The 60049-nt window shown below is 43.1% G+C and overlaps 3 protein-coding genes across 3 annotated transcripts; 1 reads left to right on the top strand and 2 right to left on the bottom strand.

The window, feature by feature from the left end:
- Positions 1 to 17107: 17107 nt before the first annotated feature.
- Positions 17108 to 21964, bottom strand: DNAAF10 (dynein axonemal assembly factor 10). Its single transcript, XM_065739386.1, has 8 exons — positions 21776 to 21964; positions 21602 to 21702; positions 21241 to 21371; positions 20851 to 20952; positions 20423 to 20538; positions 20096 to 20230; positions 18423 to 18520; positions 17108 to 17678 (listed from the first exon to the last, which is right to left on the bottom strand). Exons 1-8 carry the CDS (start codon positions 21962 to 21964, stop codon positions 17471 to 17473), a joined length of 1080 nt encoding a protein of 359 aa, XP_065595458.1. The 3' UTR covers positions 17108 to 17470.
- A 101-nt stretch (positions 21965 to 22065) lies between these two features.
- PNO1 (partner of NOB1 homolog) lies at positions 22066 to 24935 on the top strand. The gene is made up of 7 exons (XM_065739552.1): positions 22066 to 22233; positions 22322 to 22471; positions 23098 to 23181; positions 23428 to 23488; positions 24005 to 24122; positions 24272 to 24342; positions 24864 to 24935. The coding sequence occupies exons 1-7, from the start codon at positions 22066 to 22068 to the stop codon at positions 24929 to 24931; spliced, it is 720 nt and encodes a 239-aa protein (XP_065595624.1). The 3' UTR covers positions 24932 to 24935.
- A 1650-nt stretch (positions 24936 to 26585) lies between these two features.
- On the bottom strand, positions 26586 to 53920 carry PPP3R1 (protein phosphatase 3 regulatory subunit B, alpha). Its single transcript, XM_065739553.1, has 6 exons — positions 53833 to 53920; positions 34501 to 34540; positions 29478 to 29654; positions 28625 to 28684; positions 28121 to 28305; positions 26586 to 27406 (listed from the first exon to the last, which is right to left on the bottom strand). The coding sequence occupies exons 1-6, from the start codon at positions 53833 to 53835 to the stop codon at positions 27359 to 27361; spliced, it is 513 nt and encodes a 170-aa protein (XP_065595625.1). The 5' UTR covers positions 53836 to 53920; the 3' UTR covers positions 26586 to 27358.
- Positions 53921 to 60049: the final 6129 nt, after the last annotated feature.

Raw genomic sequence — 60049 nt, 5'->3', positions numbered from 1 at the left:
GATGTATGAACACCTATAAAAAAAATCTATCCAAGTAAAGCTACGCTGCCATCCAGAATGTAATGGAAGCCATTTCATTTGAGAGAACTATGAATAATTATTGATTTTTCTCTATAACTCCCAAAACAACAGAAAATAAGCCTAAATACTTGTCCAGAATAGTCAAAGTGAAAGGCATCTTTAATGTAATCAGTCCTCGATTATGATTTATCACATTCATTGTACATACTGCATATCGATTCCTGTACAGCAGACAGGGATGCCAAATCCCATGGTCTTGACCTCACTGGAACCGTTATGGTTACATGAAAGCAGAAAGATTTGTGTTCTGCAGTCACTTCCAGTATTCTCACCAGGAATATGAATTCTTTAAAGATACACGTATTTGTGGTATTTAAGATGAGCATAATATTTTATTGGTGTATTGTTAAAAGTCTTGGCATTTCAAAGTACTAAACTGCCTCAGCTTCTCACCTCAGAAGGTCAGGCCCACCAACTTTGTTGCCTGTTCTACATTCTAGAATGTCCGTGGAGTCCTCAGTTGTAATCCCACACTTTGGATGACACAATTTACTAATTATGATGACCAAGGGAGGAGCAGCATTATATTTTAAACCAAAATGCATCTCACTAAACTATACTGGAATGAAATCCTCCAAACTATTTGCATTTTGGAAAAGATATCAAAAAGATATCTGATTACTTAAACCTGTGTCACGCTAAGCACCACAGCCTGAAAAACAGACCAGCTGCGGCAACTCCAAGTCCTAGAAATAATGCTACTGAAAAAGCCCTTGAAGATGCTCATGTGGAAGACAAGATAAATACAAAAATAGTCTATGTTCTTGCGCTGTGAATCTGCTGTAAATACAAAGAATGCTAGAAGTTAATTGTAACAAAAGTGTTCATGTTTCACTAGCTGCGTACAAGTACAAAGAGTGAAGCCATACCAGGAGCAAAAGGAGGTTCTAACAGGCACCTATAGTAAGAATAAGGGAGAACAATAAATGAACAGCACTCTTTTGTTTTCACAACCAGCTTATTCTGACAGTAATTACTCATTTCAGCCCTTAATGAGTCTTAACAAGAGGAGCAGAAATACCCCATAAAATAATTTAACCTTCCCAAGTAGGTACTTATATCAAGTGTCCACCACTAGCCCTTTCTATCAATAACTGGAGAGCCACTACATTCCAACATAGTACATCACTTTTATTCTAGCAAACTGTGTCTTAAACCTCTAGAGACTCACTAGCTGTGCTGAAAACACTAAAATAATTCAGACTCAAATCTAATCCTGTACTAATTCTGTAAAATTACAGCCATTCTATTTCGAAACATAGTTGAGAAACGTTGTAGCACCTCAGGTCAGCATATAGGTCAGGTTTGACTGAGTGTGTTTGTCTAAAACTGCAGTATCATGTTTTAACCTATCCATAAAATGAGTGAGCCTGCACCTAGGTATCTGGCCCACAAACCATTTAACAACTGAACTACCTGGCTGCAGCAGGATGGAAAGTACAGCAACAACAGCAGAGCAGCAAGTCCCCAGGCTACAAGTGAGGATTTGCTCAAACACAGTAGGCATTGACACAGAAATAAAGGAGAGACTCTACTCACCCATAGAAGACCTCAGGTACACAGAGATCTCCAGCAAGATGCTCTTGTTTCCACTTAAATGAAGTCTGGGAAGGGGTGGATCCTGACTCCACCCCTTCCACTCACTCAGGTGCATTGCATGCATCTGTGCTCCCCTGGGCTGGCTCTGCCTTCCTGCCAGGTGCTCAATCACTGGTTCAAGCCGTGTCTTAGCATTTCTGCTACACTGGCCTACAGTGTTTGAAGTCAGTTTATGGCCAAAGTCATTAAAAAGCAGAGTATCAAAATTATTTTTTAAAATCCCAGGTTGGGACATGCAGACCAGCTCAAGAGATATTAATATATGGAGTACACTTGTGTCTGAAGGCCTCAGGCACTCAAGGAATTACTGGGTCAGGCATTTGGTGATGTTTAGGTCTGTTTCTTTGTGATGTAATCTAATTAATTTATGCAATCTGTTCTGTGGGCAGACCAGCAAATTATCAGAAGAGGGTGTAGCAGGAGTAAGGAGAAGCATGAACATCCACCTGCTCATCTGCCTGCTTCCACATACTTGCCACTGAGTGCAAGAGAGGTGAGTGCCTAATGTCTCCCCTGGCTCATCAGAAGACAAGCACTTGCTTGTTTACGGTAATTTACTCAGCCTGTATTCTACACTGATCAGATACATGCAAGGAATGGGAAAGCAGGGCAGGAAGAGAGTTTACAGTGATTTATTACAAGACAAATACTGAGTACAGGAAGACAGCTGAAGATGTCTGTCAGATTTGTGCCCCAGCCACTGGATTGGATAAGAAGGGATATACAGTCTTGAGGCTAACCCACAAGGAAGTCTCTCATCTTCAGGAACTAAAACCCAAAAACTACAACAGTGGCACTTAGGACAGTGGAAAGAAAAGTATAACCTCCAAGATTTTCCATGTTCTGACACTGGATTTGGCAATGGTATATGTTGTACCCTATGCCCAGGTGAACTTAGGCTCACCTTTCAGATAAAATGCTCTGGAAATGTTTTTGGACTTTTTCAGCACTCAAATTAGATTAGAATGGCTTTAAACATACTCAACGGAGGCTCTTCTCATTTTTGAAAACATTTCTAATCAAAATACAGATGTAAAAGTAAATGGAAAGAAGGAAACCGAGCTCAATGTAACTTTGTTTTTGAGAGGAAAAATAATATAATTCAATAAAACTAGCTTAAACTCTTTGATTAAGCTTTTTTAGCATAAGAGATAGGGAGACTGAGATCTACACTGAGATAAAGATAGTTAGTACAGATCAAAAGAGCTTGTGTCCATGCCAGCTGGATTAAATGACAGGATGTGGGGAAGTGCTGGGTGCTGTATCTGGTTACTTTATGTATGAAGCTTTATTTGATGGATGCAGATATATGAACGAGGTTATATGCATTTAAAGATGAAAACAGTAGGAATAAATCAAAAGCAGTCTACCACGCACAGAGTATTTGTTCTGGTATTGTTCCAACATTGCATTTCTTCCAATTCATAGAATGGCTTGGGTTGGAAGGGACCTCAACAACCATCTGGTTCCAACCCCCTGCTGTGGGCTCACTGCCACCCAACAGACCACGCTGCCCAGGGGCCCATCCAGCCTTGCCTTGAAGGCCTCCAAGGATGGGGCACCCACAGCTCCCTGGGCAGCCTATGCCAGGCCTTTACCACTCTTTGAGTACAGAATTTTCCCCTGAAATTTAACCTCCATCTCCCCTCTCCCTTTTAAGCTAATGTTTAAAACTATTCCTCTTGCCCATGTAAAACACTGGTCTCCCTCCTGTTTGTAAGGTCTCATTAAGTACTGGAAGGCTGCAATGAGGTCTCCAAAGAGTCTTCTCTTCTTCAACCCAGCTCTCTCAGCTGCAGGAGAGGAGCACCAGCCCTCTGAGCATCTTTGTGGCCCTCCTCTGGACCTACTCGTTGGAGTAGGTTGGAGTAGTAGCTCCACATCCTTCTTGTGCTGGGGGCCCCAGACACAGTACTCCAGATGGGGCCTTATGAGGGCAGAGCAGAAGGGGTAGTCACTTCTATGGCCCTGCTGCCACCCTTCTTTTCACACAGCCAGGATACCATTGGCCTTCTGGGCTGCAAACGCACACTGCTGGCTCATGTTCAGCTTTTCATACCCCAGGACCAACAAGTCCTTCTCCGCAGCGCTGCTCTCAAAGAGTTCATCTCCCAGACTGTACACATACCTGGGATTGCCCTGACCAAGGTGCAATATGTTGCACTTAGCCTTGTCAAAGCTCATTAGGTCTATCTGCACAGCATCCCTTCCTTTTATCATATCAACTGCACCACACAGCTCAGCGTCATCAGTTGCTGAGGGTGCATTTAATCTCACTGTCTTGTTGAAGTTCACTGGTCCCTACACAGGCCACCACTCATGATCCTCCTCTGCCTGGACACAGAGCCATTGACCACAATCCTCTTGCTGCAACCATATGATCAGTTCTTTATCCACTCAATAGTCCAACCTTCAAATCCATCCCTCTCCAGTTTAGAGGTAGGGATGTGATACAGGACCACATCAAAAGAACAAGTCCAGGCAGATGACATCAGTTGCCCTCCCTTTGTCCACCAATACCATCACTCCATCATAGAAGGCCATAAGATTGCCAGGTATAATGTGCCCATGGTGAAGCTGTGCTGGCTGTCTCAGGTCATTTTCTCATCTTGTGTGTGCCTTAACACAGCTTTCAATCAGTATGTAAAGCTGTAATTTTTTACAGCAATCTGTCACTAAGATTGGAAAAGTAAACCGTATTAGAAACTATTTTTTTTCTAAACGCTTTGGCATTCCACAATTTTCACTTGTCAGCTTTCATGCATATATTTGTTAGAACCACATATTTCATTCTCCAATTTAGCATGAAACCTAGGACAACTCCAGCAGTAAATCAAAATTAGGACTCAAATTACTGTTAAAATTTTAAGGGCTTTTTTCTTTGCATTTCTTTACCTCAACATGGCCCCTGAAGAGGCCCTTTGGTCTCATCTTGTGTGGCTGCTTTTAGGTTTGACATACATTATGCAACAGGACATGGGAAGAAAAAAAATGGGAGTGTCAGGAAGAGAAAATGCTGGTGGATATGAAGATGCCACAGGTCTGTGCCACTGCTCACTTCTGCAAGGTGGCAGAAAGGGTCTGCCATCCTGCCTGGTTAAGCTACAGCATTAAGAAACAAGAAGTAGAGATTCTGTCAGCTCTGCAGGGAGATTGATGACTAAGAAAATGAACCAAACAGATTTTATTAATTGTTCTTATATTTTATTGTTATTTTTCATTGTCGTGGCAGTGTTGCCTAGAAACCTGAGGCTTACAGTGCTCCAAGTTCAAAATACTCATAAAAAGATTGTCTTTGTCTCAGAAATCTTCCACAAAAGAGAACAAAAAAAATGAAGAGAGGAAAAAACCCTTTAGTGAACAAAGGACATAACTAACGTTGGATTATTTCTGATAGACAGATGCAGGACAAGCTGAAGCAATATCCCAGCATAATCAGCCACAACGGCAGTGAAAGAGGTGCATTATGCCCTCTGAGATAAAGAAGAGATAAGAGGGTACATCTTCCTTAGACCCCAGAAAAACCACAAGTAAGAATTAAAGGCTTTGCGCCACACATGTAATCATTCACATCTGTGCAAAGTGAGAATAATGTAGCATTCACTGCACTGATACAAATGCTATTTTCCAAGACACAAGTTCTTCTAATGGTGGGTGTTAATGCAACAAACCCTGCCTGTAAGAGGGAGAACTGGAAGCAGCTGGGACTGGGAGACTTAACCCAAACTTTTCTTAAAAGAAGCACTGTATCAGTGAGTCTAACAGTGAGCAACTAATACAATCCAAGCTGGGAAACAGGCTGAGCTACTATCTCTGAATCTCTACCACTGGAAAAGGTCCCATCAGGTCTCAGCTGCTGTGCAGTTATGCGAGACTTACTGCCATTCTGCAAACCTCCACCTTCAGAGTGTCTTGAATGTTTCATAACCTCAAAATCCCAAGCAACCTAGGAGGGTTTGTCTGAGCTTGTTTTATTTATATTGCTGATGAGCTTTTTATAGTGATGAAAAGCATTCAGCCTCACTGCCACTCTTAAGAAGGTCAGGGTTAATGTTGTGATTGGGAAATACCCTGCAAGGCTGGCCCTGCAGGCTGCCAAAAGAGGAAGACGCTGTTGCTGTGAGGACAGAACCTGTCAGTGCGTTGTGGACAGGCTGTCCTTACTGCCACACACAGGAGGGAACTTACAGGTGCCTCCATGTGGCTCTTTAACCCAGCTGTCCCTGCACATGGACATAGTGACCAAGGTTGGGTCAAGATTTACTAATGTGTGGCAGGGGAATGCAGGCAGGACTTCAGAAGGTAAAAGTGGAACAGACACATCTGCTTCAGAGGCTGTAGCTGTACTAGTAAGCTAGACAGCAAGGGGCTTGTTCTCTGGCTCAGAGACAAGCTGGCATATCTTGTGACTGTGCTGTTAAACCCAGCTGGTCTCCTGAACAGGGCAGCCACATGCAGGCTGACAACTGGTTGCAGCTGATGCTATAGTCCTCAATCACACCAGCAAATTAGCTGTTTTAATTTTATCCCAGTAAATTCTCAAATACTGGCATGCTACACCAGTTTTTCTAGAGCCCTTCCTTTTTTCTGGTGAAAGAAACAATACCATCACAGATCATACATAGGCTCCATGCACAGAAAACCTTGGAGGGCGGAAATGTCCAATGGGCTGTACAAATGGTGAAACACAAAGTAGGTGATGTGAAAGAAGAGATTCTGACTTGTAATAGCTGGGTGACACCTGTTAACACGTACCTATGTTCTCATTGCAGTTGTGCCCATAAATGGATCCTACTCCGCCACGTGCATCTGAGGATGATTTGCACAGGAAACAATAGCTGCCATGCAGGTACGTTTACTAGACATGCTTGCTGATGGCAAATAAAACCATCAAATGCAGCAGCACATTCCAGTCCTTGCCCCTGAGCGAAGCTGGAGTTCTCCAGGGCACTCCTCAGTGCTGCAGCTGAGGTGACTTGCACAATGCATTTCTGCTGCATTATGACTGTATTTAGAACACGCTGTAGCTCTTCAACCTTCAGGGTGCAGAGGCAAGGTGCCTGTCTTCAGCAAGAGGGGGAAGGACTATAAATAGAGCAGACTAGGCTGCAACGGGCTGCTTTTGGTCTGCTTAAGTTTCACAGTTAGCTCAGAATTCCAGCACGCCAGGGAGATAAAGCGTGGTACAGACACCAGCAGCAGCAGTTCCCTCCAACTAGTAACTATCCTCCTTATTTTTAGGTACACAAATATACCTGCTTACCCTTCCTGAACAAACACAACACTATGATTAATCTGTGCCTTTCTCCAACTCTTAGTTATTATTTCTCACCATGAAAAGCTGTCACATATTTCCATGAAACATGCTTCTCATGAGGGAATCCCATTCCTTACTTCTCAAAACAAATAAGATTAATATCAAAATTAAGCACTCAGAGGTAATACAAACTTCTATCTTTTAGAGTGCATGGAGCTTTAAGAAGTGTTGTTTAATTAGTTTTTGCTGTTAGTTTGTATTATTACCATCTAGGCTCACTAGTAGTTCACCCTGGAGTTGCTTGTGTAAGGAAGTGAAATTGCTGCTGCAGGCCAAGCATATCACCAAGAGCTGCACTTGCCATTCTTTGTTTTTGCTCTCTGACATGTACACTGAAAGCTTTTTCTTCCCTCATTCTGTGCTTCGCCCAGAATTACTATTAAAGAAAGAAACCATATTTCCCCCAAATTCTGCTGCCTAACATGCCTTTCAGTGAGTGTATTTCAATTACAGAACAAAGCTAACGGAGCTCATGTTTGAACGATGCGTTTTAGACTTAAGAGCTTGACTTGATTCTTTGAAATCTTCATCCCTGGCTTTTCAAAGAGAGCTGCAGCCAAGACTGCAGAACAACTGTTCCTCCTACTCTCTTCCACCCCAGGATATACCCTAAAAGGGGCAACATTTAAAACGATTTCAGGATACATGGCATAACAGTGAGAGCGTATATTAGCAGATGCATTACCTGTACTTAAAAACATATGTACACACTAGATATTACGCTTCCAAGTAAACCATCAGGTCCATGGGAGACAGATGGATCTCAAGTCTTTGCTTCCTGCCAAATATTTAGCCTGCATACTTTAAAGAAGCACTTGCAGGCCAAGATACATCTAACACACTACACAACCTGCCCTTTGCTTGCCGAGCCAGAATGAAACCTGCATACCTATCTGCACAAAACTGCAAGTTAGTGCTGCACGTTTTTGGCAGATGGACAGACCTCACTAACCCCTGCTCAGGGAGCTCAAATTCTGAGCTCAGCCTTAGCAGCTCCAGTGCCTGTCCACAGCACTGGGACGTTTCCTTGCCAAGGCATCCCATGGCTCCCACCACCAAGGCCCTGAGCAAGGTGCTGCTTCCATGCAGGGACAGATGCCACTCATCAAACTTAAGAGCTCTTTTACTAGAAGGAAACCTTTGTTCCAGTTTCAGATACCTCGTGGTTTGCTTCTCTCAGTCACTGTGCTTTTATCTCCCACTGGCTCTTGATAAATGCAAGATACAAGAGGCTCTGAACCTGAGGACAGCTTAGAGCTGAGCATCAATCAATTCAAAGTATAGACTTCTACTGGTGGACTTATGGTCTATTGCAATTTTCCTGCCAACCCCTAACTGCTACACAGGCATTAATGATTTCTCTGTTCCACAAAGTCTAACAGCCTGTGAGCCTTTTCTGCCAAGGAAAAGGCAATTAACATACCTGAGAGATAACAGGGGTAATTTTGCCTCACTTGCATTTGGCTCAAACCTCCTTAGACCAGAAGAAAAATGTAAAGCCTCTCAAGTTCAACCCTCCTCCTCCACAGCCCCAGAACATTGCTGACTAACAAGGTAAAGGCAAATCTGAGTCTCATTTCTTTTAAATTTGTGATTTTGCTGATCCAGTTTGGATCCATCAGCACATTCAGACCATTAAGACTTGCCTCACCCACTAGTGCATGACTTGCTGCAGCAGAAAGCTCACCAGCCCTCAAGCAAGCAGAGAAATGGCTCTGCTGAGATTTCAGATCTACTCCCACGCAGCCTGAAGGCTACTCACAGCACAAGCTCTGCATTCCTGCCATCTCTCGCACTATCTGATCCCATCTTTAGTGTGACCCCTCTGACAGGGCTCCTCACCTTCCAGCCCAGTTTCCTTTTCTAATTTCAATAACCTCTGGCTTTTGCACTCCTTTCCTTTCTTGCCACTCACCCTACCTCATTGTCCAGTATTTTGCATTTCCTCTTCTTCCTGCATCTTGCTCGGACACCAGTTGGTGGCAGGACCAGCACAGACATAAGGCTCCAGTGTCTCAGCAGCAGCCCATAGAATGTGGGGCTTGAGAAGCAGGTGACGCACCTGCACTTATCAGACAGCAATTTCTCACTGCAAAGCCTGAGAAAACAGAAATTTGTTGCAAATGGACACACAGGGGCTTTCTTATGGTTAGCACAGGCAAAGCCAACATTTTCCTACCATAATCTGGTTTCAGGAATAGTTGAATCCTTGACAAGACAGCTGTAGGCTAATTTAGGCTAATAGGTGGGCAAGAGGAATCACAGGGAAGTTTAGGCACAATGACAGCAACAAAGCTACTCAGCCACAGCTGGTTTTGGAGAAATACTCAATCTTTATAACATTGCCAAAGCATTCTTTCAGTTTTTAAGAAGGGAGGTTAGCTTCTGGTGCAAAATGATAAACTTCCAAGGACTACACACTGTTCTTGAGAGCACATCCCTTCTGCTCTAAGTACCAAAATGTTTAATAATACACTTGATCCATATTAAGACAATGCTCCAAATAATTTTATTTGTGGAATCCAAAGTTAAAAACAGATATAAAAAAATCAACAGAACATAAAGACTTACTACAAAACCAAACTAAAATAATAGAAGAGTGCATAATGTGCAAGAATTTAACTTGGATACGACCTTCAACAAAAAGTTTGCACCATTAAGCCTGGATATTTAGTACTTATTGTAGCTTCTATAGTGTATTCAAGAATTCTTAATCACTTTAACTCCAGCTAACTTGTTCAGTAAACAGAGTTTCTATGGGGGAAGCATACAGCAGTTTCCACTGCACAAATACATATGGATGTCCCTATTGTCAACGGTTTACGGGCAGGTTCGGCCCGGTTCCGTGACGATTGGTGCGGGGGACCCACGGACCCACGCCCCAGGAAAGGGGAAGGGGGAAAGGGAGAAGGGAAAAGGGAGATGGGCCTAGGAACAAAACAGCGGCAACGATCTGAGGAGGAAAGCTAATTTACTAAATAAGATATCGGAAAGCAAAATAACACAATATAGTACAATATAATTGGAATTAAAGCTAATAAATCAAATAAAATGAGCAAGAGAGAGTGTCTGATAAACCGAAGGCCTTACGCTAACGCTGAAGGCGGACGGCAGCGAGCACCCACTGCTGAGTCGATCCCAAAGGAAAAAGAGTGTCCCGTGACCGCAGACAGTTTTTATCTTTCCCTCTGAGCGTAAACACGTAAGAACGCAAAGCATCGCAAAGTCCTCTGGGGAATGGAGTTCTTCTTCTCTTCTGAGACAGGTATACCTGGAACTATCGATGATCCATGGAGCTGGAGCATTAACTCTTTAACTCTAAATGCACTACATGATGTTATGATGTGGAATACCAGTACCAAAAATCATAAAACCATGACATTCCACCCCTTATTCCACATCACTACATCATGTTTGATATATATGTATAGAAGAACAATGATTAACATGCATTAAATACACACACAACATATATATGTATATACATGGAATTACCGACCGCACTCCCCCAACATCAAATTCCCTTGTGGTACACATTGAACATCCCCATTCTTCTGCATCACCCACCAAGTGGACCCAGGTCCCTGAGCAAAGACAGTTCCCCGGAGAGGTTTGCCCTTTCCAGAAGCTGGAAGGACCCAAACCGCTTTTCCTAACATGTTCTTTACATGTACTACAGGGACCTTATCTCCCTCTACAGTAGGTAGAGATCTGGATTGGGCAGGACCATCGCGATTGATGGATCCTCGAGTGTTGACCAACCAGGTGGCTTCTGACAAATGCTTCTCCCAGTGCTTAAATGTTCCGCCACCCATTGCTTTCAATGTGGTTTTTAACAACCCATTGTACCTTTCAATTTTACCAGAAGCTGGTGCGTGATAGGGGATATGATAAATCCATTCAATACCATGATCTTTGGCCCAAGTATTTACAAGAGAATTTTTGAAATGAGTCCCATTATCTGACTCAATTCTCTCTGGAGTGCCATGTCGCCATAGGACTTGTTTCTCGAGCCCTAAGATGGTGTTTCGGGCGGTAGCATGGGGTACTGCATATGTTTCAAGCCATCCAGTGGTTGCTTCCACCATGGTGAGCACATAACGCTTACCACTGCGAGATCGTGGCAAGGTGATATAATCAACCTGCCACGCCTCCCCATATTTATACTTTTGCCATCGCCCTTCCCCCCAAAGAGGTTTCATTCTCTTGTCTTGTTTAATTGTGGCGCATGTATCACAGTCATGGATAACCTGTGCAATAGCATCCATAGTTAAGTCCACCCCTCGGTCTCTAGCCCATTTATATGTTGCATCTCTTCCTTGATGGCCAGAGGTCTCATGGGCCCATCGAGCTAAAAATAATTCACTCTTGTGTTGCCAGTCCAAGTCTGCTTGAGCCACCTTAAGTTTGGCAGCTCGATCTACCTGATGGTTATTTTGTTGTTCCTCAGTTGCCCGGCTCTTAGGAACATGAGCATCTACATGGCGCACCTTTACAACCATATTCTTTATTCGGGCAGCAATGTCTCTCCACAGTTCAGCAGCCCAAATAGGTTTACCCCTCCGTTGCCAACCATTTTGTTCCCATTGCTGTAACCACCCCCATAAAGCATTTGCCACCATCCATGAGTCAGTGTAAAGATAAAGCACTGGCCACCTCTCTCGTTCAGCAATATCTAAGGCCAGCTGGACAGCCTTTACCTCTGCAAATTGACTTGATTCTCCTTTTCCTTCAGTGGCCTCAGCAACTCGTCGTGTGGGGCTCCACACAGCAGATTTCCATCTGCGGTGCTTACCCACAATGCGACAGGATCCATCTGTGAACAGGGCATATCTCTTTTCATTGTCTGGTAGTTCATTATATGGTGGGGCCTCTATGGCACATGATACCTCCTCTGCTGGTGTTGTTCCAAACTTTTTACCTTCAGGCCAGTCCATGATCACTTCTAGGATTCCTGGATGACTGAGGTTCCCCATCCGAGCTCGCTGTGTAATCAGCGCAATCCACTTACTCCAAGTGGCATCAGTAGCATGATGGGTAGAGGGAACCTTTCCTTTGAACATCCAGTTCAGCACTGGCAATCGAGGTGCCAGAAGGAGCTGCGTTTCAGTACCGATTACTTCGGAAGCAGCTCGAACCCCCTCGTACGCGGCTAAGATCTCCTTCTCAGTTGTAGTGTAGCGCTCCTCAGACCCTCTGTACGCCCGACTCCAGAATCCAAGGGGTCGGCCTCGGGTCTCTCCAGGAGCTCTTTGCCACAAACTCCAAGTGGGACCTTCCTTTCCAGCAGCAGTGTAGAGGATGTTCTTTACATCCTGTCCCGTCCGCACTGGCCCCAGGGCCACGGCACGGGCTATCTCCTGCTTAATTTGCTCAAAAGCCTGCTGCTGCTCAGGGCCCCACACAAAATCATTCTTCTTCCGCGTCACCCGATAGAGAGGGCTCACAATGAGACTGTAGTTTGGAACATGCATTCTCCAAAAGCCCACTACACCCAAAAAGGCTTGGGTCTGCGTCTTACTAGTGGGTGGAGACATGGTAGTGATTTTGTTAATCACATCTGTAGGGATGTGACGACGTCCATCTTGCCACTTTATACCTAGGAACTGAATTTCCTGTGCAGGCCCTTTCACTTTGCTTCGCTTGATAGCAAAGCCAGCTTGCAGAAGGATCTGGATTATTCTCTCTCCTTTCTCAAAAACTTCTCCTGCTGTATTGCCCCACACAATGATATCATCAATGTATTGTAAGTGCTCAGGAGCACCGCCCTGTTCCAATGCAGTTTGGACCAATCCATGACAAATGGTTGGGCTGTGCTTCCACCCCTGGGGCAAACGGTTCCAGGTGTATTGAACGCCCCTCCAGGTGAAAGCAAACTGTGGCCTGCATTCTGTGGCCAATGGAATTGAGAAAAAGACATTAGCAATGTCAATGGTGGCATACCACTTGGCTGCTTTTGACTCCAGTTCGTACTGGAGTTGTAGCATGTCCGGCACAGCAGCACTCAGTGGGGGTGTGACTTCATTCAGGCCACGGTAATCTACCGTCAGCCTCCATTCTCCACTGGCTTTACGCACTGTCCATATGGGGCTGTTAAAAGGTGAGTGAGTTTTGCTGATCACTCCCTGGCTCTCTAGCTGACGAATCAGGTTATGAATGGGGAGCAAGGAATCCCTGTTGGTTCGGTACTGCCGTCTGTGCACCGTTTTTGTAGCAATCGGTACCTGTTGCTCCTCCACTTGGAGCAACCCCACCACAGACGGATCTTCTGATAGGCCAGGCAAAGCAGACAGCTGCTTAATGTTGTCTGCGTCCACAGCAGCTATTCCAAAGGCCCATCGATACCCTTTGGGATCCTTAAAATATCCCCTTTTGAGGTAATCAATACCAAGTATACATGGAGCCCCTGGGCCAGTCACAATAGAATGTTTTTGCCAGTCTTTACCAGTGAGGCTTCTTTCGGCCTCCAACATGGTTAACTCTTGGGAACCCCCAGTCACCCCAGAAATATAGATTAAGTCTGTCCCTTGGTGACTCGAGGGCATTAGAGTGCACTGTGCACCAGTGTCCACCAGGGCCTTATATTTCTGTGGTTCTGATGTGCCAGGCCATCGAATCCACACAGTCCAATACACTCTATTATCCCTTTCCCCCACCTGGCTGGGGGCAGGGCCCCTCTATTTGTTACCTCTGTTATTTTTACGGCTACTGCCGTGTCCGGCAGTCACTGGAGCAGTCACCTTCTTGGAGAAGTTCACCCTGATGGTTGATCTGTTTCGTAACTCTTTTACCCGTGCCTGAAGTGCAGATGTGGGTTTTTTATGCCACTTCTTCATATCTTCCCCCTGGTCACGTAGGTAGCGCCACAAGGCAATATTCTCCTGCTCGAGGAAGTGACATAGTCTTACTCTTGTCACTTCCTCGAGCAGGAGAACATCCTCTTTTGATAGCTGAGACGTTACTGTTTTGGGAATCCTGATTCCCATCAAATCTATCAGTTTCGTCAGAATCAAGCACAGTAGTCAGTTCGTCCATTATATCTTCTTGATTGCTCTCTAGTCTGTCCAGTCTTTCAGTTACCTTTACCAAGGCTGAAACATAAGCTTGTAGAGGGGTTAAATGTAACTCAATGTCTTGAAGTTTGTTAATCAGGTCATTTATAAGGGGTCTTCTTTGTCTTCTGCCATACATTGCTGCTAATGTACTGGCATACCTGTCTGGTGCAGTCCTCGTGAATATACGCCACATAATTGGTGTACATCTGATTCTCTCAGGGTCATGGTCTTGGTTTGGTTCATCATGAATGAATGCAGGGTCATGTAACATTTCCACCACAGCATATTCTCTCAAATAATGTATGCCCTTTTCCATATCAGACCATTTCTTTTTCTCAGGCAACAGATCATCTCTGAAGGGATATTTTTCTTTCACGGCTATCAGCATCCGCTTCCAGAGAGTGAAGGGTCTGTTGTGGCATGTACTAATGCCTCTATCAATGGCAGAGTCCCTGGCAATGCTACCCAATTGGCGAGCTTCGTTACCATCTAGCCACACACTGTTGGCCCCACTGTCCCAACAGCGTAGTAACCAGGTGACAATAGGTTCACTTGCGTGGCGTGTAAAGTCTTTTCTCAAACTTCGAATTTCATTCATTTTCAGAGGTCGAGTAACATCGGTAACAATTTCTCTTTCATCTCCATCTCCTACTCTATCAGGACTCATTGCCCTTCTAGGCGTTGGTGACCGTGATCTTGTTGGGTGACTCTGCCCTCCTACTGGAAAATCTAGAGTTCTGAACCACTCCTCTGGACCTCCTTTCTCCTCTTCTCTTGCAGTGTCTGATTCCTCTACTTTCTCTTCTTCCCTTTCAGAGTCTGCTTCTTCCACTCTCAGCTCCTCCTCTTTCTTCTCTTCTAAGGGAGTTGAGACTTTTTTTCATTTTCCGTCCTCTTACAGGGGCAACTGACATCGATTCTGGTATCACCTGTGGTTGATCATATTGTTTAGTATTAATGATCATTCTCTCTAGCTCGGCTCGAAGTTCATCTCGCTGAGCTATGAGGGAATTTAGTTCACCTTGGAGCTTGTCTTGTTGAGCCCGAACATGGGTCAGTTCATTTTCGTAATGGAATAATGTACCTTGGCAGGAAAGATACTCAGCTTTGAGGTGTTTTTGGTCAGATTGGAGGGTGTCTAATTCAGATTGGAGGGCATCTCGCTGGGACCGAAAAGCATCCATATTGGATTGGAAAGCATCTCGTTGAAAACGGAGGTTGTCTCGCTCGGTCTGGAGGGTGTCCATGTTGGATTGAAGAGCTTGTTGTTGAGACTGGAGGGCATCTCTCTCAGATTGGAGGGTGTCTCTCTCAGTCTGGAGGGTGTCTCTCTCGGATTGGAGGGCGTCTTGTTGAGACTGGAGGGTGTCTTTCTCAGTCTGGAGGGCATCTCTCTCGGATTGGAGGGCGTCTTGTTGAGACTGGAGAGTGTCTCTCTCGGATTGGAGGGCGTCTCTCTCGGATTGGAGGGCTCCTTGTTGAGACTGGAGGGCATCTTTCTCAGTCTGGAGAATGTCTCTCTCAGCCTGGAGAGCATCTAGATTGGACTGGAGAGTCTGACTGTCAGCTAAAAGACTCTCTTTCTGGATCAGGAGACTGTCCCTTTCGGCTCGGAGACTCTCTCGCTCTATTTCAGAAACTCTATGCCTCTCTGGGATAGTATTGAATAGGGCCCGGTAAGCATAAGCCAGACCCCAAATAATTTGGGCCTCCTCAGATCTGTTTGAGCCGCAACATCCCTGTCTCAAATATCTGCTTAAGTTCTCAGGATCTTGCAGGTGTTCAGGAGAAAAGTTCCATGACACTGGTGATGCCCATTTCTCTAAAGTCTCTCCTAAGTCCCTCCAAACTCCCTGCCAGTCAGTATTCTCTGGCTCTGGGGAGGGTTTTCTCAAAATATTATAAATACAAATACTGAGTAAAAGTACATTCAGGGAGACTGACACCACAATCATAACAAGCATTGGATGGGCATTCAGAAAACGCATAATGAATTCAAAGGAGAGGCCAGGAGTCTGTTTAAAAATCACAAGTTCCATAGAGTTAGCAACTTCATCTGGAGTTACTCCCTCTGGAACTGAATGCCACATCATATACAAAAGCCAGGTAGGTATTTCCATCAGTGTTTTTAGTTTATCATACAGAGACCAAGCTCCATGGATCAGACTGGCAAACTTAATTAAGTCCCAGTACGTTCTGAGCATTACAAGGGAAAAACCGATGAAATGCAGTCCCTTTAAGACCAGTTTAAAAAGAGAAAGCATTTTTTTTTTCTTTTCTAAAACTAGCTGGTAGTACCCAAAAAGTTTACAAATATCCCAGGACAACTGGCAGTACGCCCAGACTTCAAGGTCATGTTTTGCCGTACAGCACCTGCAGTACAGATAAGCCTGCTAACGAGAGACAGAGATTCACTCTAAAAGTATGTCTCTGCTCGGCTAAGGCAGCCGGTTTTGCCCCACGTTGGGCGCCAAAAATGTCAACGGTTTACGGGCAGGTTCGGCCCGGTTCCGTGACGATTGGTGCGGGGGACCCACGGACCCACGCCCCAGGAAAGGGGAAGGGGGAAAGGGAGAAGGGAAAAGGGAGATGGGCCTAGGAACAAAACAGCGGCAACGATCTGAGGAGGAAAGCTAATTTACTAAATAAGATATCGGAAAGCAAAATAACACAATATAGTACAATATAATTGGAATTAAAGCTAATAAATCAAATAAAATGAGCAAGAGAGAGTGTCCGATAAACCGAAGGCCTTACGCTAACGCTGAAGGCGGACGGCAGCGAGCACCCACTGCTGAGTCGATCCCAAAGGAAAAAGAGTGTCCCGTGACCGCAGACAGTTTTTATCTTTCCCTCTGAGCGTAAACACGTAAGAACGCAAAGCATCGCAAAGTCCTCTGGGGAATGGAGTTCTTCTTCTCTTCTGAGACAGGTATACCTGGAACTATCGATGATCCATGGAGCTGGAGCATTAACTCTTTAACTCTAAATGCACTACATGATGTTATGATGTGGAATACCAGTACCAAAAATCATAAAACCATGACACCTATACACAGAAGAACCAAACCTTTTCACAAGCATGAATGGATCTGCACTGTGGTTAAACTGAACATGAGCAATTCATGTGATTTAAGATACAGGCTGTGGTAATGGAAAGGCACATTTTATTTTAATGTAAATTCACATTTCTGGAAGATAGAAGTTTTGTGCCCAGGAAACTTCTTCAAGTCATCACAGCACAATCAAACAACTCTTAAGTGCATGTATCTGAACTTTCAATAGAAAGATCTGGTTTCTATTTCTTTAATCCAGTTTTAACGAGGGAAAAATTAAATTAGAAACAGTAGGGCCCTCCCTCCCATATTTACAGACTGCAAACTACATTGCTTTCTCCTCAGAAATCCTAGTTCTCCTGTCAAACTTTGTTAAGCTTGGTAACTATCAGTACCCTCACAGTTTGGTCAAAGGCACCACAAACACACAGACCCTTTTTGTCAGGGCTCCAATCTAGGCTAGAAATCGGCTGTGTTGACAGAGTCACATTCTGCAAGAGGCTGACAGAACCTGCCACCCCCATCTCAGTTCCTTCCAAGTCCTTCTTTGAGCGCTGAGCTGGGTACTCACTGCCATGAGGAAAAGTAAAATGAGCGCTTAGAATTTACTGATACAAACAGCAATATCATTCTGCTTTCAGAAGACCACACAGTCTCACACAGGGTCTCCCCTGTTCTCAAGATAAGGCAAATGTCTACAAAATAATGAACCATCATATCCAGCTTCAGTCACACTGCATACTTGGAAGTATTTCTTAGAAAACAATAAGGCAGGAAGTGTTGAGTCCTGACATTTCCCTCCTATAGCCTTCTATTTTTCAGCAGTGATGCTTTTGCCACAGGCAGGATGACTTCACCTCAGCTATCCCCCTGAAACTCGATTCATCTACTTCACTGCATTTAGGATAACTAAATTATTGTGCTATGTAATGTGAGAAGATACTATGAATCATTGGAAGTCCAGACTTTCAGTATTTTTCTAAGATGTAATTGCTCCCATATGAGAATTACAAGAAATCTCTTCCACTCAGTATTAACTGAGAATACAATTAGATCTTGATTACACTAAGAAAAGTGACAAGGGCTACTTTCACCCATGCTGCTGCAATTCTGTTCTTTTAGGAATTAATTCAGGATTCCAGATTGAGTACTGACACCAAAATCACCCTTCTGCTGTAGTAATAAATCTAACTAGATATCCTGAGCTTGGAAATGGGACCCCAAGCACCATTTTTAGGACTACTCTTTCCTAAAACAATGAACGGTTGCTTTGGTTTCTTATTCTCCGTTATAGACCAGAAAGTCATCACTTACTATTTCCAGAGATGAAGGCTCCCAGCTCCTCCACTTGTCATAAATATATCTCTGTTCTGCGGGAGGTGTCGAACCTGCCATATGGTGGACTTGTGTGCCTAGGAAATAATCAGCATTGGACACAAGTCACCTACAGCTGAACTTCACAAATAAGGAAGCAGAATCTTTAAATGCAGTTACCTGTAGAAGAGAGTCTCCCCCACAGCAGGGGCACTGGAACTTTAAGTCCCTTACAACCCAATCCATTCTGATTCTACAACTGTCATCACTGGAACATCCACTCTGAGGTACCTTCCCTTCCTCCTGCCCTAACCTTGCCATCACAAGAACACCTCTGCACTGGAGTGGGGCTAAGGCCACCAGACCACTGCAGCTTCTTTGCAACTGGCCATCTAAGCAAGGCTAAACAGAGGAAAGTGGCTGTGTCAGAACATCTGGAGCTTTCTAGAAGTACTTGATTTGCAGACTCCTAGGTGACACCATCACCATGGGGCTAATTTCACTGTCTGACATCTCTACAAAACATTATTGTAAGTGAACATACTACAAACATTGTGCAAATGCAACATGAGCATCTACAATTCAAATTTAAATCACAGCCAGGCAACAGAAATCTGCAACACATGTGACCTGAGTTGATGCATGTATGGGAACTGTTGAATCAGGGCCTGGAACACTGATGGATCACCTGAGGTGAGCACTGAGTCAGCCACAGGAGCACAGGTGAAGGTAATGCACCTGTGTGACCAGAAGCGGTGGAGTCTGGCTCCACCTCTCCCAGACCCCATGTAAGGGCTGACCACCACTGGGGAAGGATCTCTTGGTGGATACCCCTCCTGTGTGGAGTATTTCCCTGCAAGCCTTGGTCCTCAGAGATGAGTGGGCATTTCTCTTTCCACTGATTGTCTTTTTTCCATCCTGATAATGTTTCTAATTACTCCATCTGTAAAATATATTGGCTAACAATACCATTTGGTATTACCATTTTGTTAACTTCACCCCTTACAATGCACATCTGTCTACAAACATCTGAAAGGAAATCTTCAAGTGCAATTAATGAAAGATATAATGTTATTACTGCAAAGTCTAATTCAGTAAATACTTCCATGCTATCTGTGCGAAGCTGTACCTTACCTACTTTACCAGGTGATGTGAAAAACATTAAAGATATGAAATGGAAACTCAGCTATTAAGTCACTCTACGTACATCCCTCTCACTCACCCATGATATGGTGAATCAAAAACCTTTGGTTCTAAAGAAAAACAACTATTTCCAAGGCCCACATAAGGCCTGTAACTGCAGGATAAACTAAAAAAGCAGCCACATTCAGAGGGCTCCCTTTATTTTTGGATAAATTTAAATATTTGAGTCCGCATTCTCACTGCAATTTGATATGGCCTGCAGTATTCATGACCCCTAGATGAGGGGTACAGCTGAGTGCACAGAGCTGCAACAGGAAACAAAGACCAGAGAAGCCCAAACAACAGGCTGTGAAAGAAAGGAAGCCTTGGGAAATGCTGGCAGCAGGATGCACAGGAACCCTTTCACTGCTTCCACCTGGGCTTCTATTACCTACCAAAGATGATCATTTTAAACCTGCAGTGCTTCCAGCTACTTAAGAGGCAAACTTCTGTAATAAACGCTGCTAAAGAAGTTATCTGTCTTCTCATACCTTCTCTGAAACAGAAGCAAAGCCTTTAGTCGGATGCTGCGTCCTCATATCGAACACATGAAATTTTCCCTCCAGCGACGTGGCCACCAGCTTGTTCATGTTTACATCTTTCCTGTCAAACTCCACACTGCAAACCTGGAAATATGGAAATCAGTACATTCAGCCGTTGCTAAAAACATATATTTTTGTGTGTGCAATCTGTAAATACATACCTAATCACTGCCTATTTATTTTTTTACAACACTGCCCTCACCAACTTGGAAATAACTGCCTGAAAACATACAAGCACCAAAGCTGGAATGAAGCCACGTTGCCATGGCGCCTTACCCCGTTCTTAATGTTGGTCTCCCATCGTAGTGACATTGTCTTTAAGTCAAACAATTTAATGTCCCCATTGTCATATCCAGCACAAACGACACGTTCCTCTTGATTGTAAGCATTGCCTGGACACAGAGACACAATTAACCACAACACAGAAACCCTTCTTAGGCTGTAAATTTAAAACCTTGTAAGTCAGCAATTCCAACTTAGATTTATGCCATCACTAGAGTAAGATTTAACAAGCAGGCTGTTTTTCAAGCCTGAGAGGTGTAGCAAACAGCTTCAAAACAGGCAGTCTTCTTTAAATACCATCGAGTTTGTATCCCCCCCTCTCCCAAGCTCTGCCCAAATTACACGGACTGCTTCACCTGCTGCAAAGCATGCTCACAGGGCAGGCCACAGCCCCGTGAGGGGGCTGATACCCGATACATTACCAAACGCCACAGTCCAGCAGTCTCTTTTGCTCTCTCCCTGTACAGGTTCCATGTTAGCGACAGGAGTCTCTTTCTGCCGCGGATCCCACACCTTCACAGTTCCTACAGGAGGAGCACAGAGGCAGCGTTACGGACGCACTGATGCACGGCTCCCATTTCCCCAGGGAAGGCCTCAGCAGCCAGACCACTTCAACGAACAGGAAAAAGGAAAAGCACAAGGAGGGTGTAAGTTCTCAAGCTGCTATTTTGTATTTGTTCTACTTTGTGCTCCTTCTGTCCCTTGCTCAGCAGGAACAGTATCTCAAAGAAGCTCAGAATAGCCCAGGCAGCAACAGCAAGTGGTGCTATGTTCTGGGATAAAGGGAGGATGCACAGAGCTCACCCACTCACCATCCCGACTGCCCGTCACAATTTCTGGCGCGCCTTCCCCCACTCCCAGGCCACCTACACCATCGATGCTGTTAATGATCTCCTTGTGACCTTTCACAGAATACACCGGGATTTCGGGAGCTTCCAAATCCCTGAATGAGAAAGAGCAGAGAACACGGCGTCACCTCCGGCACAGCAACCCGGAGGAAACACGATGCACGCTAGCTCAAACAAAACACAGGTATGAACACTCAGAGCCACGGGGCTGGGGTCCCGTGCAATGCGAGCTGCAGCTCGGTGCCGAGCTTTGTAACCGTTGCCGTGGGATCCAGTGGGGCATCCCCTCCCCCCAGCGTGCTTTGCGTGGGGCCGAGGCGCTCACCAGATGCTGAGTGTCCCCGCGAAGTCCCCCGTGGCCACATGCCTTCGCTGCAGGGAGGCAGCCCCGAAGGTGCCGCACTTGATAGGCTTGGCCTTCTCAACCTACGGGAAAAAGCTGAAGCGGGGACCGCCGCCGTGCGAAGCGGGGCCCCCCGACTCTGCCCCTCTCCCTCACCTCGCTGAGCAGTGCCAGCCGCCCGCCGCGCAGCTCGTACAGCTGCAGCACTCCGGAGCCGCGCGGGGCGCTGCCGAGGCACAACAGGCGGGCACTGCGCGGCACCCACTTGCACTCGAACACGGTGTAGTTCAGCGACTGCTGCGCGTGCACCACCACCTGCGGCCGCTCCGCACCAACCGCCGACATGCCGCCTCCGGAAGCGGAAGGGAGGGCGGGGCGGGACGGGGCGGAAGTGGCCGCGAGCTCTTCCGGCAGGGCGCCACGCGGCGGTGGCGGCGGTCGCCGCTATGGAGAGTGAAGCGGCGGACGGGAGCGGCTTCACGAGAGTGGCTTCCAAGCGCGGGAGGAGGAAAAGGGGAGCGGCGGGCGCGGAGTCGATGGAGGCGGAGGAGGTGGCGGGGCCGCGGCCCAGCAAGAGACCTGCCTTCCCGCCGCTTCCTCCAGACGCCATGGGGGTGAGTGTGGGTTCGCGGCCGGGCCCGTGGGGTGCGGTGTGGGTGGAAATCTGCTTGTCCCTGCTGCTCACCGCCCCGCTGTCCGCAGGTGGGGAAAGGGGAGCTGAGGAAGGTGGCGGTGCCGGCCAACAGGTACACCCCGCTGAAGGAGAACTGGATGAAGATATTCACGCCCATCGTAGAACATCTGCAGCTCCAGATCAGGTTCAACTTAAAGACGAGGAATGTTGAGATTAAGGTGAGTGCTGCCCCGGCCATCGCTGTGTTCTTCTTTCTCTTACGCGTTATTGAACTTGTGTTTTGTAAGCACCTGTAAAGCACCACTGGGATGCTGTCCTGAGAACCATTCACTCTCCCCAAGCTGTCTCCTGACGCTGTAATGTGGTTCCACACTGCGAGTTTTTTTCTTCCACAAAAAGGGTTCCTCTCAGTCACTTTTTCCTCCCATTTCTCAATCCCTTCCTCCAAATGTAGGATTTAAAGTTGTGGCTGGGGTCAGTGTTATGGAATGAATCACAGAACGGCTTCAGCTGGAAGGAACCTTAAAGCCCCCCCAGTTACCCCCCCATACCATGGACTGGTTCCCAGGCAGTTCCTGGTTCTCAGGCTGCCCAGGGCCCATCCAGCCTGGCCTTTGGCACCTCCAGGGATGGGGCACCCACAGCTCTCTGGGCAGCCTGTTGTCTTAAGCACAAAGTTCACTACTTGGATCTTTTGGTGTAGCACAACATGGAAGGGGCACTACCTTAATGTGGCTTTGGCTCTATTATTATTTTTTATGGCTACCCTTTACCTCACAGATTTTCCAAGTCCCGATTCTACTTGCCTGATCTTAATTTGGAAATACAACTTCTTGTCCTGCAGACTTGTCCAGAGACGAAGGACCTCAGCGCTCTGACAAAAGCAGCTGACTTTGTGAAAGCATTCATACTTGGCTTTCAGGTGGAGGTGAGTCTGAGCAGCTGTGTTGTGATGTTGCTCAAATCTGCACAGGACCATCACGTGTTCCGGAAATTACATAGAAGTAAAACTTCAGAGTAATTTTCTGTGATGTTTCAAATTAAGGCTGATATTTGATGTGTGAAATAAGAGATGTATTACTGATGTGGCCTGTCAGGATGCGTAAAGAAAACAAACCTGAAGCTGTGTGTGGTACAGTAACACTCGTACTGATAACAAATCTGACTATTTTAGGATGCCCTTGCTCTCATCAGATTGGACGACCTTTTCCTAGAATCATTTGAAGTTACAGATGGTGAGTAGCTTCCGCTGCACAGTTCAAGCAGCCGTATATATCTTTGCTCTCTTCCTCTTCTCCGTTTGTGTCACCTAACCTTGGGGATCAGGAAGACCTTGGTGCCAATACACAGCATTGCTGTGCAGGCAGAGGAAGCTTGACGAGCTTGCTGTCTGTTAAAAGACAACAGGGAGTCCTTGGAGCTGCTCCCAAGGAGAGCAGCATCTAAAACTGATCTGTTTCTACACATGTTCTACATGCTTTTCCCTTCGTTTGAATGCAAGAAATGTGACATATCACTGCTTGACTGAGTACTTTGTTCTTGTTGTAATTCTCTAGTTGTAGTTAACTCATTATTGAAGTTGAACTTTAAATACAGCGTGTGTGCACAGTATGTGTCATGGTATTTACTTTGCATTTGATTTTTGTTTTTTTTTAAATATGTTGTTAGGGAAAAAGCATTCTGCCATACACACCAAAGATGCTAAATAGTGACATATCACTGCTTGACTGAGTACTTTGTTCTCATTTTAGTCAAACCTCTGAAAGGAGATCATCTATCAAGAGCAATAGGGAGAATAGCAGGGAAAGGTGGAAAAACAAAATTCACTATAGAGAACGTCACGAGAACACGGATAGTTCTTGCTGACTCGTAAGTATTGTTTTTGTTCTGCCTGAAAAACAAACTAGTGAATACAATTTCAGTTCGCTGTGCTTCTCAACTCTGGTGTGAGAGAAGTCCTGTTAATTACACCACCACTGCATTCCTTGCTTTAACTAGTACTGCTTTGCTTTTCACAGGAAAATTCATATTTTAGGATCTTTTCAGAACATTAAAATGGCACGAACAGCAATCTGCAACCTAATTTTAGGTAAGTCCTGTTACCTGACCTCCTCTTACAGGAAAATAGATTGCTCTAAAAGGTGCTTTCTGCTCTCTCCCCTTGCTCCCTGCTGTGCCTGTATCTGCATGTGGAGCAGGTAGCTTGCTGGGAGGGCGTTCTTGCACGTGAGAGGAGAGCTGGGGGATAGTGGGAGCTTTGCTTCCTGATTTTCTTCCCTTGGTTTGTGGGTCCACAACCCTCCCCCTGGGACAGCAGGCAGGCTTCCTGCCTTGGCTGCAGCTGCTGTATTCCCCCATAAGGCTCAGCTGGCATCAGAAGCAGGGTGAGTCTGACGGCACCGTTATGAGCACATAGCAGCAGTCAGAGCCTTGCTGCTGCTGCTGGGTGTGCTGTGAGCACCTGCTCTGAGGTCTGACTCAGCACTCACAGTTCAGATGAAGCGCCCAGCTCTGAGCATCTCTCTCACCCACAGTCAAATCCCCCACACCCACACAGATTTAAACCTGAGTTTCTGTATCAGCTGACTGATGTATCCTTTCTTAATGCAGGAAGTCCACCATCAAAAGTTTATGGCAACATTAGGGCAGCGGCCAGCAGAGCAGCTGAAAGGTTCTGAGAGGCAGTGGTGCTGTATGGAGTGGCCGGGGAGTGCAGGCACAAGCTGTGCAGCCACACAGGTTTTGGAAGGACTTGGCTGTCTGCTGGACTGGGAAGGCACAGAAGCAAAATGGGACTGTTGTGCAGTGTGACATCCTCCAGGTGTACTGTGTGCTGTGAAAAGTCTGTGTGCAGCCATTAAAAGCTATTCTGGAATTGCTGTAATGGTGCTGAAGCACAGGTGCCTGATCTTGCTTTATTCTCAGCATAGAGCTGCCTCAGGCTCAGGGGGAAGCAGCCAGGTAAAAGCACCACAGCACGCAAAGCAAGGTTCAAATATTTTATTTTGTATTCATATAGTATGAAGGTTCTTATAGTTCCCACAACGTATGATGTAGCATGCAGAGGAAAAACTAAACATTCAACAGAAATCATTTTTCCCCACACAAACTAAAAAAAAAAACCAACCAACCTCATCCCTCCCCTTCCAATCCCCCTAAGGAAATAACGGTAGCACTAAGTTCTAGAACAACAGCCAAGATATGCACAAGCAAGTAAGAGAAATCAAAAGCATTTGCTAAAATGTTTGTAACAAATACTTATGTACAAAAAAATTCACAAAAGACCAGTTCCCCCTTGAAGCAGAGCACATGGCAGTTGACACTGGAACAGATACAACCACTGGCTGGGATTAAAAGCCACGGACTGATCCAGAGGAAGAAAGTTAAATGTAGTGGAGATTCTTGTTTTGAACGTTAACATTTACCAAAGTTTGGCAACATCGTCTTTTAAATTATGCAAATTATGTAAACAAGAGGAACATTTCCAATCGATCTACATGCAAAACTTCATGTCATGCAAGGACACCAAGCACCTGGATTTCTCTCACAGACAGAGCCCATGGATGTGCAGCACTCAGTTGAAGGAACAGCTATGGCAGACGGGTGCTCGATAGGAGATTCAGACAACCTGCACTTTCCACTGCTGATTAGAAAAGAATTTTGTTTTGTTTTTAATAGAAAAACTACTATACAGGAAAGATGTACTGTCCTAAAAAAACCTAGCAAATGTTTTTTTTTCTTCCAGCCAATAGTACCATTGCAGAAAAGGGAAGGGATGATATAAAGTTGTAAAACATGGCTCGCTACTTTTATATCACACAAATATATCAAGTTACCATCCGTTACAAATTATGATATGGACAAATCTAGAAAAGAAAACATTCTCCAGGCAAAGGACTGGAGAAGCGCAGAGGTATCAATTTAGATCGTGTGAAATTTTCCTCCTTTCTATCGTAGGTTAACAAGATTTTCCCCCTGTATGAATCCTATACACATACATATATATATAATATTACCAGTTATTTATGCTACCTGTAATATTCTTTAAATGCAGAGGAGAAACTATCACAGTCTGAACAACAGGATTTAAGTGGCAAGAACACTTAGATTACAAAGTGCTGTAGAAAATTAGTAATGGGGATCCTGCAGTTACACAGATCTAATTTCATGAAGGTAAGCACAAGAGGAAGTCATGAATGTGTCCAACACCTCGAGCAGCTGTATCTAAAGTGAATCCAAAACAGCAGATGAGCATTAACTTTGGGACAGCTGTAGCCACCCTTAGTCGCTAGGTGACAAGAGCTAGTGGCTATGGAAGCATCCTGCAGTCACTATGCACACGAGGGCTAGTTCTTGGCAGTAGCATTAAACTATATTCTCCTATTAAGTAGAACTGTACTATGTTATTTCGCAAAGAGACACAGTCCCTGGTAATATATTAACAGGTATAAATAAACGTAGTCTCCTGTGTTACAAAACATGTCATTAAGGTAAATTAATAAGAAGCAATGCTTTGTCAGCCAGTCAATATATAGAAACATCTGAACAGTCACAGGAAAAGAAGAGCTGACCTAACACCCAGTTAAAATTTTACATTCTTCTACTATATATATATAAAACTGTGTGAAATAAAAGTAAGGATGTGTATCCATATATTGAACTATTAATATTCTGCTTGGCACTTTGTACTCTAGTTTCATTTCTGAATCAAGTATATTAAATTAAAGCCCACCTAGCTACTACATATAGAAAGCTACATATATATCTATATATAAATACACACACACATATATATATAGATAGATATTTCCTTGTTATAAAAGATGAAGAAAAATAAATTAAAAAGCCAACCCCTTCCCTTTCTCCACCACACTGATATGCTCTTTCCATCTTTGCTGTCCTTCAGACTTTAAAGTGCTACACTGAGTTATTGAGAGAATAAAATTCAATAACACTTAGTTGGCTTCATGAGGCTCATGTTGGAAAATGTGGCTTCACAGAGAAAAATACTTCCATTTAAATACACAGAGAGCATTGCTGGACGTCTTGAGCAGATCTTCAGAGATGGAGAAGAAAGCAAAAGTGTTGGGTGGTGCCCTACAGAGTCACACATCTACCACCATCTTTTTGTGGATATCTAGGCCTCCTACAACCTGGGAGGAAAATAAGTGCTTGTAAGTAAGCTAGAAGGGAAACAGCAAGACAGAGGTACATGCCACATTCAGAAGCCACATTTGTGCCAGTTACAGTCATGATACTACTGCAGCCCCTCCGATCTAACTTAATCTCCCAGCAGATGAGTTAGGAGTTACCCAACATAATTATATGAGCACATCAGACCATCAGGGCCTGGCAGAAATGAGTAGGTTACACCATTTTGGTTTCCCTCCCCTCAGCTTGTGCAACAACTGCAGTGTGTTTCCACATGCTGACTGAAATGCTGTCTTCTAAAACACCATATGAAGCAGTGCATCTTTGTCAGGGGAGGCACAGCAAAGCAACATTCCCCAGTCCTAGGACACAAGCCTTTCAACTGCTTGTGCTTCCACTAGAGCAGCATTCAGGGATTACTCTCCCCCCAAGTGACACGAATCCCACCCTGCCCTTTGTACAATCCCTGTGTTCTGCAGAGGGTGATAATCTCCCCAAGCTCTCTCCTCCCAGAAGGATAAACCTTTCTAAGGAGTGATTTGGAGCAGACACCTACTTTAGAGGCAGGGCGATTAACCTCAACTTAACCCCTGCAGAACACTCCAGGTACCACCTCTGAGAGAAGTGCTTCAAAGAGAGATCTGGAAAGGTATTTAGGCCTGGTCTTGTGTTCAGAACATCTTAAACTAGCACAACTTTCCTGAGCAGTTACTTACAGCACAGAATTCTTCGAAGGATATTCTTCCATCGCCATCCTTATCTGCATTAATTATGGTTTTATCTACAATTTGCTGTAACTGAGTGTCTTTGAGATTGTTCCCCACCATCATCTTCAGCACCTGGAAGAGCTCGCCGTTGGAGATGTAGCCATCTTTGTCCATGTCATAAATGCGAAAAGCAACTGTGGAAGTCAAACAGGCATGGAAAAAACCTTTCAGCAACCAACAAGGTCAGAACAGAGCAATACGCACTCACTGCTAACAGGTTTGTAAGTACCCTTAAATGTTTCTGTGACTCCTCTTTTTAAACGGAAGCAACTGCAGATACTCACCCTCCTGAGCCCTCCCTGCACGAAAGCTGCCAAAGGTTTCACACAGATGAAGTGATCAAGGAAGGACTCCCCAACCACCACAGGGCCTTACTGTTTTCTCAATGTTACCAAACAAAGAGTATATACTGGAGCAGCTTTGTTTAGGAAAAAAAGAAGTCAGAATACTTACACCTCAACTTCTGTTCCTTATCTCCTTTGACACTGAACTGGGAGACTCCTTCTATAAATTCTAAAACACAGTACAGAGAATCATTTATTAAAAAAACTGTGTTTTTAAATCAACCACAGAAAACTTCACTGTGCACAACTGATTTTGACAACTTCCTGCTCCCACTCAAGAGAAACAGCTCTTGATATTTCCATTAATCACAGCTCAGTGCCACGCACAGCACAGCACAGCATCATCCTTCCTCACTGCCTGTTTTTCACAAGGGGATTTTGAACTGTGACACACAACACTCGGAAACTGATACGAAGGGAAAAGCCACAAGAAGTCAGTGTTAACTGACTACCATTCTCCCTGCAGAAGAATGAGTGGGTTTGTAAAGTCCAACTCTTTGGCTTTAGCAGCTTTTTCCATAGTCATTAACATTTTAGAAGTCAGCTCTGTCAGTAAAAATGAGATTTCTTAGCATTCTTTCTAGTGATGAGCTTTAAGAGACCTGTACTATCTCAAACAGATGTTAGACACTGCCACTTCAGCTAGCATCACAACTCCAAAGGAGTGCACTCAAGAGGTACTGAATGGGTACTCATAAAGCACACTACCTGGAAAGCACTGGTGCTGAAGACATTGCTCTTTCCAGCATTTGAAGCAAGTGCTGTCCTGACGTGCTAGAGAGCCTCACTGACTGCCACAGCTCTGCTGACACTCAAGCTACTAATTCCTGTTGAAATTATTTTATTGTTCTAATTAACAAGTTGTTTTCACTCATCCTTTTTCAATTGAGTGTAAGTCTAACTCCATGGCTCTAGGGGTTCTGGTGAAACACCACCACTCCTCACAAAGCACTGTATCTTACCTTTGAAGTCCACTTCTCCATTGCCATCCGTGTCAAATATATCTATTACTCGCTGTACTAACGGGTTCTGTTGCAATTCAGGTAAAGACATGAACTCTTCCACACTCAGGGAACCAGAGTTGTCCAAATCGAGCTTCTTAAATCTCTTTCCTAGCCGTTTAATCTCATCAGCATCAACTGAAAGGAAAAAAAAAACATCTTCCTCAGTAAGGCTTCACAGTAACCCCTCTGACAGTTCAGCCTTGCTTCCCCTGCTCTCAGACCAGCATCCCTCCTGCAGCACTGCAACTACTGAACACTTCCATGGAAGGTAACGAAGATAACATCAGTTTCTAAAGACAAATATAGCCTCTCCCTCGAACCAAAGCTTACCATTTTTCCTCCCTGCAGCAGCCATAACACAGTCACAGCCCTGCAGCTTGCTCAATGCCACGTGCTGACACAGCACGTTGAAGGATTGCGGGCACTCAGCTCATTCTGAGCCAGGCAGCTCTTAGGAGTGCCAGCTACGGAGAAATTAAAGAGAACCCACCTTTTCCTAGGAACTAGCATTGCATTCACAATGGGCTGACAAAGAAGTTAGTTATGTCAGTAGGTTCATTAGCGGAAGTAAAGCTTGAACATACCAAACAAGCCTTAACAGACTTCCAATTCAAGTTCTCTACTGACCTGACAAGATCATCTGTCAAGACTCAGCTTACCTGAATTATACATCTATAAGAGCAAGAGAAGCCTCCAAAAAAAGGGGGGTGGGGGAAAGCAGGCCATGTCTTTTTCAAGGAGTAGAATCAGGAGAATATCAACTGAGAAATGTGAGAAGATGACAAACTATTAAGTTTGAAATATCCTTTTGAAGATGAGGTGACACCATCTGCCTCTGTGCTTTCTTAAAAGCACGGATAACAGATCAGCAACATCATTTTTTCCTCTTCAGAAATCAAACATCTTTCAAGGAACTATCCATTAATCCCTCACAAATCACCTTGTTCTCAAGGCAGAACTTTGTAAGTGCATCTAGGATTCAGGCAGAAAAGCCCTGATGTAAGCTCTATGATGTTTCTTGTTGGAGATCCCTCCTTTGGAGTTTCCTACTGCAAGCCTGAGACACGGGTGAGCATTTTCCTTTATTTCAATTGTCTCCTTTCTATCACAGTAATCTTTCTAACTATACCATCTGTAAAATATCTCAGCTACAGTACTATTTGGTGTTATTCATTCTGTTAACCATACACTCTACAAATATACACATGCAACAGTCGTCAGCTACATGTTATGTTCTCTTCTTACCAGGCTGCTTTTCCTTCAGTATCTAACAGAAAGCTGACTTCCTAAAGCTTCAAATAGTAATGAGCGAGTACTGACGTGAGTTATCAGAGAACAAAAAAAAAATAAAAATCAATCAGTAAATAAGCAAATGCTGCTTTCCTTCTCTAAGACCTCCTTACAGGCAACCCAATGCTCACACAGACATTGTGAAGCTGCAAGGCACAGGTGAAGGTATTTGAGGCAGAAGGACTGACGGTGGCAGTAGTAGGCAGTGCTTTACAACTGTTGAGCTCAGGAGGTCAGGATACAGAAGAAAACACCCGGCAATCCAAGGAGGTCCATGCCCAGAATAGTGTTAACAGGCTGATAACATCACTGAGCAAAATAAGGAGAAACAAGCTTTGTTTACATCACCACAGGCAGAGCTTGCCTGTGACTCATCTCAGTGGTCTGAGCTCCCTTGAGCTCTGGCTGCAGCGAGCGTTCCTCTAGCCCTCATACTCAAGTCTGCCTTTTTTGTGCTCTGCTCCCCAACTGACATAAGGCTCTGTGCTTCCTATGCTTTCAAGCAGACAAGCATCCCATCAGCTTATCACTTACACCTTACAGAAGGACAAACTGGCACCAGTAACACCTGCTAAGTGATTTTCTTGAAAAGGCTTTGCTGGCAGTTCTCTAAAAACATCCAATAATTCTGCTTTAAAGCATAACATTATTTAGTGTATTTCGTAATCCCTTTTAAATTCCTTTCACCCTGTTAACTAATTAACAGTATTTTCAAACGACTCATTCTATCTGAGCATTAACATTCTAGAGCCAACAAGAGCCACTTCTTATCCTGACCCCATTTGCAGACATCCAGGAATGCCATGAATACATCCAAGTGCAACAATAACTACACACTTTCCCAGAACAGCACACAGTTACTGTGCAGCTCCATGTCAGCATAGCAGCTGTTCGGTGAGCTGGTCACTCACTGAATGCAACACAGAGCAGCAGGAAGGATGATTCATGTGTGTGCACGTTTGTTTTTTACAGTGTTTCAAGCTGTTGCTGACATTGCTGATGCTCAGGTGAAGAGCATTCAGTGGGCAACTCCTAAAGCTTCACTAACAGCACATCTCAATGCAATGTAGTCTGCTTTGAAAACAAAACTAAAGTAAAGGTGCACCTGCTGCATGGTTGGTTTGCTAGCAAAGCTGCAAGTGAAAGAATACATTAAGAATACAGATCTCTAATTGCTTTCATATTCAGACATGCCATCCATCCATCGTTGCTAAGTACACAATACAGAGGCACCTGCTCCGTGCACTAACCTCAGCAAAACTGCACTTCTCAGCAAAGAGTGCTTCTGAAGTCTGTTCATCTAGGTCTCCAAAGATGTGTTTAAAAGATCAGGTTTTCAGACCAACTGAAATACTGGCCCCAAGCTGGAGCTAACCAAAACCCGACCTCTGAATGTGGTCACTGAAAGCCTAGCCTACACTTAAAAAACACAACAGTATAACCAAGGATATTGAGGCGTTAGAAAAAATAACTCTTGGTAAAGAAAACAGGCTCTGAAGTTTTATGATTCCAGATGGAACACCAGTTTTCTGCAAGAATGGACTGCAGAGGTCTGAAAATAAAATCGAGGTGAGAGCTTGTGCTGCAGGTCTACCCACAGCCCGCTCTGCTGCATGAATATAAAGTTTCAGAGGAGCAACCAAGACTGCCATGTCAGTCTTGGGGATCACATTTCAAAAAGATGACGCCCTTGAGGACACATTCAGCCACTTGTCTTGTATATGCTTACACACAGCTGGTCTAATCCTCTGCATGACTTCAGATGTGTCAATTACAATTTCCTAACTTGGACAAGATACTATTCTCCTTAACCTAGAACCAAAATATAGGTATAAAACATGGTCTTCTTTACAGCTTTTTGCTATGGCTAATTTTTATTCCCTTTTCCCACAATTTGGCTAACATCGACTTTTTTTTTTTTTTTCCATGTGCTCAAACAACACAGCTGAGGAAAAAATATCTATTTTCAGGAATTCAGCAATATTCACAACTGAAAAAAAAAATGTATTACATTCTAAAATGAAAGGTAGAGCTAAAGAAATACTGGTGACTAGTTAACGGTGTGCTTCCCATACTGAATATACTGATTTGCCTTCTATAATATCCAATTTTAAAACAAAAATATTCCTATAAAATCAGCCAGGGAGGTAGCAGTTAGTGAAGGGTTGGAGGGGGCTATCACCAAACACCACTAGTGCAGACAGCATACATTTGTTACTGCCAACTACCAGTTGCCTAACAGTCAAGTCTAACAATTCAAAATCCTTATCAAATGACCTTTAAAAAACCCTGAGATCTTCCCCATGATGTAGGCATGCAGTGCAATTGTCCCAGTGACCAGTCACAATCAAGGAAAGGGGCATCTATGATAACTATGTCTTCCCTATGGTTTTTCTTCTCTGCAATAAAAAGGGGCGAACAAGCTCAGTAACAAAAGCTCAGGTTCCTAGTTGCTGCAAACAAGAACAGCTTGTCCTAGAATCAGAAGTTTAGAATACCAGTCTGCTGCTTACAGCTCAGGCAGATATAGCTAGTGAATGAAACGATCTTCAGAGACCAACTCTGACCAGGGGAGCAGCAGAGTTACAGCATACATGTATGATTTAGAAGAAGACTGCTGATGTCCTCACTGACTACAATAATCTACCCACATAGCTGACTTTAACAGAACATACTGAGAGTGTAAGGCAGCCATAATGCTTCAGTGAGGTGTGTAAGAGGTTTCACACACCTAGATCTTTGCTGGCTGATGACTACTTAATGTGGCATTGAGGACTTGCTAATTACTAGGCCTCTGAAAAGCCTTTAGAAAAAGATCCCTCTGCATTTTCTTCTGTGTTACTGCTGGACTGCTGATGAGCACTGCAGATCAGTACGATCAGTGCTGTGAAAGCAGTCAAGGTAATTCCTATTTTGAAGAATTTATTACCCTGTTCGAAAGCAAGAACTTAGGAACCAAAGGATGTAACTTTATTTAGCAGTCCATGTACAGCTCTACGCATTACTTAGTGCTGAAGAACATGTCCAAGGGAAAAAAACAGTTACAAATAAGCATATTCAGTGTAATACCACAAGGACACTTCATAAGATGATGCTTTCTTGGGCTGGTTTTAAGCAAGAAAGAGGTCAACATTTTCATAGTATAGCTTAAACACATAAGACAGAATGATTAATGTCATGCTCACACGGCCAAAAGCAAGTAACACCAACTTAGTGGATTCTCACCTACGTGCCTGCTGCAATTATACACAGGAAGGAGATGGGGGGAAAAAATGCTCTTTCTGCCTTGACTTTTCTTTTCTCCCAGGGTGCCAAGACAGCTTGGGCAATATACTTAGCTCCAGAGATAGCACATCCTGCACCACAGGCTGTTCCATATCCCTGAGGAACTGGCATTAGGACTGAGGGAAAAGCCTGACTGCTTGTACTAACTTACAACACTTCACTGCACAGATACTGAAACATGAAGCAGACTTCCCATAGTTTTAGGAAAAACTGAAGAATAAAAATTAGTCCAGCAGCAAAAGCCTACATTTTTCAAAGATAATCTTCCACTTTTTTTTTTTTTTGTTATTATATATATTGAGTAATTTCTCAAGTGGAAAATTCAGTAAATTCACATGTGGAAAGTTGTATGACATCTCCAAATAAGATTAACCTCTATCAATAGAACAGTCATTAAAAAACTTACAGTGCGAGCACATTTCCAAAGGGTAGCTTGCCTCATTTCCCTGTAACACAAAAAAAGAACAATCACTCCCATGTTAACTCAGGAATTACTTTAAGCTTCAGCACTGTAAAGATCTTGAGTAATACAGTTTATCCAGTAACTTAAATTTACAAATATTTTTTAAGCCCAGCAACCTACTACGGTATTTTATTTGGACAGTTCTGTTAGCAAAGCACACAAAGTAACACCAAACCATTGAGTCTCTGATGAGAATTCCCATGGAAATATCAGGCACCCACGTGATATGGATTAATGACATCAACCCAATATTGCAGAAATCAAAACAAAAGTCACCAGTTGTTTATAAATTACACAAATTCTACTTTTTAAGCTAAGATAGGATTTCAGTTCCAAGGTTTCACACGCACGCACAAACTGCTTTACCATTTTATTTCAAAATCAAGAACAGACATCCTTCTGATTGGCCATAACAAACCTTGCTTTACTAGCAAAAGAAAATCCCAGCACGTTCTCCCCTTCCCCAAAGGATTCACACATGAAGAATGACAGGAAAGAGTGGTTTATATGTCCCAAAATTCAGACATCGTAATTCAAAGCCATATCTTAATAAGCTTCTGCATCGTAGCTCAATGAGAAGTTAAGACTTAAGATTTTAAATGCATGTTGCATTTCAATAATCACAGCAAGGGAAATGACAACTATGGGGCGCAGCCGCTCTGAGCTTACACAAATCATACAGGGACACACAGAACTTAAGAGATCTGCAGCTACTGAGATGTGAACTCCAAAGACACCAGAAATGAAAGTTGGTATTTTCCCTCAAATGCCCTACTTTGAGCCAGAGTGCAATACACACATACTTAATGTTTATTTAGATTCAATTAGCAAAGAGGTGAGCACACGACTGAAGACGTTCACAACCAAACCTGTTCAAAAGGTATTTTTGAGTGTTTTATAGAAGAAAAAACTTAGTTGAGTCGGCAGCATGTTCTACTCATAAGCGATCCCACTGTTGAGCACCGCCACAGAGAGTCCTCAGAGTTATGCAAATTGCACACAAACACATTACTTGACAGAAGAAAAAAGGACATTTAGCCTGGAAGCATGCAACTGCATTTCCTATTAAGGACAGAAAGGGGCAGAACAAACATCTCATGAATTTAAACATGTCTGAGAAGCACTGGTGTGTGTGTGTGTGTGTTTGCTTTCTTCTTTACCTCCAGAAGATGCATACATTCACTATTCCTATCCCTCCCCCACAACCCACAAGTTTCTCTTTAAAAAAAAGTTACTGCACTTGCTTTGTGAGAAGAGCAACAAGAAAGTACTGTAACTTCTTCCCCAGCCTCTTCTTACAGAGAGGAAAGTAGCAGAAAAGAAACAGACTGTCCTCCCTGAAGCCTGAAAACCATGACTGACATTCAACAAGAGAAACCTTTTTCAGTGCAGCTGGGAATTGAGAACAGCATCAGGTGGAAAATCCTGGATGGAATCCACCCAAAGTCTCAGGAAAACCAGTGAAGACTAAAACAAGCAGCAGAAGCCTAGTGTTTGTATGCAGTATAAGGTATGGGATTTAAAACATGGGGAGAGCAGAATTTTGAAACAGGAAGAAACAGGAACCAGGGGATCCAGCTAGGCTGCTCTTAAGACACGAGGCCATGAAGAGGCAAGAAAAACACCAGACTGGAAGGCTGCAAATTAAAGGAGAAAGCTGAATTAAAACCAGTGCACTTATGCACATACACATACAAAAATACAATCAAAACTGTATTAGAAGACCATTCTCAGCACTTATATGCTTGGTGAGATGCTGGGACAAAGCTGATTTCTAACACAGACCACCAAAATCAATCTAGCTAAAGCAGCATAAAATGCTTCTAAAATTGAGAAGGAAACAGGAATAGTTTTCTTCAGTTATTAAATAAGTGCAGTGTTTATGAGCATTCTTACTAAGCATCTTGATGCAGATGCTCAGCCGTAACCAAGCAATCTACGTGATGCTGTCCTCAAAAATATTTGGAGGGTAGAAGAAAAAGTGAACAAAACTTCAGTTTACTTTTTCAGTGAAATGTTAAAGCTAACAGAAAATGATAAGAATACTTACCTAACCAGGACTGGAATGCAGACCCCTACAAAAAAAAAGAAGAAAAATATATTACGTGACAGTGCAAGAGCTACATGACATTCAGCATTTAAGTTCTATTTCCATGGGGCATTTAAACAAGCAGTTACCTGTTTTGGATGGGCTGGGTGTTCACTTTCTCAGGCGTAAGCTTCTCAACCATTTTCTTCATCTTTTAGTTTTCTTTTCAATCAGCAAGAATAAAGGCAAAAGCTACTCGTGCCCTTCTCACTCCAAGGTTTAGATTCCTGTTGGCACACCTACGACCTGGGTAAGCACAAAGGTGTTCCTACATCTCAAAGATCTCCTCACACATGGAACTACAATGACTTTGTCTCAGGAGCTGGCATTTTTCAAGAAGTATCAAATCAGCCTTCTAAGGTAAGAATGGGTTTGTGTTGTCACCTGTAGTTTTGATGCAAAAAGCTTCAACATCAGGTAGTACTGGAAACACTGTTGGAAAGTATCACTGTGATTGCATCTATTAAACTTTGACAGTTATCACCACAGATTTCTAATTGAAAACCTTATTCAAAGGAATAGCATGCTGAGTTTCTTTTACCAAGTTTTAAAATGACAGTACTTGGTTATAAAGACAAAACTTACTACAAAACCTCCAAACAGCAGCTATTTCATCTCTGATGCAGAGATGACTTACATATGTGTAAGTAAACAAAGCTTTGAGACTGCCAACTTAAAGAAAAAATCATTATAAGAGCATTTCCTGCCAAATACACATTTGGCATACCTCACGTAAGTGAGTAGCATGTCACACGCACCAGAACAGCACATTCAGAATTGAGTGACATATGGCTTCTTGAAATGCAGTTTGTGTAACATCAGTGCTCCTCAGCTGGATCTGGGTGTTACTACCATACTGCTGGAGTTCAACTCTTTTCTCTTGAGTTATGTGTGAAAAACAAGCAGCTGGAACACGAGTGGTATTTTGAACAGCCTTATCCTTCTTCAATGCTCCTGACATCCCTACAAGTTACTCCATGGTTAATCAGCAGTAGAATCTTGACTTTCAGACTGAAATAGTTACCAATCAAGGAACAGTCCAGAGTCTGGTAACAGAAGGCTAACTGAACTTGGGATGCTGAAGAAACACCACTTCGCTCGAGATAAATCAAAACATGCCACAGAAGTGATTTCAGAAGTGTGTATAGACAAGTAGCTTGCTCCTTGAACAAAGTGTCATTTGTTATATTCTCCACAGATCTTCCTCCTGTCAGCAGCTGTGCCCCTTTTGCTGATAAGGATAACCTATTAATGGCCTTTAGCCTTTCTTTCTTCTATAGATTACCCATAAAAAAGTGTTTTTGTTTCTTTCTTCAACAGTTACTTAAACACAGTTCACTCAGACTGCTTGAGACAAGTGCTGTACGTGCTCCTCCAAGGCAGGCTGGTTAAGGACAACTGTCTCGACAAGTCTCCTCTTACTGACAGAACCCTGGACAGGAGAAAAACAAAAAGAGAACTGCACATGAATTAAACAGTCCAAACTTCACAGCTGCAGTTATTTATATGAAAAAGCTTGTACACAGTAAGACATCAAATTGCAAAACTGTTCTACATACAGTAAGAGATCTAGAAATTGTATTTTGCTCATGTATGTTATTTATCAGCCTCAAGAGATTATACATGAGTGACTCACCTAGAGCAGATGAAAGTTTGGTTCTTTCAAAGCTTTTTATTTATTTCCAAAACCAGACAATGCATTAATACAGCGCCAAGAGCAGGCTCTTCAAATGAGTTTAGTACATACAGGAGGATTTATCTGGCATTTGCTGCTATTTAGGCAGCAAAGTACAACTAAAATACCTCACCCTTGTTGTAAATGGCCTTAAGAAGCACACACTGCCTCGATACTGCAGTAGGCTGTTACTCCTACACACCAGAGCCTCTTCCACAAAGCCAACATCACTAGTGTTTCTGCATTCGTGTTGGATGCACGGGCATATTATGAGGTGTGTCAACACGACGTATGGTGCACAACTGCATTTGCTCCAGCACCTTCTAAGTTACTAAAGGAACAAACCCACATGCAAGTGAAACAGTTCACCAAACTATGTCAGCTGGGGGTCAGAATTGGAGATTCATCAAGATAATAACTGCAACTCTCAAATTAACCATTAATGAAGTTACCTGTTGCAGAGAATTCTTCTTCCTTCTCTTCCTCAGATCTTGTTTTCTATGTACTGCTGTTTCCAGAGGTTTAACCGTGAGGAACTGTCTGTCAGCTTGGTGAAGAGTTTTGGTGTTTTTTTGGTTTTTTTTTTGCTCTGATATGAGACCATTAATGAGTTGTTAGTTTTGGCCATCACATAGGTTTGTGCTGCATTCTTCATTAACAGGGAAATTGGCAAGCTAAATTAAGGACAGTGTTAATTATGAAGGCTGCAAAGACTTGTGCATAAATAGAACATGCCACACAGACACATCCAGAGTTGCTTAAACATTTATTAAAACGTGTTTCAGACACAGCCCAGGAGGCTTCGAGCCACATTAATGCTCAAAGCATCTGAATTCATGATCAGAATCTCACCAACTGTAATTTGTACTCCTCATATGTGATTTACTGGAGCAATTAAAACCTACAAGGAGTTCACCAGAGCACAGATGAAAGACCTGCCCCAAGTTTCTGTAGATACCACAACAAATACAGCTTGAAACAAGAGACAAAGGAATAACGCACAACTGGAAAAAAGCAGTAAGAACATCTCCATCCACCCTGTTCAGAAACAGCGCCAATGTGTTTTTGGTTAAATCTGTTTCATGAGGTCTGTGGGGGTGTTCTTTGTTTGCTTTTCTGTTGGCTTGTTTCCTTGTTGTTGGTTTTAAAACCAATTACTCAATCCAGAGAAGTTGTGTCTCAGCCCGAGAGCAGCCTGTAATGCCACAAAGATCAACAAACTCAAAAAGCATCATACTGACGATCGCAAGCAAATTGTGAAGATGTCACCATAGCTAAGATCGCCAGCGATACAGCACTCGTGTTCGACTCAAAGAGCAATCAGGCCGCTTTTAAGCTTTTCACTGCAGCCACTAAGAGTCAAAAAAATTCTATTTAAGGATATCACAGCATAGTTACCAGCAAACAACGACTAAACGAAAACTGAGAGCTGATAATAGGGCAGCAGACTAATGGCCAAAATACAGAAATTAACTTTTTGCACTGCTACACAGTACTTGCTTTGTGTAAGAACAAAGGACTTGCTTCCTACTGATGCCCACCAGACACCTAGAGTGCAACATCCCAACTCTTGCTCCTCAGAATTAGATGCTCTCCAGCACAAAACTTCTCCATGAATAATGAAAGAATAAATCCACCCTGATGTTCTCACACCCACACTCGTGTGAGCTGGATGCTGATTCAAAGAATTAAGTGAAGCCAAGAACTCCAATGGCTCAACAAGCACACACAAGTTAGAGCAACTCAGCAGTTGTGCTGTTGAGCCCAAGTTGCCCACCACATTCCAAAGACTCTGACCACAGAAGGAACTAAGTGAACCAAGAGGATACAATGCAAGTTTAAGGTGCATTACTTCCAAGCTGAATCCAACTCAGATTACTGAGCCATCATATGAATCAGTACTTTTAGAGCTTCAGCTCTGCTTGTGTCCCACTCATATATTCATGGCCATCATCTTGCCTGTCCAGAATTCCCATGTAGCACTTCAAATTTGGGAGCCATCTCATTTATTTTCTGCATTTTGGATATCCAATCTGATCTCCACATTATACTTCAGCATTATCCATGCGAGCAACAGCAGGAATGAAATAGCAGGGAAGTACAAGCCATGAATTCTCAAAAGGTATCCAAGGAATTACAGAAAAACTCGGGGGGCAAGAGGAAGGGGCAGGGAAGGAAGCCATAAAAGCAGCAGCAGTGGTACCAGGTTAAGTAGCACAGATTGCAGTAAAGGACTGAGGCACCCGGCAGCTATTTCAGAATTATGCTCTCTTGCTCTTCTCTGGATAAAGTTTTCTAAAATAGGAAATTATTCACAAAAATCCAATATCCGGAGTTGCAATTACATCTTGAATGTAACAGAATTGCATCAGTCAGGAAAGAAACAGAATGCAGTATTCCCCAAATAAATCTTGCAAGATTGTGTTAGCAAAGCAATCAGTATTTTTATGAAGGAGTGACAACCATTTGTTTCTTAATTCTTTACTCAAGCAGAAATGAGGTGCAAATTCCAGCAACTGGAGATTTTTTTTCTCCCAGACCTTTGAACATAAGCAACATCTACAGAAATCAACTCTGAATCAACTGTGCCTTGGACCATACATCATGGTATTTGGTCAGCACATATCATGAGGTGTTATAAAATGAAGTGTTCCTACATGTAACACAGAGACAGGAATGGATTTAAAACCTATCAAATTTTCAGATGCATCCTAAGCATTAAAACACACGGGTAAGAGTTTAACAGGGACTGCTTTTATGACGTATTTGTTTCCCCAGTTATGACTGTGGGTCTTTAGGAAAAGCCTGTGAAGAATGAGAAGTTACAGAGAGGCTATTAATCCTACTACAAGAGTTATTTTCCTTCGGAACCTCTCTAGGGATTTTAACTTCTCCGACTCGGATACAGCACAGGTTCTTGAAGCTTCCCATGTCGAGGACACTAAACCACACATATCCCACAATAAAGAAAAACAGAAACTGAGAACTGCTATCACGTAGTTCTTCCATCTCAATGCAAAAAGCTACAAAGCTTTTAACTGGAAATCTGTTGAGGTGACGGCAGTATGTTCTCCTTCACTTTTAATCCAAATAACAGAGGTATTCCCTAGATGCTCATTCTACAGCTGTGAATAATGCTGATAAATGTTTCCAATGGCTCAGATAACATTTAGCCAGTCAAGTGCTTTCGAATCAAACAGCTTCTTCCCTACTCCAATCTAAAAGAGATGGATAAAAATCAAGTGGTTTTGTCACCTGAAATACCATATCAGGGTCATATGAAAACAAAAGGAAGGAACTCGAAAAAAGAAGTATCTAATTCTTTAACATGACATTTAAACTGCAGACATCAGAGATAATGGAGCGAGGCAAAGGGGATTGCTGCACTGGGGATTATCAAAGGATCAGGTCAGGTTAAAGTAGTTACAGTATCCCGGCATTACTGTTCCTTGCAAGTATGTAAAAAAACATTTGAGTTCACTCTGACACATTCAATAAGATGTCATATTTGTTGGTAACAGAACAGGTGATGGCTCCTGAGAAGCTTCTGCCCTGAACCTCCACCACATGCCCCCTCCCTTCAAGGCACTGGAGGGGAAGAAGAATGCAAGTGTCCCAGGGAAAGCATGCCCATCACTCCTTGGTCGCCACGTAACGCAGTCAGGGCTGCTCAAGCTCTGTCAGGCATTTTAAGGGACCACTTGTCTTCTGGCTGGCAGCAGGCCAGCCACTTGGGCTATGCTTTATTTAAACCCTACGCTGTCCAGGGGTCTCCTCCAAAATGGGATATTAATGGCTTAAGGCCATCACAGTCAAGTAGCTATTCTAGGATACCATAGGGAAGCCCTAAGCCAATGAAGCAAGAAGTGAAATTAGAGATAGCTACTGTTGCCAAATTCTCTACCAGACAGGAAAGCTAAAAGAAATGGGCACAGTTATAAAAATTCAGCATCTTCAGTGTGCCCTTTCACTTAATTACTAAGAAAGAAAAGTCAGAAATAAAAATACATGTACTCAAACGGAACAAAATCGCTTGTTTCATGCTTTAATGTTTTGAAGTGTGGAGGATCAGAGACCACTGCAGTAAAATCTAGCCAGTTATTGCAGCAGCTGTGATTCATATTCCTATACACTGATGCCATAGCCTTTCCAACCTGAAATCAGTTACAACTGCAGGGCTTTCAGAAAAAAGAGGTTTCATGACCTTGAAGTTAAAATGAGGTATGTGGTTTAATCACAAGTCTGTATCACACACACATCACACTGCATTTATTCATCTGGAGATAAACTAAAGGAACTGCAGGAAAAAAGTTGTCACCTAAGATAGGGTGATTCCTAAGGACGCAAGGGAAACACCACAGAACAGTTTGCAAAGTAGAAAGCATAAAGACAGAAAGCAGCTTTACTGCAAAGTCCCTTTCCCATGATTGCATGTGAAAAGTCCGAGGGTATAATACCACCCATGGGATACTTGCCTACTCCACAAGGCACCTCAGGCAGGTTGGACATAGATAAAAAAGCCTAAAGGATAACTGGGTTGCTCTGAATCTCCTGTAACTTGATTGTGGTATCTGTAATGTGTTTTGAATATTAAAGATTACTGTTCCATTTGATGAATTCCCTGACAGTGTTTTTAAGATGTCAGGTAGAGAGATGTTTAACAGCACTGGAAACCAACATACAGCAGTCTTTAAAGCAAGGTAAGGAAGAGGCAAGATTGCACCATGTTTAGAAAGGAAACAAATAATCCTTGTTATTTGAAAGAAAAAAGCAAAACCTTGTATGTATGAAAAACCAAAAAGTTCCATACAAAATAGCAAGATGTATCACTGCAAAACCCCACATAAATACCACAACCTGCAAAGAGAACTTCAGAGACAACAGCATTAGGAACAGACACGGTAACTTCAGGAGTAAGGTACAATTTTCTGCAAGCCATGAGACAACTTCACTTTTGGCAACTCACAGCCAAGGCTGCTGAGAGGACACAACCCCATCAACGTACGCACTCACTGCAGAGTTGGCAGTCCTGAAGCCTGAATGAGTATTGAAAATTCCCCAAACACTCCGATTTTCAAAATATAAATGAATAATGAACTCTCCAAAAGCCAAGGATGGGACAGCTTCTCAGAAAGATGCTGAAGGAATTTAACCTTTCGTAGGTAAAGGTTCTGTCAACACTGTTCTGAAGTTCTGACACAGCTGAGCACACGTTCGGAAGCTGGGCTGGTTCTCTGCAGCTTCAAGGTAAGACAAAAACATTTACAAGACAGTAATTTAATTGCTTCATTACATTAACGTACTGGTTTCACCCATAAGAGCTCTTAACTAGGTTTACTAGTGTAACTGGGAACAGTAGAGCAAGCCCAAAATACCGAAGGACCTGTCAGGTATGTTGTCACTGGCTCTCTGCAACCTTTTAAGCCATGAGAAGGCCTGAAAACTCTTGGCAAACATGGGTAATTGCCAGTGACAAAAAAGATGTGGCCTCAAAATGATTTTTCTCAAGTAACAACTTCTGTTTTCAAACCACATAGATCAGATTTGCACCATCTGAAAAACTGTTGGGGGTCTGTACCCTGAAGCAATACTCTGGATTGCTGCACATGCAGAAAACTGACATTAATCACTCTTGCAGATGCATCTGCTGTAAAGTCTTAAGACAGGGATCAAAAGAAGACAGAATCGAGATAGCATCCCAGCCCCCACTAGAATTGCATAAGCCTTACACAGACCCTGTTGGTAGCTCTAAGGGAGATGGTTAAAGTAGCAAACCTGTAGTGACAGAACAGCATTAACAATCCTGCCTGCTCAGGAATGTTATCACAGAGGAAACAAGCACACAAAGCTCTGCTGTGAAGTTCATTCAGTGTCCCTAGCTGGAGAGGAGCAGATTTCTTCAGAGACTTGGGAGACGAATGAAATAAAGTTGCCTGACCAACCCACCCCAAAGCACTGCCCGAACATGGGCAGACACTTGGTGCTGCATGCTAGTGAAAATAGGACAGTGCTGCCCAACCAGTAATCCCAGTACAAAATCAGGGAGAAGTCATACAGGTGGCGTTAAGAACAATACCAACCTTGATGAATAAACAGAAGTGGAGTTGAAGAGTTTTATAGAGCATCTCAAGGAAGGTGATTAATTCTTTTCCTACGCAGAGAACATAGAAAGCATGACTGCAGACTGTAACCAACAGCTAAGGAGCTACATTATCACCGGAGCTAAGGATCACACATCTCAGAGAACTGACAGCAGGGCATCCAATGGGTCAAACATTCCTCCCAAAGCAAAAACAACTTGCACTTGAGGTGAGAGCTGAAAAAAGAAACAAAAACCCCAAAACATATTGCACTGATCTTAGAGACATCAGGGGATGCAAATCAGCAATTAAGAGCCATTTAAATTCTTCTTTTGCTTAAGGTTGATTAATAATGAACGTTCTCCCTTTGTTTATATATATGAGCACAGAAAACAAGCAACTGCAAGCAGTGTGTGACTGTGGGAAAGAAGAGCAACTACACATTATTTTTTCAAATCTGAAGAGCAAAGGAAACCAAACCTCACTCAGCACTAAGGCAATGTATGCAAGCATCACCAAAAATCTAAAAGGACCTGAGTTTTCACCAGTAATAAAAAAAACAAATCATGCTTCAGCCACTACCTAACATCTCACAGCCTGTCCAATGATGAAACACAAAACTGCCATGATCCAAACCACCAGTTTTACTGGTGAAATACTCAGCAGCATGTTAAGGCTCTTAGCTCCTTCCTTTCTTCGCAACAAATCTGAGGTAGAAGTTTCTGTCTGAAGTACTCAGAGAACAGACAGTGGTCAAAGGTTCCACTCTGATACAAAGTCATAAAACAGCAGTCCAACCAAACTGAGAACTAACCTCTGACAGACCTACACAGAGATGGGAAGAGTGACTTAATTGTAAGATATTCATTTGACCTAAGGCCATAACGAACGATAATGCTTGAAAATTTAAACTGATTTCTGGAATATTTTTGAAAAGTTAAAGGTAAGCATTTGCATTACCTGTAGAATCAGAAAACCCTACGGCTTCAATGCACGTCACAAAACAAAAACAAGTGAGCAAAGCTAGCAACAGCCGTCTTCTGAAGCCTCTGAACTTCCTTGCTTTGCTTGCACCAAGATTAGATACAGCACTGAAAGACAGAACAAGCAGCAAGAAAACTGATAATCATTAGATCAGCTTCACGCAACAAATACTCAAAGCTACAAGCATTAGAAAGGACAAATAGCACTTCTCTTTGCAGATGGTTTTCCAAAAGCAGAAAAAAACCTACAGCAGTCAGACAACGCCCAGTAGAAAAAAATCAATCTTTAACTTCTGCAAGAAAAGACAACAGGTCTGCTTAGGACTAAAGACAGGTATCTGAAGTATGTGTTAGACTGAGGCAAATACAACAGATGAGGAAATCAAATGGAGGACATCATCCTCTGACAGCAAAGAAAAACAGAAGTTAATCTATTTGCTCCAGAACTACCTGGTAAATTTCCCTTGCCATAAACAGTTAACTGACAACTCCAAGCAAAGAACAGGTATCAGGAAACCAGTTATCAGGGCTGCTTTTTTGATGGGAGATGGGTTAGACATAACATTCACTGCCCTGCTGCAAGAGGTACTTAGAAAGCAAAAAGAAATAGCAAAGATGCGTTTCATATGACAAGAAATCAAGATAACAGATTATATACTACATAATGTAAGAGAATCAGATAGTACTGACACTATTATTGCATATTTCAGTTGACTATAATTCCCTTTTCAACGGAATAGGTTAGAAACACTCAGAGCAATGTGACAAGTATCTCTCACAACTAATTATCCTAAGATTTGAGATTTTAACAGTAAACCATTATCAGTAATGTGCTAATAGCAAAGGCTAAGGCTACAGGAACCATTGCTCGGATATTTTTAAATGGATCTGAGATGGCCTAGAAGAAAAAGAAAGCTGATGCGGTCAGCAGCAACAGTTTAAAAGAGTCAAATGTCCTTTAGTGGAGAAGTTTAAGTGTCAATTGGAGAGTGTCATCAATTCACATGGTCTAAGTTTCAAGAAAGTCACACAGGTCAATGCACAGTACTTACTCAAGTAAAAAGTAGTAAGAGCACAGAAACAAGTTGCGTAAATAGCTGTTGTCACCAGCCCCTCCTCCTCATTTAAGCAGCTTATAAAGAGTTTGATACCACTTAGTGCAAAAAAGGGATGTCTGAATTTAAGAGAAGGGAGATAAGAGTCTTACAGCCAGCCTGCAACTGGAGTCAAAGTGGAAACAGCACTTCAAAGAAAGATCATAAAGAAAAGCAGATAATAGAGTATCTCTCATCATCTATCACTAGAAGGACTGGAAAATGTTACTAAGAACTACATAAAGGACATGCATCCAGAAACTGAGACAGTCGTTCAAAAATGGGACTTGATGTCATGGACTGACAGGAACAGAAACTCAAGGAGACAAAGATGCCAAACTGGAGAGGACATGCAAAGCAGAGGAAGAGGCAGGCTGTGCTGAAGGGAAGTGGCTGCATAGATACAGAATCTGAAAAATAGATACTGTACTCTGGTATTCTTATCTGTGTCTAATAGTTGGTACTAATCTTATCTCTTTTTTTTCCCCAAAAAAAAAGAAAATAACTTCATCAGAATTTACAGCTGACAGATACTGAGACATTTTAACGAGCTCTGGTTTGGTTTATGACACTCAGGGATGCGTGAAGAATTAATTCAGTCAAGAAGAAAGATGAGTCATGGTTTGAAAACAGGCCCTTCCAACACAGCAATCCAAAACACAGGGATCAAAAACCATCATAATTAAAATATCAACAACTTTATAATACATTTAAATGGGTATTTGGGGCATTACAATCTTTTCATTCTAAGGGAACAGTTAGAATTTCTGACACTGCTACTAGTGAAAAAGATGCCATGCAAGCTTCCAAACTCTTCCAGTAATGATCACCGCAGACTCTCACATCAAAGGAATGCAAACTGACAAACAGTAGAACACAGAAATGCCAGACTGCCTTCAACTGGTCTTCTCACTATGAAGAAATATTTCAAAGCCTTGAACAGTTTTCTTCATGCAACCCGTGCAGCGGAGGAAACGCTGACTTTCCACATCTCAATGGTGAGATCCACTTCCAAGTTGGCTACATGGCATATCAATACAGACATATAGCACTTTTACTACAAGTAATAGAAGGAGAATACTCAAAAGGGGGAATTAAAAGTTCAAACCCAGTTTGGGTGGTCTGCAAACAATAACAGATATATCAAATATTTGAAGAACTATCCAAAATCCAACTTACTTTGGCTTGTATTTTTTATAAGATTCATAGCATGGGCTGAAGAAAAACTTCCTTCACCTTTTCAGAAATCAAAGCTCATTAATTGTTCTAATTATCAGTAAGGTTAAAATCAGCTGTCCCAGGAGCTTAAAACTTCACAGTAAGTTTTAAATGTACATAAAAGCAAGCTTGAAAGCATGCACAGAGCAGCATTAAAAGAATTACTTCTATTGATAGGGTTCACAGCCATCATAAGCCCAGTAGCTGCACCCCTGCAGAGCCCCAGGGACTTGCAGTTACTCTGGAGGCTCACAACCAAGAACCCAGTCATCCCACCCCAAGGCACAGCCCCAATAATTGCACCCATCCACCAATGACTTTGACATGACTGCACACACACAATCTATCCACAGACCACAGGCTACAGCTGTCCTGCTGCTGCTTCCCACCTCTCCTCTTCACAGGCTATGCTCTATAAAGTTTACTGCTTGCACACCTGGAGCCATATGATACGCATATATTCGAACACCAGTCTGTAAATCAAAGAACACCCTTTTAAAATGAGTGCCTTCAGTGCTGTTCTGAGAAATGCCGGAACACATGGGTTAACTGACTTGACAAAACAACAGCACAGATGCTAAATGACACTACTGAGAAATAACCCAGAATCAAACCACTGCTAAAGATCACTCAGCCTGCATTTAAATCAACTTTTCCCAATTCTTTAGGAATCCTTATCTACTTAGCATCCTATTACAGAACATTCCAGCACTTTGTTATTATATACAACACATACATATTAAAACCCATCATCTTCTACTTCCTGTCAATGTTTGGCGCTTCCTCTCACATGACTTTCTGTTTTCTCAACAGTAAAGAGAATGTAATCTTCTAGCTAATTTAGGCCTTCCAAAAGAGAACTTTTCTCAGTTGAACTCCGTGAACTCAAGTCCTCTTCCAGTGTTAACATTCAGTATCAACACCAGAGCTCAGACACCAAGCCTGTTAAGCAGTGGCTCAATACTAAATTAAACTTTGGGAAATGGTTTCAAACAAGAAAGAGAGGGGAGATTTCAATTGGACAGAGGAAAAAAAGCTTCTTACAATAAGGGGAGAACAAGAGGGAATGGCCTCAAGTTGCGCCGGGGAGGTTCAGGCTGGATATGAGGAAAAAATTCTTCTCAGAAAGAGCAGTGAGACGGTGGCACAGGCTGACCAGGGAGTGGTGGGGTCACTGTCTCTGAAGGAATTCAAGAAAAGGGCAGGAATAGCACTGAGGGATGTGGCTTAGTGGGTATGGCGAGGATGGGTTGACAGAATAAAAGATCTTAGCGGTCTTTTCCAACCTTAGCAACTCTATGATTCTGAGGTGCTGGGCAACTTATTAAGATCATACAAGACATACTTATTAAGATCATGTGCAAATCACAGCTGAATTTTACCCCTCCAGTAGCTGGGTTCTTCATAAAAACATATCCCTGGTCTTCATTGCTGGGCTTTCCATCTCTTAGCGCACCTCATCGCATCACACCCCTACCTCCCATGCTCTGGCTGAAGTTCTTCAGCTAACAAATGCCTCAACACATTTTTAATTCCAACTTTAACTTACTTAGGCAATGATATAATTGTGCTTGTGATCTTCAGGCTGACTACAGAACGTGACGCGGAGTCCCCTGCGAGCCTTGACATCCTGAAGGTGAGCCATCTTCTCTTTTGTATTATTTGTATCCCATCTATATAGAACTACCCAAAATATACTATCATCTATACTATTTTGTTGTGAAGTACCATCCTTGGGAGTTATTTACCCCACAACTACCAAGCTTTTAGGTACAGCATACCACCAAGAGCCTGAACAGACACCGTACAGCTTCAGGTGTCTGCATGCAAGCTAAGCCATTAACCCCAAGACCACAAAATTCCAAGCAGTTCATCTGATTTAGACTTAGTATTTATTTTTCAGATTTATAAATGCATTTTGTGGATCACACAGAGTTAACTTCTACATTAACAAAAACCCTTGGAGAAGTTGTTACTCCTAATCTCACTATTTTTCATTTGTAGAACAAGGGCAGTATTTTCCAGCTTCATGACAGCACAGCAAGATAAGCTCTCTTGATTTTTGGGAAAGAACAAACACCTATAAGTAATTCAGATAATCTTTACTCCCCCATCCTTCCAGCATTCGCTCCTCCAGAAGCAGAGGAGTTTGATTGTGACAGGGACATCGCACAGGAGCACCTTCCCTATTCCTGATGGTGATTCTAGGAAAGAACAAACGTATAAGAAGCATGGCAACACACGGCTCTGTGCCTTTGTAGCCTTTCTGTAAGGGAACACATGGGAATCAACAAGCTTCAAAGAAGAGAAAGACCTAAGTCAGAAGAAGGAGAACACAGAAAAACAGGAAAAAGTGTCACTAAGTGAATTGGCTCCTAACTACAAGTAATAGAACAGTGCAACTTTTCTCCTTACCTCATGAAAGATATAACCCAGAGTACGAACAACAGGGCTGGGAGGAAGGGTAAGGAAATCAAGAGCAAATGGCTTTCAAAAAAATCATACATTAGCTCAAATTACAAAAAAAAAAGAAAACTTATTCCACAAACACAACTCCTGACCACCATTTCCTAAATCTAAACCAAAGTCTTAACAGTTTCATGTTCAACTATCATTCAGACTTGAAACATTTCAGGCAAGGATACGTTTTTCTTTAATCAAAGTCTGCTAATCACAGGCAGTAAAAAGGAGAGGGATTCTTTTGCTGGCTGGGAAATCAAAGCCACATTGAAAAAGCTTGTGCAAGCATAACAATTACATACATAAATACTATTAAGTATACCTGCAACATAAAAAGCTGTTCTGCCTGTGACACTACCAGATGGGCAGAGGAGAGCCACACCGTCTTCACTTTTTCCTAAAAGTGTCTATTGCATCAATCAAAATGGATTAAAATTTTCTTAAGAGTAACCTGGCTGCACCTCAGCAGCGTGGTATGTCTGCATGACTTGATGAAGCAGAAGCAGACCAAGAAACAGCTCAGCACCAACATGTGTGCATCTGCCTTGCCCGAATTACAGAGGCCGCCTTTCCCAGCAGCACAGGCGGCCAAAAGACAGCCTCCTCTTCTTTAATATACCAATAAAAGTCCTAATTTAGAAGTCGTTAATCTCACTCCCTCAAAGCTTCTCTTTTAGTGCTAATTCAGATACCTTAGAAGATTAAATAAAGATCCTGAGGCACTCCCATTGCACATCATTTTCCCTTCAATGATTCAGTTTCCACTCCTCCCAAATGCATCTTCCACTGCATAAAGACAAAATTCCACCTTTACTCCATCAACAGAACATTTTTTAAAAACTATTATTTTTAAAGGTCTCTTTCCTCATTCATCAACATCTCCACCTTCTTTAGATCACAGATCTAAGTAAACTTAAATAGCCAAAGTAGGTTCAAAACTATAGTTTTGAAAATTTACTTCTAAAACAAAATCATATACTAAGTAGAACGCCTTCAGTAAGCCTGCCCCAAATCCTTGATCTGCTAAAGATTCACACATGCGTTTCACACGCTGAATCCTGGACTAGTTAGTTCCTGTGTGGCAGCAGACCACTAGTCTGCTGTCAAATGTAACAAGAGGGAGTACTGAACACTTCCCAGCCCCTATCTATCACCTGGACTTAGGCACCAGGCAGAATGACTGCAAAGCTGAAATGACTCCATGAGAGTTTGGAATGATAGCAGTCAAACTGTGATTTGGTAGCAGAATAATTGCTTTTTTTTTTTTCCCTTCAACTAATGATTTATTTAGCATCCTCCCTGATAAAGAGTAAAGAAGCACCCAAGACAGCCTTCTGGTGTTTGTTTTTACTTCTGAAAGAGATGTTTTGGTGGTTCTTGGCTTCAGTCATTTAGAAACACTGCTTTATACCAGCCTGGGAATGCATGGCTTCATCTAGAAAGGATGCTCAAGTAAAGCAAGTCACATCTAAGCACATACTAGCAATAGCAACATCCAGACTCAGACTGGCTCCTTGAATTTCCCAAAGACTTTCTCAGCTTGCTAGAAAGATGCATTATATAACATGGTTTGGGTGACTCCTGAGTATCTCTGTCTCTTCTGTCCTACAACTAATAAGGCTCAAGAACTGGATACAAATCAGAGGCCACTGTGAGGCCCTCTCTGCTTGAATATGATGATGATGATCCCAACAAAACAGATTTAACCAAACCCAAGATGGTTTATTAGCATCTACCTCTGGCATTACCTCTTTGTAATGAGTTATTTCTCAGAACAGCATTTTCTAAGTCAACTCTGTCAGAATACAGCAACGCTTCTAGATAAGATGTAAAGGCAGTATCATACTATGCTCTCTGCTTGGTAGGACTCTAAACTAGCTACACCAAAATATCCAGAGCTACGTTCTTTTACTTACTAGATGTTGATGTTATATCTTAAGCTACCTCCTGGGATCATATTCACTCTAACTGTCAGCCCCCTGGTCCTGTTAACAACACAGAAGAAGCATTACTCCAAACTACAAAAATAAGATTGCTCTACTGAAATTAAATAAAGGTTGAAACAAGATCTGCCCTATTTCGCTATTTAAAGCAAACTCTTCCAGTGGGAATATCCACAGGGTAACAGCACTAAGAAGAATAGCAGCTCAAGCAATGCTCGTGGTAATAAGAATTAAAACACACTGAACTGACAACTTTGTTTTGGTACAATTTTCATGAGGCACCTAAGATCAGGTGTGGCCATAAGCAATAGTGATGCAGCCACAGTCAATATTCTCCATGTCACTACAGCTCACTCTTGCAGAGATGCCCCTTTGCTGAGAAGGGTTACTCTGAAATACCTTTTTCATGCATCGGCATTTACACATGGCAACTGATTAAAAAGAAATACCATTGAAAGCAATAAGCAACATGACTATACCAGCAGATGTTATGGCAGCTTCATGAAGCTGAATGAAAAAAAAAAAGGAAGTTATCATACATCAAAGTCCAATTCCTTACACTCATGAGCATCACTGCCAAATAATGTTTCCTTCTATGCATGCTGGCATCGGGTGAGCTTTAAAGAGCAAGATTCCCACAGAAGCCCCAACTAAAAGGGGCACGAGCACAGCTGGTGCCTGCAAGGCAATAACTGTTGACCTCGCACCTTCACAGCACCATCTTTCTCTTAAACTCCCAACCTCACTAATCCTCATTCTCAAAGTACAAGCCTGCTTGTCCCTTCCCTCCAAGGAGGGTGCGTAGATATATTCCTTACCACACTGTTTTAGGCCACAGCTGACAACACACCCCTTTCTAAAGGCTTCTTCAAATTCACACCTAGTCAGTTTCTGCACGGAGCTCAGCTTTTAAGGCAGGGACCACAAAACCCCTGCTGAAAAACAACACGGAGCCCCTTCTGTGCTGCCGGGCCCCGCGAGGTGGTGACAGGCAGCAACCGGGTAGGGAAGGATGGAAAAGCTGAAGCCACCCGCAGTCCTCCAAGCTGCGACGCCACGACGCTGACACGGCGTCCCCGCAGCCGGGGAGCGGAGAATTGGGGCTGAAAGACGTGCTCGTTAAAACAGGGCGTTGATTTCTTGGCATACAGGAGACAACCCCTAGCGTCGACGCGCAATACTACACGGCCGTATCTCCGGCAGCAAAAAGGAAATTTAAATCGCCATGATTAAAGGGAGAGGAGAGGTTCCCCGACGCGGGCATCACGGCTCCCGGGGACTGAGGGGGGTGGTGGAGGTGGGGGAAGAACGAGAGTGAGGAACATCTGGAGATGGCCAGAGAGAAGTGCGGGGCGACACCTGGGGACGGGAGGGGCGGTGCGAGCCCCCGCCGCGCTGCGGGGAGCACGGGGGCGGCGGAGGGGAAGAGGGGGAAGAGGGGGACGCGCCCACCCCCGGGGGGGGGGGGGGAATAGAGGGGAGGGGGTAGAAAAAAAATAAAGGGGGAGGGAGGGGGAGAGGGAATCGCGGCGCCGGCCCGCGAAAGACGTGGAGAACTCGGGGGAGGAGACGGGTCTGAAAGCACCCCCCGCCCTCCTTCTCCTCCTCCTCCTCCTCTACCCCTCCCCCATACATACACGCACACACCATGGTTCTTCCACTCCCCCCCCGCCGCCCACCCGCGCGGCCCGGCCTGGAATATTCGTCGGGGCGGGAGCGGGGAAGCTCCTCACCATGGTGGCGGGTGGGCGTCAGGCGTCGTTCCCTGCAGCTGGATCCGCCGAGCCCCACTCTGGCTATTGCAGGCGTACGTTGGGCGCCGCTGCCCGCTCCGCTCCCTCACTGCGGCAGTGGCTGCTGGCGCTGACCCGCAACGGCGCGCAGCGGGAGAGGGCGGGGGCGCGAGCGGCGCTAACGCTCGGCAGCGGAGGCGGGGCCTCCCACATCCGGGAACCCGCCGCGCCCCGCGCCGCCCTCGCCAAAGGGGCGGAGCGCGGTCCCGGCGTCTGCGGTGGGAGGGGGGGAAAAGGACAAAATGGCGGTGGTGGTGGGGTTTGGTGGGGTGTGTGTAGTGTTTTCTTTGTGTTGCCCTCTTGCAGAGGGTGCTGTGTAGAGTTTGTTGCTAGAGCTTCATTGCTTGTGTTTTCCTGCAAAAAGGAGGAAAAGCGTGCTCTGCAGGGGTGGGCCCTTCAGTGTTGCACAGGATTTTAGGGAGCTGTAGCATTCAGGGCTAGTTACACAGAGCTGATGGAGGCACCCTGTGTTGGGGTGCTCATTGAAAACGCACCTATGTCTGTGTGTTGTTTTACTGCCTGCAGTTTGGTTTTGCATCCTGAGCACTCTATGAAATAGGAAGACCAATAAATGCAATCTAAGATAAAAGACACTTGCTTTGGGGCAAGATTTAGGGCAGCATGACTGTTTGCATCATTACAGCTGACCCTCAGGGAGCTGTCTGTGTGTTGTGAAGTTTCAAGTAGGCCAAATGATGCCTTTAAGAGCCTCAGTGAAGGGTAGAGATACCCTTATGCCCGAATTTTTCCTTAGCTGCTTCTGCATTTTTCTTTGTGCTCACTCTGCTGGATGGGTTTGTTTTGGAGCACCGTGACACGGTGTTCATAGTGTTGTGATAAATGAAGTGGTGATGTGAAGATTATTGCTACGTATAGAACACTGTGGTGTTAATGCTGCCAAAGAGCAGGCTCTGTACCACGTTGATGTTGTCTTTCAGGCGCTCGGTATTTGGCTCACAATAGTGAGGTACTTTGCCAGGGGAAGGCGAATCCATCCTGCCAAGTTCAAGGGGAATGGCAACCTTAATTGTCAGAGAAGGGAACACTGGGTTATTCCTTTAAAATGAGGATATTTTATTTAGGAGCATAGCTGAGTGTGAGCTCTGTGGTCTAAAACATTTTCCTTTCTCTTTAGCTGCTCAGAAAAGGAACTGTCTGGTTGCTCTTATTTGTGGGAGTCTGAGCAGGTCTGAGGCCAGCAAGGGTCAACTTCAGGGGTCCTGGAAACAAAAAGCCAGCAGAATCTTGAGCTGGCAATGTGTAAATGATGAGAGGAGCAGGGAATCTTCTGTACAAAAGACTCTTCTGGAAGCTAGATGAAGTGTAAACATGGAGTTCACATCTAAGAGACTTAAATTGTGGCCGTAAATGTGCAGCTCTTAGAAAGTACCAGTAAAAATGCTTCAGGTTCTGCTGGGGAGCTGGTACCCACTTCAGATCTGCAGAAAGGAATAAGCTTGACTGGGAAAAATCAAGAGTTGCAATAGAGATTGCAGAGAAAAATCTAGCAGTTACTAGTAAAAGAAGAATGTAATGAGTGAAACTAAACAGTGGCAAATGAAAAGTAATTGCACCAAAAGAAAGCAAAACAAACAGTAATGCAGAAGCATAAGCTTTGCTTTAATAAGGAAATCGGTGATAGGAACCTGAGCCTTGCCACAGGGAGATTATACAGCATGAAGTGGTCCAACCCAGGCAAGGAAGACCCTGCCTCTTCTCACTGCCAGGTACAGGCAGCCAGAACAACTGTTCTCTCGGGGGAGGAAAAAAAATCTAGTTGCTAGGATGTTTAGGGATAGAACGTTCTTGGATTTTACTGAGAACTAGTATTAAAACTGGACTGCAGACAGAAATAAAAGTTGAAGAACTCTGAAGGAACTAGAAACTGATGGCAAACAGCCTTCCTGCTTACATCTCTGTCACGGCAGTCTTATCTACCAGATGCAAATCTCGAGTAAAATCAGTTAACTCAAGTTGAATATGGCTAGAATTTTTATGGCCCAAAGTAATGGGGCTAAAATAAACAGAAATGAGGAATACAATACCTTAACTGTTACTTTTTTAGGTTTTGAGCAGAGATGGCCAAGTGCTTATGAAAATATGTTCTTTATTTCATAAGGCTGCTGTCACTGCTTGCAGTTTTGAACCTCGCAGTGCAGTGCAAAGTCAGAGTCATTAGTTTTAATTTTTTTCTGTTGTGTCAACATGTCAAAGGCACTTTTATAGCCACCTTCTAAAAGATGTTAAAAATGCCAGATGGCATTTGTTAGTGTGCGACCAAGTGTAGAAAGCCATGACTTGCATTTAATGCTTTGCATTGTATTACCACATTTCTGAACAGTATTCCTGCAAGTACTGATGTTTGATTCTGACAGTGCTGCTTTTTGTCACTTCCTGGGCCTTAATAAAACTCCTTCTGCAGCATAATTTCAACCATTAAGAGTAGAATAAGTATGCATTTTAAGACAATAGAAGGCTCTTTTAGTTACAGATAAATGAACATGTAAGTTATCTATGTACCTGTTTATGTTCCTTGGTGTCATAAACAGTAATGATGTAGTTTGCATAGTGCTTGGCCTAGAGAACAATATCCATGCACCTGCTTATGTAACTGGGTTCCTGCTGTGGTTTTTTCATAGCATGCTCCTTTTAAAGTGCTAATTGTGAGGCCTTGCCTTTCTCTTATTTATTTCTAAATTTGTATCTTATATCTGTACATATGTAGATATTATGCATCTTTGAGCATATCCCTGTTTGTATCCCTTTTTAATGGTCTTAATGCAAACATTCTCTACTTGCAGGTGTCACAGGATGTGTTTTGCATGGAGCATTTGCCTCTCTGCTAACCCAGGGTGAGGGATGCTGCCTAATTAAATAATCTTCTGTTCTGACCCTTCAAAGACTGTAAGCAGCTTTTCCCAGCAAAGCAGGTAACCTCTTGGGACAGTGCAGTAAAGCTTGAAAATGTGCCTTTTTAAAAGGATTTATGTGATCTTACTGACTCCAGTCACGCTTTTTAAAAAATAAACATTCTTAATGCTCCAGAAAGTAAAAAGGGAAGCCACCTTTTAGGACCCAGCTCTGAGGGAAAGTATATGGAGCTACAAAGGGCTGGGAGGAGGGCTGCATTTTATCAGCAGAAGTGAAAATATGGTTATAGTTTCTGTCTAAATAGCTTTTCTCAATGTGTTTGAATTGCACTGGTACTGCAGATCCTGAACTCCTTTGAAGTCTATAAAACTGGTGTACCACGTTAATTTATCTCATTCCATTTGTAAGAATGGGTAGAATAATAGGCACATCTGAAGATGTAATACTGACTAGAACTGACAAATGCATGGGAAAATACTTTTCTCATTGTATTTCTCTTACACCTACATCTGTCTTTTAAGTTGAAAGAAATCAAAAGGAGTCTGCCCTTGTTTTCTCACATATTTCTGTGAGCATGTATAAGTTGACACAGCTTGGGAGGAGAGAGAGAAAGAGTATTATTTGGATCTAGCAAGGCACCAAAGGAAAAAATGGCCAAATAAATGGGTTAAGGGCACAGGGGAACACTGTTCTCTTTACCTAGAAGACTGAAGGGGACTCTTTAACATCAAAAGCAAGTGAAGGGACACAGAATTTATGTGATGTGTAGGTTAACAGGGGGCTTTCTGGTACTTGGTTGTTTTGCAGCTCTAAAGAACATGAGATTTCAAATTGCTTGATCTGGCTTGAGTGTGAAGTTGCCTTGAGCATGTGTGCACTGACTGAAGTGCTGGAAATATTTCTGTAGATCTTGCTGCCCAATGTGTTGTGGAATTAAATGCCTTGTGAGAGTAGGATTATTTCTTTCAAAGGTTTCCTTTTGAGCTCTTAGTGGTAATTAACAGTCCCCAAGGACTTGAAGTCACAATGTGAAGACCACTGCAGTAAACTTTTTTCTTTCTTTGGCTTGATTGTGTTTTACCAGGTGGTCTTCCAACTTCCTGAACTTACTGTCATTGCCAGCTAAGATAAGCTGAGGATAAAAATGCTTTCTGTATCTTTGTCCCTGTGCCTGTAGTTCTATCACTGCATCAGATAGCTCTCTACAGAACAAATATATGGCAACAATTTGCAAGGAAGGTTGAGACTAAAAGGTATTATTGACTGCTTTTCTCGTTTGTTTGTTTTGTTGTAAACATATTTGTTATATTTCTTCTGGGTAATTTTGATAAGAAATGTGGGCTGAGTGATCAAAGGCTGCATAACTAGGGGTAAATGCTGGGTAAGTTACTAGGGGTAAGACATCAGTACAGTCTTTGATTTTTTTTTCATTGATATGCTCATCTCTCACAGCTGTAAAGGGGATATTACTTTTATTGAACTCTACTAGGGGTACCGAGGCATTGGTGTATGTTGTAAAGATTTTATCTTCTTGCAGGAACTGATGAGGCAGCAGAGATTGGCCTGCGCAGCATATTAACAATCTGTTAATGCACATAACTTCAATCTTGTGGAAATAATCACTTGACTTACCTTAAAGCAGTACCTGTTTTTATCACTGGCTAACGATTTCAGGTTATGGCCAGTATAAATTCTGAAGGTGATGACTCAAATAGCAAACAGACTGATAATTTAGTAATGAAACATTGGCACCTGAACTGAAGCAATGCCAGAATGTCTTAGTATTTTACTTCTTTCTCTTGAAGCAGAGAGAAAGCAGGGAAACGGCTTGATTTTTGATCCCCTAATGGTTTGAGTTGGAGACAATGTTTGAATACCAGTAAGGAACCTGACTCTTTCAAAGCAAACCAAAATAGGTGTTGCTGTCATGTCAAATACCCTTTAGCATACCAGTTTGTGTTGTGGAGAGTTTAATTAATGTAGCGTGGAGTTGTGTTAACCCTTTCTGGTCATCATGGAAGAGTAAAAGAATGGCATTCAGAAACTCTGCGGTATCATACGGTAAATTGTGTCCATCTTAGCTGTACATCTTTATTTGGCTTTGGTTGCTGTGGTCTCAGTGCTCATAAAATCTGTTTTAGTTTGCAGTGCCCTCATGTGTGTAAAAAGAAAGAAATTGTTAGAGCTTTCAAGGAAAATGTGATGCATCACAATCAGATATATCCATGCTAATGAATGTTCAAGGCCTTCTCAGCTGAGGACATGAGACTGTGCTGAGATAAGTAATATTTGTGCTTTTTCTGAGCTCTGTGCTTGTGTGATTTTTTCACTAGGTGCGTCTGTTCCACACAGGAACTTTCTCAAAAGCTTATTTTGAGGGCTCTGTGGTTTGTGGTTTCAATTTGAGAAACAGGAGGGCATATAACCCTAAATGACAATTGAGTCCGATTGGCACAGGATGTGATTTTTGCTATAGAAGTTCAAAGTGCATCTAATAACTCAAGGAACTTTTGCTTGATGCTAATGTGGGATACCACCTGTACATTTATAGCTGTGAGAGGTATTTCTACTCCAAACGTTGCATAGCAAAACTTGTTTTGGAGATGCTATTTTCATGAACTACAAGCACCTATTCTATCAACCGTGCCTTTTTGTTCATATTTGTATTATCACTGGATACAACGCTTTTCTTACTATAGTAGTCTTCAGATATTCTGTATTTGCAGCACCAGACTAGAAAATTGCCTCCACTTTTCTTTGGTGATGAGTTGCATTTCAGTCCTGCTCTGCTGCTTTGAGTAGAAGAGTGAAGTTGTTCTTGTGCTGCTGGATGGGGTATCTGTTTTTGTTTTTGTTTTCTTCTGTTTTTTTCCTTGTGAAGCACATTCAGTCCAAAGTGTTTGGGCATCCTATATAGTATTCTTTCACTCTGCTGCTGGAAGGGTTAGATTCTGCTGATTTGTGCTTAGTATAGAACAGTCACCTAAAGAATCATTAGATTTCTTTCCTGCATCTTCCTTTTCCTTGGAGGAGATATGAGACAGCACCTGTTTTTTGCACAGTTGTTACAGTTGTTGGGAGCTCTTGCTCTGCACAGAAGGTAAAGAATCCCTTACAGGAGTTACAGCTCGGCTGGACTCGCTGTTGAACTCTGTTGTTCAAAGATTTTATGTGCTCTAAATCCTTGGGCCTTCATGTTGTAAAAGACTATCTGATTAAAAGAGGAACTTGCCAGGGATGAATGCAGCTTGTTTCTGTGATACGCTAATTAAGTCCTGAGGCTTCT

The sequence above is a fragment of the Cyrtonyx montezumae genome, unplaced genomic scaffold (genome assembly GCF_038088225.1).
Source record: "Cyrtonyx montezumae isolate F1298 unplaced genomic scaffold, pur_monq_1.0 scaffold_24, whole genome shotgun sequence".
NCBI lineage: Eukaryota > Metazoa > Chordata > Aves > Galliformes > Odontophoridae > Cyrtonyx > Cyrtonyx montezumae.
This window is presented reverse-complemented; position numbering and strand designations above follow the sequence as displayed.

What these genes read in the sequence shown, in the direction of transcription:
- DNAAF10 (XM_065739386.1), bottom strand. Translation starts at nt 21,964, where the DNA reads ATGTCGGCGGTTGGTGCGGAGCGGCCGCAGGTGGTGGTGCACGCGCAG. An exon ending in GCGGGGACACTCAGCATCTG is followed by an intron (nt 21,372 to 21,601) that starts GTGAGCGCCTCG and finishes TTTCTCATTCAG; the next exon opens with GGATTTGGAAGCTCCCGAAA. An exon ending in TGTGACGGGCAGTCGGGATG is followed by an intron (nt 20,953 to 21,240) that starts GTGAGTGGGTGA and finishes CTCCTCCTGTAG; the next exon opens with GAACTGTGAAGGTGTGGGAT.
- PNO1 (XM_065739552.1), top strand. Translation starts at nt 22,066, where the DNA reads ATGGAGAGTGAAGCGGCGGACGGGAGCGGCTTCACGAGAGTGGCTTCC. An exon ending in TACTTGGCTTTCAGGTGGAG is followed by an intron (nt 23,182 to 23,427) that starts GTGAGTCTGAGC and finishes TGACTATTTTAG; the next exon opens with GATGCCCTTGCTCTCATCAG. An exon ending in CGGATAGTTCTTGCTGACTC is followed by an intron (nt 24,123 to 24,271) that starts GTAAGTATTGTT and finishes TGCTTTTCACAG; the next exon opens with GAAAATTCATATTTTAGGAT.
- PPP3R1 (XM_065739553.1), bottom strand. An exon ending in TTTGGAAATGTGCTCGCACT is followed by an intron (nt 29,655 to 34,500) that starts GTAAGTTTTTTA and finishes TTTTCCTTTCAG; the next exon opens with TTGATGCTGATGAGATTAAA. An exon ending in CCTTCGAAGAATTCTGTGCT is followed by an intron (nt 27,407 to 28,120) that starts GTAAGTAACTGC and finishes TTTTCCTCCCAG; the next exon opens with GTTGTAGGAGGCCTAGATAT.